At 34.3% G+C, this 72,089-nt stretch overlaps 2 protein-coding genes across 3 annotated transcripts; one reads left to right on the forward strand and one right to left on the reverse strand.

Moving 5' to 3' along the window:
• Positions 1–2,648: 2,648 nt before the first annotated feature.
• On the forward strand, positions 2,649–27,542 carry LOC131653122 (tripeptidyl-peptidase 2-like). 2 transcript variants are annotated; one of them, XM_058923180.1, is made up of 34 exons: positions 2,649–3,005; positions 4,601–4,679; positions 4,776–4,849; positions 5,604–5,713; positions 5,816–5,896; positions 6,563–6,649; positions 6,988–7,130; positions 8,162–8,312; positions 8,393–8,515; positions 8,746–8,829; positions 8,925–9,112; positions 9,200–9,374; positions 9,471–9,592; positions 9,690–9,769; positions 11,074–11,132; positions 11,657–11,811; positions 15,236–15,414; positions 15,949–16,061; positions 16,131–16,301; positions 16,783–16,911; positions 17,008–17,108; positions 17,182–17,299; positions 18,644–18,723; positions 19,326–19,398; positions 19,867–19,952; positions 20,042–20,093; positions 20,170–20,304; positions 20,769–20,843; positions 21,635–21,727; positions 22,141–22,236; positions 22,688–22,786; positions 23,455–23,547; positions 26,221–26,445; positions 27,083–27,542. In XM_058923180.1, the coding sequence occupies exons 1-34, from the start codon at positions 2,771–2,773 to the stop codon at positions 27,239–27,241; spliced, it is 4,023 nt and encodes a 1,340-aa protein (XP_058779163.1). In that variant the 5' UTR covers positions 2,649–2,770; the 3' UTR covers positions 27,242–27,542. The 2 variants fall into 2 exon arrangements, with proteins under 2 accessions (XP_058779163.1, XP_058779164.1); XM_058923181.1 differs by having other exon boundaries at positions 2,650–3,005; positions 26,254–26,445.
• Positions 27,543–36,938: 9,396 nt separating this feature from the next.
• On the reverse strand, positions 36,939–38,005 carry LOC131647551 (uncharacterized). The gene is made up of 2 exons (XM_058917440.1): positions 37,848–38,005; positions 36,939–37,691 (listed from the first exon to the last, which is right to left on the reverse strand). Exons 1-2 carry the CDS (start codon positions 37,921–37,923, stop codon positions 37,180–37,182), a joined length of 588 nt encoding a protein of 195 aa, XP_058773423.1. The 5' UTR covers positions 37,924–38,005; the 3' UTR covers positions 36,939–37,179.
• Between the last annotated feature and the right edge of the window lie 34,084 nt (positions 38,006–72,089).

Below are 72,089 nucleotides of genomic sequence, written 5' to 3' on the forward strand. Positions count from 1 at the left end.
GATTTGGTCATATACAAACTTTCAAGTTTCACCCATAACCCTGATGCCGTCGTCTCCTTTGATACCTGCCGGAGAACCTTATCACCAAGGCTTAACAAAATTGCACTGTGTGCTTTCTCGATCATATTCGTCTTCTCCGCTGCCGTCAATTCTGCATTCATGGCTGCCTCTCCCTTCAACGCTTCCAAACAACCCTGCTGAACCAGTAGGGCTTTCATCTTCAAGCGCCACAGACCGAAATCATTCACTCCGGTGAACTTTTCAATCTCATACTTTGTTGAAGGCATCTTCTCTACGCTCACCGCACCAATTTGTTGTGAAAAACGATACCAATAACAAAGTATAATAGGGAATTATAGAGGAGGAGAACACAAGAATTGGTTATAACTGCTATTCTTTTACTTTCTCTTAAAACAAGATTACAAGTTTACAAGAATAACAAATAACCTCTCTCACCCTAGATTAGGATTTGCAGCTTAGCAATGATGAGAGACTAGTATGCTATTTATAATAAAACCTAACATACTAACTAATGGGCTTTTTCAGCAAGGCCCATTACACAAGCCAACTTAATAAACAAGCTAACTTAACAAATTAGGGTTTAAACACTAAAACCTAATTTAACATGCTAACAATCCTAGCATCTTCGACATCTGCATGCCAGACCCATCTTCGACTACAGCATGCACACTTTGACACTAGCATGTGAACAATCCTTCGACTTCATGCTTAACTCTGTCGAACTGTCGAACCAAGAAGCTACCCTTCGGCCATACTAGGGTTCGATCCAATATCTCACATATTGATTCTGAAAAAAGGAATTGTTGTTGAGAAAGTCCAGGCTTGAATCTTTGTTGTCCAAGTAGTAAAGACCATCCCATTCTCTAGCACTTCTAATCGTCCTCCCTGAATCCTTGTCCTGAAAAACACAAGAGTTATTATAGAAAATAACATTATATGATATGTGTTTTGTGAGTTTATGTATGTAAATTAGGTTAGAAGTCAATTTTGTGATGTGAAGGATGTTGTTAAAAGTCAAGGATGAACTAAGTTGACGTGCTACAATTACAAGGGTGCCATCTACAATGGATATATTTTTTTTTACTAGGGAAAAGTGAATACGTGGAGAAGTGTGTTGGTAAGGATACTATATGATCAGTGACTCCAGAATCTAATATCTAGTATTGTTTAAAGGTGTTTTGCTTTTCCTTTACCTTTCAAGGTCATTTTAATGAGTTGAGACCACTTCAAATAATTATTTCAATTCAACTTGTAAACCTGAGGAATAATAGGTAATTATGATTCAGACTTGTGCGCATCTGTTTCATTTTTACTGTTAGCCATTGAAGAAATTCAGAAATAAATGCAAGTAAAAAACCACAAGGGAGTGCAAGGTTGAGAAGTTGACAGAGATACGCGTGGATGTTCAAACAATAATAGAGAACAATATCGGTGAATAATACTCACGAATAGTACTTGTGAACAATTTCGATGAACGACGCTTGTGAACAGTACCGATGAACAATACTCGTGAAAAGTGATGATGAATAGTACTTACGAACATGCTAATAAACAGTTTTGTGAACAATGTGAATGAAGGGTGTTGCAATGAAGACAATGACCACAATGAAGGTGGCTAGGCTTTTTTTTATAAAGAACCACAATTAAGACGGCTATAGTTTTTTATGCAAAAACAAAACCCTATTGAACAAAAGTTCGTGATACCATATAAAGAATGAAATTATTCAATAATATTATTTTGAATATACAAATACTAATATCTTTAAATAGAGATAGATAGTTTTGACCTAACGAGTCTTACTAAAAATTAAAACTTAAATTACAAATAACATAAAGATAATTTTTTTTGATCACAACATAAAGATAATTATTTATAATAATTAATGTGTCTTTTTCTTGGATGACATCAAAATAAAACTTTTGCATATATAATATTTTGATATGACATCAAAATAAAACTTTTGCATATATAATATTTTGATTAATAAATAATGGTAACGACCGTTATCAACTTATCATATATAAAGATAACATATCGTGTAGTGTAGGATAGTAATAAGCTATAAATTGAAGTATGGATAACTCATAGATACGTGCGGCATGCGTATTAAAATAATATTGATATGTGGGTGGTACGACAAATCATTACCTTCATGTGATAATCTGCGAGCTATTAATAGCACTACTCTAATACTCTTTTCCTCCCATAATTAGTGATTCAGTCTACTATGTCACACATATTAAAAAAAATATAAAAAATAAGAGAGAATAATATTTTTACTATAATACTCTTAATGATATATTAAAAATTGTAAAAATTTAATTAATTAAAAAATAAAATAAAAAAGTTTTATTAAAAAATTAAATAGATCAATTTATTTTAGGATACTAAATTATTGCAAATTGATCACGGGACGGACGAAAATACTGTATCTTTGTTTTTTAGAAATTTTTTCATTACCACGTCATACTCTTATTTGTGATTCTAAGTTCCAACTCTATAAAAGGACAAACATGTAATTCCACCTCACCCATGTCAAAACCACTGGTACTGTCACAGTTAACGCATCGCCACGTCATTTTAAATGACCAAAATAACCTCACTTCTTTCGCAACACATTTCCAAAACCATCAAATTCCCCGCATTACCCTCCTCTCTCACAATTAAAAACAATCACGAAGAGCAAAAATCTTGATCAACTTCAATAACCACCACCACAAACCACACTACTGAATTTTTCTCAAGGCAATGCCTTGCTCTTCATCGACTCCAACTACAACTGGTACCGATAGCAGCAACAACAACAACAAATTCAACAACGAGAAGAAGAATACAAAAAGCGATGGCTCTTCTCTCCGCGATTTCAAACTGAACGAATCTACCTTTTTAGCTTCACTCATGCCGAAGAAAGAAATCGGAGTAGATCGGTTCCTTGATTCTCACCCAAATTACGATGGTCGTGGTGCTCTCATCGCGATTTTCGGTACTTTTACTACTCAGTTGACTTTCTTTCTCGATTTTATTTTTCGGCTGCTAAGTGTTTCGTGATGAATTTTGAGAAGTAAAATTGATATCAATCATGCAAGGTTTAGTGTGTGTAAATTCGTAGTTTGAAATTGAAGCTGTAGGAATGTACTATAATATTCCAAAATGATCTCTGAAATTGTAAAATGTTAATCTCGTAAGTTCCTTTGTTGTGACTGTGATGACATTAAGTTGGTAGTGTCGGTGTGCATGCATTTTTAATTAAGTGAACAATGTCAGAAGTGCATTTGATTATAATTGATTTAGGACATGTTTGGATAAACAACTTATTCCCAGCTTATAGCATAAATAAGTGCTTATGAGTAAGCTCACATAAGCTATTTTTATAGCAAAAGATAAAATAAATTTAAATTGTTTTTATATATGTTATAAGTTGTTTTCATTAGCTATTTTGAAGAATTTACAAAATTAGTTCAAAAAATGTATGAAAAATGTCATAAGCTGTTTTGATTAAATCTATCAAACAGTGTCACGAAACTTATGGAAGTAATACAAACAGACCCTTAGACATAACTTGATTAACAGTTTACGATTCGAAGGATCATTTTGGAATATTAACTATTTAGGGGACTTGGTTGATATGGTCCTACAGATTCAGGGATCAAATTGAGTATTTACTTTGTATTATGTTATATAATTGAGTTTTAGAGAACGATGTTTTGGTTTATTTAAAATTAATCTAAACGAAATGCAAATTTGGTCTTTGTTTGAAAATTAGTTGCATGTTTGTTTTGCCTGAGTAAAGTTGATGGACTATGTGGAAATGTTTTTGTGAATTTTAAAAATATATTTGAAGATGTGCTGGACTAATTTATTGGAGATTTGTGTTGTTAGAATCGAAGAGCTGAAGAAATGTTATGTTCTTTTGTAATTTTATGTGGTTTGGGTTTAGATGTTAGGATAGAGAGTAGTCCAAAGAGTAGTAATGGGTTTGAAGAGTGAGACCAATTGTATTGAGTGAGACCAATTGTATTGAGTTCGATAATTGGCTGAAAATGGATTGGTTGTGCTAAAGTGAAGTGATTTTAGTGCTTCGGAAAGTTGTTTATGAGGAATGTTAGTTATTTTGTGCAGTGTTGAGATTCACATATTAGAGATTTGTTGCCTCTGAGTCTTTATTTGGATTTGTCCAGTTTCAGAGATGAATATATGTGTGTGCTTGTGCATGCCGAGTACTGTAAATCTGTAATATGTCTGCATTTTTTTACTTCTTTTCTTAGTCTGGATCGTTTTTCTTAACTGTTATTTTTCTAGGCAAGTTTCTTCATTTCTGTTCATTGTCCTCTGTAGATTGTGGAATCATTTATTAACGTTAATTTTGCATATGGATAATCGTGTAAAATTAGTTTAGTTGCACTTTTGATCTGTTCTTTTATTGGATGGGTGTCCATTTAATTTACTGCTACTAAAGTGCTTTGTGGTGTAATAAAGATACTGCTTGTATCCTGAAGTGTTTTTCCGCAGTCGTATATGTTAAGTGGCTTACATTACATATTTGTTCAATCATCAAATCTGGCATCTGCATGTATACAGATTCTGGCATAGACCCGGCTGTTGATGGATTACAGATTACATCAGACGGGAAACCAAAAATTCTTGATGTCATTGATTGGTAATCAGAAAGCTACTTCAACTCATGTTGAATTTTTAGCTGATAATCCTTGAGTTGTACTTGATTTCTAATAATAATACTATACATTTTCTTCAGTACTGGGAGTGGTGATATTGATACCTCAAAGGTTGTGAAGGCTGATGCAGATGGTCGTATTCGCGGGGCATCAGGTTAGTTCTAGGAAATATCAAGTAGACTGTAAATACAAATCATTTTAGTGACACATTCTTTAATATTCTTAAAATTATGTTTGAGCCTTATTCAACTCACAAAGCCGGTTTGTAAGGTGTGAAATGCCTCCAACTTATAAATACCTTTTCAGGCCTATTGGTCTATCACATGATTCATTGTGGGACTTTTAACAAATATATAGTAGTTCAGTAAAAAAAACAAATATATTGTAAATTGCTTGTAAGGAAACATGTGCAGCTATCGATGACCTAGCTCCTTGTTTTGGGCTGAGTCTAGACAAATATTGTTACTCAAATAGCCCAAATAAGAATGATTATACATTTCAGTAGAATTATATTAAAACTCTGAACAATGAGTGGAAATAATCAACAATTGTGTATAACATACCAACCAGAGAAGACAGAAGAAAATTTATAACTGTCCTCTAAACTCAATAACAATGAACCAGTGTTCCATTTTTATTTTACAGAATCAGAATGCAATAAGCTAAAAGAAAAGTTTCTTTCCAGACTGTTTAGTTATTTTTTAAAAGAAAAATTGTTTTCTTTCGGAGACAACAACCAAACAAATAAGCTCTAAAGTTTTCTTCTTTCAATTTAGTACTTGTATTATTTATTTTTTCTTTCTATTTTCCCTTTGAGTGTATTTTTGTTTCTTAGCTTGCACATATCTCCTTACTTTAGAGTTTGTTTCTTCCTTTTTCCCTTGTTGCTCATGAAAAATTATTTACAGGGGCATCTTTGGTTATCAATACTTCATGGAAAAATCCTACTGGTGAATGGCATGTGGGTTATAAATTGGTTTACGAGCTCTTCACAGAAGAATTGACTTCTCGTTTGAAGGTAGCATTACATTTCTATGAAATATTTTAGTTCTCTCAAGGACTCTTATCTCTGGCTAATAGATTTAATTTCCGTTTTTCTCTCTTAATTTTTTATTGGCAGAAAGAAAGAAAGAAAAAATGGGATGAGAAAAACCAGGAGGAAATTGCAAGGGCTGTAAAACAACTTGATGATTTTGATCAGGTTTCGTTGTAAAGTTTGATTGATTCTTAAGTATTCCAGAATCTTTGAATCTCAAATTGCATATTATGCACTCATCATCTTTTTCATATTTTATATGTAGTAAGCACCAGATAACACAGGGGCAGGCTGTTCACATGCTATCTTTTTCAAAAAAAAGTTTTTCTTATTGTAGTATATTAACTCATGTCCTATTGTATTTGCATGCATTAATAAATTTTGTTTTTGAGAAAGAAAGAAAATCCTCATTTCGTATTCCTGCATGCTGTATTTGTTGTATTTTTCAGACATTCATTTCGGAAGTACTCATCGGAAGTAGTATTTTATACTCTCTTATGAGCAGAAGAGAGGAAAAGAAGAAAGAATAAAAAATCAAATGGAGCCTATGAATATGAATGTTGTTGAAAAGGGAAGAATATGAGAGACATGTGATGGAATCTATTGCATTTGAGTTACACACCCGAAGAGAATATACATAGAAAGAGTCATAAATGCATGGATTGTTTTTACTTTATCACTTTTTAAAATTGAATGGCAGATTAAGTTGCGTGTATTATTCCTAATTTTAAATACCATCACGCCTTCTATATTTGACTAGTTGTTTATTTGCATTTTATTGTATTTGCATCTTCTTATTCCATGTAACTCAAAGCATCATGCCTTTTCTAGGAACACATCAAGGTTGAAGATGGAAAACTTAAGAGGGTTCGTGAAGATCTGCAACATAGGCTTGATCTTCTGAGGAGGCAATCTGAGGTTGGTGTTGGTCACGTCGCATGACTTTGTTGCTCTTTGGTTATTGCCGCCTTTCCGGTCCTTGAAATAGGAAATGAGTAGTTTATTTCAAATTATTTCTCATTATAGAACTCTAAGGATTGGAATGATGACATTGATAGAATGGTCCTTGCTAGGAAATAATGTTGGAAACACCGTTTTAATTTCCCTGCAGAAACAATGAAATTCATGTTTTTTTGTCTCTCTGACTCTTATGTTGAACACTCAAACTAAGGCATTTATGCTTGTGTTTGTGCTTTTTACTCAAATTTTATCAATTGAAATTCCGAACTTTGAAAAGGGAATGCTGTGTGTTCCAGAGTTATGATGATAAAGGACCCATTATAGATGCTGTTGCATGGCATGATGGGGAGGTCTGGAGGGCTGCCCTTGACACACAGAGTCTTGAAGATGATCCGGATTGTGGAATGCTTGCTAATTTTGTGCCTTTAACTAATTATAGGTACACTTACTTTCTTGTTTTAGTTTTGTTTTTATGAATATCTATTTTTATTATATCTTTTGCAGAGAGATATCTCGTAAAATCGGCAACATATTTTCTATCCTCTTAGAATGTGTGGATTGAGCCTAGCTATGAAACAAACACACCCTTATAAACATAACACATACCGTATCTCTAAGCAATGTGAGACTAAATCCACCCCTTAAAACCCAACACAATTAAGGTGTTGGAGGCTGCAATGAAGGCTAGCCAAATTACGCAATTTAGGCGACTAGGGACGGACTGTAATGAAGGCGGAAATTCCAACACCCCCTCACGCTCGGGCCTCAATGAGGCAGAAGCGTGGACCAGAAGCGTGGACAAGGCGGGAAGCCTAACAAGTGATCTAGGATAGGCATATCATCTTAAGAATTATGGTTTGGGCATATCTCATCCCTACAACCTAACAAATTTTTACTTCGCCTGTTACTACATACAGACCCTGATTTGAAAACCATATCATCCTACTGACTCATAGCATGCTTTCTTGATTTATTTCTTTTGCATCGAATGTAAATCAATTGCATTGAATTGGCACCTGAGTCAGCTGTTGTGTTTCTTGAAATATTTATTTCTCTTGAAACAATTCAACACTAACCTTTTTATAGTGTGTACGTAATATATATTGAACAAATTTGTTTATTTATTTCGTGGCTGTACAATCATATCGAACAGTTTATATGACATTCCACAAACCGTACTTCTCAATATATTTGATTTCTCTACTCTGCGTGTTTAGATTTCTATACCGCTGTTTATAACTGAATTAAATCACAGATGATGTTATTTCCTTGGAAAGGAACACCTAACTATTTAGCACAAAGAGCTCAGTTATTACCCATATTTTTCCTAATCGAGATGTTCCTGAATTTATATAATTTGCCATTGAAGAAACTGTGTGGTCTAGCTATTGAATCAATCGCCATTTTATTTCTTAAAGTATAGCATAATCATATACATTTAATGCTAACTATGACAGCCTTTTATTTCAGGATTGAGAGGAAATATGGTGTCTTCAGCAAATTAGATGCTTGCACATTTGTTGTTAATGTCTATGATAATGGGAATGTTTTAAGTGTTGTAACAGACTGTTCTCCCCATGCCACCCATGTTGCTGGTATATCTGCTGCTTTCCACCCAAAGGTACTGATATGTAATTTGATCTGTATATTGAAATTCTTATGAGGGATAGTATACCTATTGATACATGATTTTGTTTTTAGGAGCCTTTGTTGAATGGAGTTGCACCTGGCGCACAATTAATATCTTGTAAAATTGGGGATGCCCGCTTAGGTTCAATGGAGACAGGAACTGGTTTGATTCGGGCACTGATAGCTGCCGTGGAGGTGCATAAAATGTTTCTTTTTTCTCTTCAGCTGATTATACTGGATATTCCCATTGGTGATATATTATTTTTCCTTTTATATCCGTGTTTGTCAAACTTAGTTAATGTATGGTATGAGTAAGTAAGACTTATAGGACTTAGTTAATGTATGGTATGAGTAAGTAAGAATTATTTTTCTTTTTCAGCATAATTTTGATCTCATTAATGAGTTATTCCACGTTTCTTTTTCAGCATAAATGCGATCTCATTAATATGAGTTATGGTGAAGCAACTTTATTGCCCAACTATGGACGCTTTGTTGACCTTGTGAATGAGGTATTTTCTTGAGTTTTGATTTTAACTGAACTTATATCTTTTCTTTTCCATTTTCTATTTTCTAATTATAAAGGCTTTGGTTGTTTTACATCTAGGCGGTGAACAAGCATCGTCTGATATTTGTGAGCAGTGCTGGTAATAGTGGTCCAGGATTGAGCACAGTTGGTGCACCTGGTGGTACATCTTCGAGTATCATCGGTGTCGGTGCATATGTTTCTCCTGCTATGGCTGCTGGTGCTCATTGTGTTGTTGAACCTCCTTCAGAAGGGCTTGAATACACTTGGTATATTTGTTTTAAACAACCTATCCTTAATTTTTTTAATTCTGATTTTGCATTGTTATTATTACATGATTGATTGGATTATTACAGGTCTAGTCGTGGGCCAACGGCTGATGGAGACCTTGGTGTCTGTATAAGTGCTCCTGGTGGTGCTGTTGCTCCTGTTCCTAAGTGGACTCTTCAACGGCGCATGCTCATGAACGGGACATCAATGGCATCACCATCAGCCTGTGGAGGAACTGCATTGCTTATAAGTGCAATGAAGGTTTTCAGTTGCATTTCTTTTGTAGTTTGTTTTATTTGATTGGTACTACTGTACTCGCATATGCATGATTTTCTGATGTGTATGATCCCCATGCAGGCTGAGGGAATTTCTGTGAGTCCATATAGTGTGAGGAAGGCTCTTGAGAATACCTCAGTTCCCATAGGTGATTTGCCTGAAGATAAATTATCCACTGGACAGGGGCTTATGCAAGTTGACAAGTTAGATAATTTACTCATTCTTTACATTCACAGAAATTTAGTATAAATGAAAATTTTGTAAGATTTGTATTGACTTAAATCATATACTCTCCGGCAGGGCTTTTGAATATATACAAAAGTGTCAAAACTTTCCATGTGTTCAGTATCAGATAAATGTCAATCAATCTGGAAAAACAAGTGAGTTTACATTCTAGTATCTACTATGGATATTTCACCTTTCCTTATATTTGTAATGTTTGAAAGTGCATGTTAGTAATAAATTTGAGATACTGAGATTCAGAATAATTCACTCTCCTTCCCCTAATAACTTAATTATTTTGGGACACATGTTATCCGAGGCTCTATATTCACGCGGTCTTGAGTTTAATTCGCATTCTTCCAATAAAAAAAGTCAAATTTCAGCACAAGGTAGGTTGGTCCTTTGTGCATTGCCCATGCTTCTAGCCCAAAAGGCTCTTTCAGGAGAGGCGGAAATGACCTAGCGGAAACGCTATTGTGAAGACTAAAAAACAATGTACAAAGTAAAAATAAATTCCAACGAAATTTATAGATACTCAAAAATAGAAAAATACACAAAATTAAAGGGACAATCATTCTTAGTAGTTTATAATCAACCTTGTTATTTCCGATAAAAGAAGTGCAGGAAGGTCGGACTGGGCAACCCCTTTTTGGAGTTGAATTCAGGTCTGGAGAGCTAGGTTTCATCTCTTCATAGTTGGTCCATTGCAAACTTGCAACAGTGAATGTTTAATAGTTCAGGGTTTTGTTTATGGTGGGAGCTATCTGGGTGAGGCTCAACATAGTATTATTGGTTTCCTCTGCAGATGGGTTGATGTTATGGAGTCGAGTGCTACAGCTGTGAGATTAATCTTTTGTGCACTACAGAGTTTTTCCATTAAACTGTTGCATTTTATGTTCTTTTTAGAAACATTGCAACCACTGTTGTAATGGGAATGTTCGGGCATAAATTAACATTATGTTTAGATTCACTCAAGTGCCTCAAAATCCTGATTCTATGTTAGAGTCTGTGAGTCAATGTGCTTCTATTTGAATTTATGGAGTACAATTTTGATAGTCCGGTTAATTGTTTTAAAAATACCAAGAACTGTGGACTTGTACAATTGTGTTTACTCAAGGGTTTGACAGCCATGCTTTATATGCAAAGCGTGTTCCAACCCATTTGACAGGATTAAGAAAGAAATTTTTAAACCTCCTTAAGTATTTCTATATAGGTTCAAGTTCAAACAAGTATGTTTGTGAAGGTTGTATGGCTTACAAAATAGTAGTAGTATTAGTATACTTCCGAGGAAGTCATGATTATTTTTATCGTTGAATAGTTGCTGTATTGTCTAAGTAATCTATGATCAGCTGACTTGTGCAACTAAGGCTAGAAAGCAATATAATATTGAAATTTACATGTTTCTAAGAGCAAGCGTTTGAAATTGGCAAACTTACGTCCTTTATATGATTGCTGATGGCAGGTCCTACATCACGAGGCATCTACCTGAGGGAGCCTAGTGCTTGCCGACAGACTACTGAGGTGATATCTCATTCATAAATTTGGCGTGCCTCACAGTGGTGATGATTATTGAGTCAGGAGTTTTAAAACTTGTAAATGATTAATTAAGTGAGAAAGCTAATTACTAATGTCTTGAATCCAATCTTGGTTAACCCATACAGGGGTCAAATCAAATGATGACTAATTAAAGACTAGATAATTCTAAACTAATTTACATTCCTTGCTAAGATATTGATGAATGAACACCAACAAAAAGTTATGCTGTTAAATATTGATGAGGAGTTATATGATGAAATTTGATATAAAAGTTGGGAAATAGTCAGAGAAAATGGGAAGGGTTGTAGTGTGAAACACACATTGAATCTGGTGCTCACTTCCATCTAGTTTAAACAAAAGAGTAGAAAATAGTGGATTGTTGTATTATACTTCTGCTTTACAACCTTATGTAAATATATTCACTTTAAATGCCTTTTCTGGCTGCTTCTGTTTTATCTATATTACTCACAGCCACTAGCTTTCTAACTTGTGCTTGTACTTATTCATAGTGGATAGTGCAAGTTAATCCAAAGTTTCATGAAGATGCCAGCAACTTTGAGGAAAAGATTCCTTTTGAAGAATGCATTGAGTTATATTCTACTGAAAAGACTGTTGTGAAGATCCCTGACTATCTCTTGCTCACTCATAATGGTCGTAACTTCAAGTTAGTTTATGTTTCTTTACCACTTTATTTTCATGCTTATATATTGCCATAAACAAAATAGAAATAATCAATATCTTTCCTAGGATCGGGAAAGGGAGTCAAGATCTTGTATCACATAATGGTTAAGTATGCTTTTTATCCATACTAGCGTCTAAACGGGCACTCTCGTGCCCGTTTATCCGCTTTTTTAAGCGTGCACACGGGTCGAAATATAAAAGGGATTTTTTAAAATTATTTGTGGAATAAATTTTGAAACACACACTTTCATGTTTGTCTGTCATTTTTGTTATACACACTCTATCTTCAACCAATGTGGGATTTTAGGATCTTCCTAATATACTTCCCGTGCTTGTAAAGAATGTCAAATTATATTAAGAAAAGTGAGAAATGTAAAAACAATAGAGAAAAAAATTATAAAGAGTGTCAATTATAAGTATATTTTTATAGTCTAATGTCAAATTATATTAAGAAAAGTGAGAAATGTAAAAACAATAGAGAAAAAAATTATAAAGAGTGTCAATTATAAGTATATTTTTATAGATATAGACTGCCTTCCTCCTTTTTGTGTTTTCTGATGATAAAAAAATCATAAAACCTAAAATGTATAATCATAAAAATTAAAATGAAAAAGAAAACGAATGCGAGTCAATAATAAGAATATAAATATTATGTCTACTTTCACCAATTCAAAGCATAAACGGTACAGTGGTAAGAGAGTGAAGATAATGTTTCCGCACACATGTATTCCTTTGGTGAATAAGTATAAGTATAACTTACAATTGATACTTTTTTAACATATGTAATTATTCTTGATTTCATGGATGATAAAAATGTTTTTTTTAGTTCCACCACTCAATTTTATATAATTTAATACCCTGTTGAATCAATTTATTGAAAATGTGAAAAAGTGATCGGTAATAAATATCAAAATTATAAGAAAGTGAAATCATAATAATAGGATATGGTTGAACATCGAGAAAAGTTAATAAATATAATAGATTCAGAAAGTATGTAACAGTTGGAGAAAAATTAATAAAAATAATAAATTAAGAAAGTACATAATAATGGAAGAAAATGGCAGAAGACATGCTTTTTCTATGTGCGTTCAAAACATGTTTATGAGTATGCTCTATTGCACTATCAGTTCTTTATCGATAGAAACACCCATGTATATGCTATAGAAAAAACTTCCATGAATCAGTTATCTAAATAAACATATTCACTTACTGTTGGTAGAATTCATAGTATCTTATTCCAAAAAATAAACATCAATTATCATTTTCGAATCATATTTTTTAAAATTAAGTTGAGTAACACATAAAGAATGACAACGTTTATAAAGCAAAATTAATGAATATGTAAATAGGGATTTGAAAGAATGTTTGAAAAAGATGTTAATTACCATAACCAAGAAAGAAGAAGGATTCTGTCAGCAGTAGTTATTAGTGTTTATGGTTGCATTAAGAAGACAATCCCACCATGAAAATGCTCACTTCTTTTTTGTATTATGCTGTAGTTATCGTTGAATTTAAATGGTAGCAGTTTCATCAGGCTTTCTAACCTCTAGGAAGTTATTATATGTGGGTTCCTAGTAAATATATCAAAAATTAGACTTTGTAACCTCTATGGTAGTTATGATATGTGGTTTCTTAGTAAATATATAAAAAATTAAAGGGTAATTTTGGAAGAAAAATAGGCCAGCCCAAATAAACCTATTCTCTTTATATATTGTTATAGAATAGATATATTGTTATAGATAAATATTGCCATAAACAAGATAGTAAAAATTAATATTTTACTTGAGATCAGGAAGAATCAAGACTTTGTATCACATAATGCTTAAATATGTTTTTTCGTCCCTATAAATATACTAATTTTTGCCTAGTCTCTACAAATTTTTTCTTACCACTTTCGTCCTCCACATATTATGTTATCAATTTTAGTTCTCGCATTTAAATGTGACGCATGTCTAACAGTGGTTCATAGGGAAAGTGCCACATGGCATTTTTGGATGATGCGACATTTCTAAGACCTTGAAATACTATAATTTAACATTTTAATCATTTCAACCTTAATTTGGACTAATGAAAAAATTAATAAACATTAAATATAAATTAAAGATTAAATGATTATGTTAATGATATTTGAAGGTCTCAAAATTGTCACCTCCATACAAAAGTCACATAGACTTCCGATAGATAGGTGTTACTATAGTTAAAAGTGAGAACTAAAATTAGAAATAGAAAATATGCTATGAATGAAAGTTTGAATGGAATTTTTGTTGGGACAAAAGAAGCTAATATATTTTTAGGGACGGAAAACTTATTTAAACCTAAAATATAGTTCAAGTAAAAAGATAGATACTTATTTTATTAGTGATTATGAAAAAATATTTTTTCTCTTCAAGAGAATAGGCCAGACAACAGGTCTATTCTCAAATCATAAACAAGCAAAATTTGTATTCCGGAAGGTAAAAAATATGAGCTATCCGTAACTGTTGAGTGTCGATTGATTATTTGTATCCCACAATCAGTTACTGTTGACAACAATTGATCTTGAGGCTCTCGAGCTTCATGTACTGAATTCTCAATACCAGCGGTATGATCAGCACAAGACCAACCTTCTGTTTCCTAATGAGAGTTTCTATCAGTGATACTATAGGAGAACTGCAACGTAGCAGTGCGCTTGTCGAAACAGAATTTGCAAGCAAAGGAGGCATTGTATTATTGACACCGTACTAGTGCTGCACTGTCCAGATCTTGAGTTTTGCAGTAGGAGTGATAGCGATTGCAGAGCAATGATGTGAGCAGATGGATTCTCCGATTGCGGTGGCTGAAATTTGTGCAATTCATCTGGTACTGGAGAATAAGAAGGGTACTGGAGAATAAGGAGGAGTAAGATTGGAAGCCATAATTAAGCTTCATTGGTTCTAGATACCATGAAAGTATCTGGTCTAGGTTTTGTAGATTGAAATTATGGTTCTGTTTTAATTACGAGACTGAGATATAGAACTCAGGTATTTGTAGTACAAGGTAGTTACATAGTTATGGGATGTTTACAACCGTTGACAGCTTTATGCACATAATAGGGTAAAACAAAGTACTGCTGCAGAAGCTATGTAAAGTATATACACACATTTACCGCGCAAAGTTAATATCTCGTGAGTAATTAATTCTTTTAGGAAAACAGACCAAATTAACACATCAGAAGTCCAATCAAAATCATTGCTAAATCACTCAAGGGGAACTAATTTCCGCAATTCTAAAAACGAAATATATTCATTATGACATCATGCATGAGGATGAGTTCACTTGACAGAACTAAAACAAAATAAGTGTGTCTATTGCTATTGAGTTTATGTTAGATGATTTTATTTGTAGTTTTGTTTTTTAATGACCTACAAATTGTTTTCGTATTCTCTCAGTGTAGTTGTGGATCCTTCCAATCTAAGTGATGGTCTTCACTACTATGAAGTCTATGGTATTGACTGCAAAGCGCCATGGCGTGGTCCTATTTTCAGAATTCCTATTACCATAACAAAGGCCAAGGCTGTAACTAACCAGTCTCTACAAATTTCATTTTCAAATATGTTATTCCAGCCAGGTTTGCATTAGTCTATGAAGTTGATCTCCTACTTTCTGCTGTCCTACTGTTTAAATTTAAACTGGGCCCACTTTAAATGCATTCCAGCCAAAACACTTGAGCTGCTTTGTAGGGGACCTTTTCGTTTCTCCCATACAGCTAATGTTTGAAATTTGTCTTAAATTATTTATGAAATTACATTCACAATGCAGGTATAGTACCTCTGGTATCCAGTCCTGTTAGAGTATATGAATATAATATTCGTTCACATTATTACATCATAAATTATTTTAGATAATCTCTTAAGGTTAGCTTTCATATTTCCTTAGATATAACTACAACCCAATGCTTACTCTATATTTGTGTGTGTGGATGCTTCCAATTTATTAGCTAGTCTGTCTATTATAAAAACACTATTCATGTTAGAGTGAATGCAAATATTTACTAGTGTTCCTATACATACGGCCAGTCATAGTTATCCAAGTCCAATCAGGCAAGTGCACGATACAGAGTCCAACACTTTCAGTTAATTCTTTATATTTTTTGTTTTATTAGGGCATATAGAAAGGAGATATATAGAAGTGCCACATGGTGCATCTTGGGCTGATGTAACAATGAAAACGTCAGGGTGTGACATACCTCGAAAGTTTTTTGTGGATGCTGTTCAGGTAAAATTTGCAGCTTGAAAGTTTTGTTTGATTGTGTAGGGTTCTTTTTCACATGCTTTCTATGTCCAGATGTGCCCATTGCAAAGACCTCTGAAATGGGAAAAGGTGATAACTTTTGCTTCTTCGGGTGCCAAAAACTTTACCTTTAAGGTAGTAAGTGGTCAGACATTGGAACTAGTCATTGCTCAGTTTTGGTCAAGTGGCATAGGGAGTCATGAAGCTGCCAGTGTGAATTTTGAGGTAACAGAATTACTATTTAAGATAAATTTATTTCCTCACCTGATATTGGATAGACTTTGGTGTTTCTTATAAAAACTGAAAAATGTTCCTAAATTTTGATTTTGAATTGATAGGTCTATGATGATTGTTCTTATAACTTTCAGTAGTTTATCCCGATGATTATCTTAATTCCCTACATTACCCTAGTTTGCTTGAATGATATGATTATGGTTGATAATTTGTTATATTTCAACTATATTACACTTCAAGGAAATGACATGTTGACATGAATAGACTTTTAAGGCCATTTACAAGCTTTTGTCCTTCCCTTAGTCCATATAGATGTTTGTGGCCTCTGAATATGGAATCATGGGATAGTCTTCCGTGGAGGGATTCTCAGTCTCTTGCATGTATGATCTCTGTTAAAAAGCAGGGATGTGATTTGTGTTATTTTCATTCCTCACTGAACTGAAGATACTTTGGTGTTAACTTGGAATTTCAGGTTGTTTTTCATGGAATAAAAACTAATCATGAAGAACTTATACTTGATGGAAGTGAAGCACCTGTCAGAATTGATGCTGAAACATTAGTGGTATCCGAGGAACTTGCTCCAGTGGCTATTCTAAACAAGGTTATATTACTTTTCATTCTGTGCTATTCCATTATGCTGGTGACATGGGATACCAATGAGTTTAACATGTTCCTTTTATATGTACAAAACATGCAGATTAGGGTTCCTTATCGACCAATAGACTCTAAGATTTGTGCACTCTCAGCAGATCGTGATAAACTTCCATCTGGAAAACAGATACTGGCGCTGACTTTGACGTGAGTTTTGTATTTACTATGTCGTGTCTGTGGATCATTTAGACGGTCTTTTCTCATTAATCTGATATTACAGTTACAAGGTCAAAATGGAAGACGGAGCTGAAGTAAAACCTCACATACCATTGCTAAATGACCGGATATATGACACTAAATTTGAATCTCAATTTTATATGATTTCTGACTCCAACAAGGTATGTTCATATTTAATTTCCTTCTGTTCTGAAAATGTATGGGATGGTTTCCATTTTAGAAATTTTTATAATTAGATGAATAATAAATTGCATGCAAGTTATGCTCATACTTAGGCATGCCGATTTATATATTTCTTAGTATGCCATATTTCTAGTTGACTAACTAGAGATCTGCTAATGCTGTGGAAAGGCAGGAATTACAAATTTACTAGTGGAATATACAACCTACCTATTGGGTCATAGTGTGTGTGGCAATCAATAATAGATATGACTTTGTTTTTATTTGCTCAATAATATTATTTTTACATGCAGGTTTTCTTTATTCCATCATGTTTTGTATTTTGGTAAATTCATTTGCGAGACCTAAATTTTTTCAACACATCAAGGGCTATTGGGCTGGTGTGCAGATAACATGGATGGCCCAATATCAAATCTAGAATAGACTCCAATACCATCAGAGAGTTTAACATCGAGTCTGACTCAATCCCAAAAGCTAGCTCACGGGGTGAGGGGAGCCTCCCATTAATAATTGTTAAATATGCTTGGATCTTAACCCCAAAAGCTAGCTCAAAGGGTGAGGTTGTCCTTACATATTTATACATTCAACAGCCCGGGAACTTACGCAATGTGAGACTTCAAACAAACTCCAACAACACAAATATCAACTTCAACACCCACCCTCACGCCTAGGGTGGGTCTTAACCCGGTTCTGATACCATCTTAGAGTTTGACCTAACTCATCCTTACAAAACCGACTCGTAAAGTGAGGGGTGTCACTCTATATAAACTCTCTCAATGTTCTATCTCCAACCAATGTGAGATTTTAGGATCTTCCCAACATTTTTAAAATTTGAGCTAACTCATACTTACAAAACCGGCTTGTAAGGTGAGTGGTGCCACTCTATATAAACTCTCTCAATGCTCTTACTCCAACCAATGTGGGACTTTAGGATCTTCCTAACATACTCCCTCACGCCCAACTCTCTTTTGGGCTTGGTGCGTGGACAATAACGGCGGGCGACCCATGGTCTGATCAATGGCTCTGATACCATCCTAGATATGCTTGAATCTCAACCCCAAAAGCTAGCTCAAAGGGTGAAGTTGTCCTCACATATTTATACATTCAACAGGCCGGGAATCTAAGCAACGTGGGACTTCAAACAAACTCCAACAACACAAATACCAACTTCAACAATAACCATATTTAGACCATATCTCTGTCCAACATGAGACTCTTTTTGACAATGAATTTCTTTCTATGATTCCAACATGTTTTGTATTTTGGTGGCCTTGTTTGCTTCATACGTTGATATCTCTTTTATTTTTTCACTATTCCGATAATAGCGCGTGTATTCAAGTGGAGATGCCTATCCAAGCTCTTCAAATCTTCCCAAGGGAGAATATAATTTGCAGCTCTATTTGAGGTATATATCATTTATGAGTGCACATTTGTTTGTTCCTACTGGAGCTTTCTGTAGACCTAATGACAGTTATTAACTTCAAACTTGTATATTTTGAAAAATTGTTTGAATTCCGTAGGGTAGTGGTTAACTCCTAGTTTGGTTTAGAGGACTCGAAAGCTTGTTTTGTTTATCAAACCTGCAATAAGTAGTTGGCATATGTATTGCAAGTGGAATATTTGTAGGTTTATAATTTTTTTTTGTATATTTTGAAAAATTGTTTGAATTCTATGGGGGTAGTGGTTAACTCCTAGTTTGGTTTAGAGGACTCATAAGCTTGTTTTATTTATCAATACCTGCAATAAGAAGTTGGCATATGTATTGCAAGTGGAATATTTGTGGGTTTATAAATTTTTTTGTATATTTTGAAAAATTGTTTGAATTCCATGGGGGTAGTGGTTAACTCCTAGTTTGGTTTAGAGGACTCAAAAGCTTGTTTTATTTATCAATACCTGCAATAAGAAGTTGGCATATGGATTGCAAGTGGAATATTTGTAGGTTTATAAAAAATTTACACATAAAGGAAGGCGTGCATTCAACTTATTTACATTTACAATATTTCTCAGGCATGACAATGTGCAAGTTTTGGAAAAGATGAGGCATTTGGTGTTGTTCCTTGAGAAAAATTTGGAGGAGAAGGTAATTTATTGTTCAATTTGACGTCTCTCTCAAATGGTCAATTGCTGTTTAAAGTTTTTGAGATGAGATTATGCAAGTTATATTACTCTTGATAAAGTTGGGATCACCTGATGCATAATAAAACATATATAAGACACTCCTTTCATTTGATCTACCACCCCACACAATTTTTTAAAGAAAAAGGTGAACCTTTCCCAGGATCTGTATTGTCTACAAAGATTCAATGATGCTGTTCGGTTAGATGTGTCAAAATTGGTGAATCTTTTCCAGTAGTTCTGAAGTATTGTAATTCTGCCATCAATTTATTCTCCTATTTAAAATAATTTGTACTCTTGAGTTAGACATGCCTCCATCCAATAGTGCTTCAGTAAACTGTAACGGTTGCATCTATGTTAGTAAAATTTAGATTATATACATTCTTCTATTAATACTTTAGTTATTTACTACATATTGAAATTTTGTTTCCAGGATGTTATTCGGTTAAATTTTTTCTCTCAACCTGATGGCCCACTGTTGGGAAATGGTTCCTTTAAGTCCTCATTATTAATTCCAGGGTACGTTAGTGGTTTATAGTCCCAATTTATTAAGTATTAAATGTTTTCTTATGATGCGGTATTGACTTTTTTTTGGTATTTATTCATAGTATAAAAGAAGGATTATATCTTGGTCCTCCGCAAAAAGAAAAACTTCCCAAGGTATATTGTTTTCTGTTGTTAACTTTTTAGATATAACCGCTGTTAGTACATAATGGTATTTATAATATTTCTGCAGAATTCTCAACAAGGATCTGTATTGGTTGGGGCCATTTCATATGGGAAACTATCATTTGCTGATCAGGGGGAGAAAAAAAATCCCGAAAAGCACCCTGCTTCATATCGAATTTCTTATGTAGTTCCTCCAAATAAGGTCACCTTCTGTCTTATAAAGATATCTCCCTTTGTATAACTCTTATACTTTGTAATAATTGCGTGGTTAGCTTCAACATGCATCGGGCTGTGGTTGAATCTACTTTCATGTTGACCTTGATTAATGTCTATTAAAGGAATTGCCGAAATCAAGCTCATGAGAGCTTGTATAGACTCTCCCATAACACATAAGGTCCTTTGTAGCTAACTCAAGCTCATGAGAGCTTGCATAGACTCTACCATAGCATATAAGATCCTTTGTAACCGACTGTGACTGACACGTGTCATTCAGCTATCACCTACTAACCTACTAGAACAGTCTATAACTAGATTGTTCTCTGTACTAAGTAACATATAATCTATACAAAGAATTTGCAAGCAAGATTTATGAAATCTGCACAGTTTGTATAATTCTAACATGTTGACCTTGATTATTGTCTAATTAAGTTTTTCTTCTGCTGAAAGGTTGATGAGGATGACAAAGGAAAAGGTTCTTCCTTATCTACCAAAAAGACTGTTTCTGAACGTATAAAAGAAGAGGTATATTAGTCATCTTACTTAAATAAAAGAGCTTCCCTGGTGTTTTGTATCCTAGTGTCTGCTTCACGTGTGGTTAAATATAAGCTCTTTCTGTATTTTCTTCTTAAAAATTACATTGTTATCCATATTTTGAAATGTTTTATACTAAAAAACTGTATTGCATGAATATTGATTTAATGACCGCCAACTAGGATAACTCAAGATTATTATGTAGTTTAGATATAAAATATGCCAGGAATACTTATATTGAAATTGTGTTTTCATTTAAGTATCTTTTAGTTCAACTCAACGCCAGTATATATACCATTTTCTATTTGTTGGTTCTTTTATTTAAAACTGGCATCTTGTATCTTCCATTGTCTTATATTAATTTATATATTATATAGGTTATTTTCTGAAAAGTTTAATTTGTTGAGTAATTCTTTTAATGAACAAATATTGATTGTTTTAAGTGGATGATGTTTTTATTTCCTCTATTGGTAAAATGATGAGTGGATTTTTGTCTTTAACAGTTGAGCTAATTTTGATGAGTATAAAAAAAGACTCACTATTAAAGGCATAAAAAATACACATCACTTTACCAATCAAGAAAAAAAAGAAGTTGTGTATAGTTAAGCTGAACATGTATGTATAGTATTAGATTTATGAATGAAATGATTGTAAATATCTTGTATATTTTAATTATGCCTTGAGTTTGTTATCATAATGTAGTTTTATTCTATAACTCACATTTTAGGATGATGAACTTCAGTTATCTTTGCTCTTCAATTTTATCTTGAATTGTCCATCAGGTAAGGGATGCAAAAATAAAAGTTCTAGGAAGCCTAAAACAGGAAAGTGATCAAGAGCGCTTGGACTGGGAAGAGCTAGCTGCATCCCTAAAAGTCAGTAAAGAGAGCTTATCTGTAGTTGTAGACAATTAATTGCCTTTGTCTTCATTTGTCTCTCTTTTAAATTTTGTATTCAAATTAATATTGCAAAAGCTATCATATAATTTCAGCAGAGAAAGCACTTCTTAAATAGGTGAGTTACACATAATATCTATTCCTTAGATTAAGGATTGGTGGGATAAAAAATAAAGAGGGAAATAAATAAAATAAAATATTGATCCTAATATAAATTGCAAATATCGTAGTAATAGGAAAGGAGATAAGGGAAATTTTGTTTCATTAAGTCTGTACTATCTTCGCTATTTAATATTTTTTCTTTTACAAGACTATTGCCTTTTGGTTTTGATGTTTTTCTAAATTTTGATAATGCAATCTGTTGTCTATTCTAATGCTATGTTTCCTTGCAGTTGGAATATCCAAAGTACACACCGTTGCTTGCAAAGATTTTGGAAGGTTTAGTTTCTAGGAATAATATCAAAGATAAAATCCATCATGATGAGGAGGTACAAATTTTCTGTACCAAACAATTAACATGAATTGTTCCCCCACCCCATTTCTTCCCTCATCTTTCTGATTTCCCCCCCTTACACTGTATTTTGTATTTATCCCGTGTCCTGAAAACTTGAATGCTATATGACTGGTCTCTGGAGTTCTCGGGTTCCACTTTTAGACTCTGTTTTTTTTATCACCCAGAAGTTGAAAATCATGTATTCAATAGTTTCCTATAGTTTAGTATAATCCCATCTTATGGAATATATAAGAGTATCAGCTAAATTATAATCATTATTAGAGTACGACAGCATAAATTTCCCTCTCGCATCACCTTTGCAGCTAATCCTTGCTACCTCAGTAATCTTATAATTAGTAATCAATCATATGAGGCCTAAAAGGTTTTCTTGTAGAAGTTTGTACTGGTGTGTGTATAACTCTGGATAATGTGATTACACTGTGTAGGTGATTGATGCAGCAAATGATGTGATTGACAGTATTGACAGGGAAGAGTTAGCTAAATTTTTTGCACTAAAAAATGATCCAGAAGATGATGAAGCAGAGGTTCTCATTCTTGTCCCGATACGCTTTTGTTTTTGTTGAATATTACAGCTACTTATATATTAAATGAATTTGAACGGTCGCCTCTTTATATAGTATTAGTATTGCTTGAGTTAATTCAATTACAACATTTCTGGTTATCCATGTCAACATTCATTAAGTATGAATTTGTAGTTACTAATTTTAATTTTGACACACTATATCCAGTCAGTGGGCATGTGTGAGGGTGTATCCTCATTCACATAATTTCTCTTCATTATTTCTTCATAACTTTCAAGTCTTATCTTACATATCCTATATAATAAAAGGGAGGGAGTTATCACTCTTGGGAGTGATAATATTTCTTGCTAGACTCTTTCTCTATAAGACACGTGGTGCCATTAACATGCTCAAATTAATTCCCTTGGAATTCCTGTTTAGGAATTCATCACTCTTGGGATTGGTAATATTTCTTGCGAGACTCTTTCTCTGTAAGACACATGATGCCATTAGCTAATACTTCTAAATTTAATTCCCCTGGAATTCTTGTTTGTCTCCAAGATCCTATGGTTCCCTATGCTTCATAAAGTTTTATTGTTTCCCAAAGCTATAACAATTAACAACACTATTATCACTTCCAACTTAGATATTTGAAATATGCTGGCATTAATAATCTTTTAATCTCACTGCAGAATACCAGGAAAAAGTTTGAGTCTACCCGAGACCAGTTAGCACAGGCACTGTACGAAAAGGGGCTCGCCTTGGCAGAGATTGAATCTTTAAAGGTTAGAGCTTCTGATCATCATTTTAGCAATTTTTGTATATTTCCCTTATAATATGATTACATGCTAAACAATATGAAGAACCAGGCTGTTCATATTGCAAAAGTTTGTTTATTTGTAATGTCATGTTGGGTTGGTAGTGAACATATTTATCCTATTAGCTTTTTAAAGCAGTACTTTATCATCTAACATTAATTAATAGTATCTCCTCGAATATGAAATGTATCTGCAAACTAAAATAAAAATGTAATTACTTTTATCTTCTGCTCAAATGAGGACTTGTGCTTTTATGATGAGTTGCTTGAGTTAGCAATCCGCATGTTAGTTTGATATAAAGGAATAATAATTACTTTGTACTATTAAGAAGTGTTGAGAGTCTCACATTATATGCGATATAAACCTAAAAAAAGTAATTATTACTAAAAGACATTTATCATCTTATAAGTTGGTGTTGTAGGCACCGAGTTATGCCCAACTCAAATTATTAAGTAAAATACATCATAGAATATTATGGTGTAATGAATCTGATCCATAAGGCCAACCAACCTTAAATGATGGGATATATAACTTGGTTTTATAGTAATTAAACTGAAAACATTTTATAGAAAGCTAAGATTTGAATATTTCTTGGAACTAATTTCTTATATAAATATTAAAATATTAATTTCCATTGCTGCTCTCCAAGCTAGAGCATAGATATGGAAACACTGATTTGACAAACACCGAGTTTGTTGCAAGTTAAAGTTATTGCCAGACCTTGGAGTGTGTTGGTAATGATCTTCTAACTGGTCATTTGGTTTAACAAAAGAGCTTGTAAATCTTCCAAAAACAAACTTTCTCCTAGAAAACTGCCAATATATTTCAATATGTTTTGTTTATTTGTGGAATATCGGATTTGGGAAACTATGAAGTGCAATATGATTACCATAAATTAGCACCATAGATCATATTTCACAAAACATCATATCCACCAGAATGATTTTAATCATATAAGTTAACATATAATGAAAGTCAAAAGTCTTTAGTCCTTGTTCTAGTAACAACATACTGTTTTGTTTTTCCATTTAGTAAAGTTTATCACTAGAAGAACTCAATGTCCAAAAGTTGATCTACTAATAGTAGATCCAGTCTAGTTACTAGCGAAGCATCAACATAAGTAACCATATCTGTATGACCATTGTTTCCATAAACTAGATTGTTTCCATGACAGGGCTTAATATACCTTAAAATTTGGTTTATTCTGTTGGGTCTCCTATTGTTAGTTAAGAAGTTGTTGTTAGTTAAGTAGTTGGTTAGTTGGTTAATTAGTTAATGAGGCTAGTTATAGTTTCGTTGAGAGGTAGTTAGGCTAAATAAATAAGACATGCTGCCTATAAATAGATAGGAGGATTAGAGAGGGCAGCATCTTGTAAATTGAGAGGAATTGGGAGGTAGGAGGACCCTAGTGCTGCCATTGTTGTAATCTCTTAAGAATTGTGGTTGGGTCTAACTCAAACTTACAAAACCAGTTTGTAAGGTGAGGATTACCCCCACTTATAAACACATGTTTAGGCGATATATTATCCGATGCGAGATTCTTTTAACACTCCCCTCATGCCTAGGACTGGACATTTGAAGCGTGAATATAAATTGTGGGTGGTGCGATAGCGGAAACCTAATAGCAGGTGACCCAACGGATCTTGTAAATTGAGAGGAATTGGGAGGTAGGAGGACCCTAGTGCTGCCGTTGTTGTAATCTCTTAAGAATTGTGGTTGGGTCTAACTCAAACTTACAAAACCAGTTTGTAAGGTGAGGATTATCCCCACTTATAAACACATGTTTAGGCGATATATTATCCGATGCGAAATTCTTTTAACACTCCCCTCATGCCTAGGACTGGACATCTGAAGCGTGAATATAAATTGTGGGTGGTGCGATAGCGGAAACCTAATAGCAGGTGACCCAACGGATCTTAAATGAGACTTTGATACCATCTTTACAATTGTGGTTGAGCCTAATTCAACTTTACAAAACGGGCTTGCATGGTGAGGATTGTCTCCACTTATAAACATATGTTCTGGCGATATATTATTCGATTTGGGACTCTTTAACATAATCAAAGGGGATTCTTCCCCACTTTCAGTATAATATACAAAGTTTTTTCTTTGGACACACGATGGACTCCAGGACACACGTAATCCTAGAGGCGTCTGTGATTTAGAGGTCGATCATGTTAAAGACTTCTATGATGATGGTTTTCCAGAAAAGTCTAGTGATGCTGATGCCAGTGACTGGGTGCTTACTGTAGCGATAGCAGTATGCCCTGTTGCCTGTATGTGCGAGAATACTTACTTTTCACTATTAAAAGAAGCAATTAGTCAGCTGAAAATATTTCCAAGGAAATTAAACTAGTCACTGACTTTATCAATTGTTAATTTCACACAGGCACACACATCTATATTTAGTAAATAACATCTTAAATCTAGCATTGTTATGACTATATTTTTCAAGATTGTTGTCTACATGTACTACATAAAATAAAAGTCAACAGATTTTCACATAGTCTCCTGTGGTTACTTTGAATTGAGTCATATGCATTTTGCTTGTAAGGAAAACATCAGAGGAGTAAGTGATCCTCTGTTAGTCACTCCTTTATGATAATGGTAACATTTAATTATTTTTTTATCAAATAAAAGTTGGCAGACTTGACTTGGTGTATATTGTCAAAGGATTTGGATGCAACAGAAGGTGCCAAAAAAGGTGTGGGCAGTGAGCAATCTACAGATGATGGCAGTCATCCAGACTTGTTTGAAGAGAATTTTCTAGAACTGAAGAAATGGGTTGATGTGAAGTCATCAAAATATGGAATCCTCACGGTAACACGTGAGAGGCGTTCTCAGAGGCTTGGGACAGCATTAAAGGTATTTCTTTTTTATAATGTTGGTTGCTGCGCCTGCATGGATGATAATCCACCAATTTGAATTACTAACTGTATTATATGACTCTGGGATCGTAGTTTTCATTGCTCCTTAGTGAGATTATTTGTAGGTGTTTTCATATAATCAATGTTTTTAAAACCTAACACATCAATTGTTGAGACAAACTAATAAACCAATATACTGAAGGAGTGAAGGTAATGTAGATTAATTATAAAGTCGCATGATAATACATCCAAAGTTCAGTAGACATATCATTCTTAATTTTGCAATGTTTCGTATAGCTATTTAAAATAGGTTTAAACAAATATAATATTTAAGATAATGATGTTCTTTGAATTTGATCAGCCAGTATTATGGGTTGTAAGAAATCAAATTCCGGACCAGTTCATCTCATACTTTAGTTGTTTGATCCAGTTTTCATCATTTTACATGCCATAACTTGTGTGATTAATGAACTCTACTAATAGTGACATGGATCTTTATATTCAAGCGAGGCTAAAATCATGAAGCAACTCTTCTGTGTTTAACATGCAAGTGTATTTCTATTTTGATTGATCTTATATTAACTTGGTTAGATGAACTACCAATCTTATATGAACTTTGGCCTACCTTGTTTCAGGTACTGTATGACATAATTCAAAATGATGCAGAGACTGCCAAGAAGAAGTTCTATGAACTAAAGCTCTCATTGCTTGATGAGATTGGGTGGAAACATTTAGCAGCATATGAGAGACAGTGGATGCTTGTGCGTTTCCCTCCAACCTTACCCCTTTTCTAGGAGGCTGCTGCTTATTGGAAAATAAGTTGGATAGCAGTGTTGAGACTATGGAACCATGTCCTCTACGTACAAACATGTAGCATTATTATTAGATCTTTTATACTTAAGTTCTATCTATCCTTTCTCTTTTCTGCACAATCTTGAGCTAGCTATGTGTCATGGTGTGTGGCAAGTGGCAACTATGCAATTCAACTGTCCTTTTAATCCTTTCTTGTGGCTGCCACATCAAGAGATCGTCAATATCTTATACATTTCTTTGGTAACTTCAAAATAAAGATAGTTGCTGTTATCGTTTTTTTTATTGTTGTTACCATTTTTTTTTTAAAATTCAATATTTTTAGTATGCTGTTACATCAGTTTACTGTGATGTTTTTTATTTATAAATTTTAGAATTAGGGAAAATAAGGTATGCATTGTTAGAGTAAACTAGTTTTATACTTGCACATAATGAAATCCCAATATTTTTAGTTATTTGTGGTATAATACTACAAGGTGGGCTGGTGTAGACTAGCATAAGAATAAACTATTTTTTAATGCACCTTTATGTCGCCTCAGACGCCCTTGGTGAAATTTCCGTAATATCCCCTTAATTCGGAGATGCATCTACGAATGCACACAATATTTCATTTTCAGGGAATTTTGGATATGTATATTCGAAATAATCTAATATTTTGTTTTTAGGGGATTTTTAGATATGCATATCCAAATTAATGGAGCGTTAGACTCGAGGTGTATCAATTGTATTATCTTACTATATAAGTTTATAGTCCCTTTAAATATGTCAAACTTCGTTTTTAGTCTCTAAAAAATTTTCATCAAAGAATGGTCCTTATAATATTTTTCGTCTACACTTTTGGTCCTTCATGTTAACGTCCGTTAACAGCAGTCATGCCACGTGGCTAAAGTCAACAACATATTTGAGCCCATAACACTTTGTAGCTAAATAATAGTTAAAGTCATAACTAATTTCTAGCAAATCTCGCGCATTCTATTATTGGCTTAAACAAAACTGTTTTGTTGACTTTATTTTTCATAACTTGTTTCCTCTTAATGCAAAGTAATGTTTTATGAAGTAACACATTTAGTTTTGTACTGTAAGAGAATTTTCACCTTGTAAGAGAATTCTCATCTTGGATATCGTGAAGGTCTTAAATGAAATTTGTGTTATGCTTAAATCTCAAGCATTTTATTATTGGTTTAAACAAAACTGTTTTGTTGACTATGCTAACATCATAGATATTCAGTTGGTACATGTTTGAGAAGTTAACTATGTTACTTTTGGCACTTGATTGAGTTTCTCATGTTAATTTAATCCAACAAGCACAAGTACTACCCCGTCCCCCATATTATAAGCAAATTTCACATTTTTAGATTCATTCAATAATTAATGTATCTAGTCTATATACAGACTAGATACATTAACTATTGAATGAATCTAAAAAGATAAAATTTGCTTATAATATGGGACGGAGGGAGTATTTTGAATGTGTGAATGCAAGATTTATGTTGTTTTTTACCAACTTTATCATCGGTACGTGGTCTGATCTCAAATGATTCTCTAGTAAACTCCCTAGCAACTTACATGGTCTGATCTCAAATGATTCTCTAGTAAACTCCCTAGCAACTTATAGAATAAAAAATAACTAATCATTGCCCATCAATGTATGACTTAAAGATTATGTGCCCTTCAAGAAATAAGGAAATACTGAGATGCTCATTTGATGCATATGCCTTGAGTCAACAAACCAAAATTGAGCTTCCTTATTTATGTACTTAAACAAATCTATCTAAATTTTACAAATAAGTTTTCCGCATCAACATGAACATCTTGTATTTTTTTTTCAAATTTAGAATTCTTGCAATGAATTTGCAACAGATTAGTTAGAATTTTAGCTACTGATTAGCTACGAATTTTCTAGGTTCAAGTATGAGGTTGACCTTAGCCATATGACATGACACTTCAGCATCTAGCCACCACATGGCATTATCACGCCAGCTGTTGTTAAAGGAAGCTGACAGGAGGGAACAAAAGTGTGGACATAAAATATTAAAAGGACCATTTTTTCAAGAAAATTTTTAGAGGGATTAAGGAAGTTTGACATATTTAGAGGAACCATAAACTTATTTAACAATATAAATATACTCTAATATACCTCATTAAATACATAAAATATCTATAAAATTTACATGTAACAAAAAATTACATAATGTTTTTATATTAATAAATTTTGAAAATACAGAAAAATATATTTAATGGAGTCTCATTAAATACATATTATATGTAATAAAAAATATATTAATAACAATATTATTATCTTTTTTAATATTTTTTTTTGAGTTAATGAATTTTTCGGCCCCTTTAAATATTTTAGAATTAGTTTTTAGTCTCTCTAATATTTTTCCTTCAAGAAATCGTTCCTTCAAATTTTTCCGTATGAATATTTGATCCCTAACATTAAATACCACTAACAGCTTCTTATGTGGCAAGACATGTGGATTAAAAAGTTTCTTCATTATATTTCCATGAATTGCAACGCGTACACTGCCCTAATTTAAAGAGGAAGCTTATTTCATTTGACCTAATTTCTTTCCCCTTTGTTCATCTTTTTCCTCCATTATGAAAATCCTATCTTCAAGGTACTTGGCAGTTTGTTTGTTTTCTTCCCTCGTTCTTATAGGTAGTTCATCTTCTTCATCCCGCGGCTCGATAACATCATGTCTTTTGCTTCGGAAAAATCGTGAGTTAGGAAATTTTATGGGTGTCAGGTTTGTATGGTCTCGTATCAATGCAAGAATGGACCAAATAAAGGTAGGTTGTTTTGGAGAAGTCCTTATTGAAGAAGTGCTTATACGCGTGATCTGTTCATATGTGATAAAGATGTTGTAGAAAAGTCTGGAACTAAAGATGTAGTTGTTACGAACACAGAGTTGGAAGTCATGGCATCTGTGGGATATATGAAGTTCTTGTATGAAGATTCAGGGAAGAAGAACAAGAACTTGAAGACCAAGTTGAAAACAGAGAACTTTCATGAAATATTGAAGATGTTTTGTCTTGTTGTGTCCTTTATGATCAATGTGTATTTTGTTATGAAATGTAGTTGTTGAACTAGGTGTGACGTAATGATAGTTTTTGATACCATCAGGGGTAAAAATGAAATAATTTTTTTTTGGGGGGATGACATGTTTAATTTGGGGAGTGGCATGTTAATTTCTTCAAGTATATAGGTTCCAAATTGGATATAGGTTAAGAAACCAAAGCACACTCTACACATTACTTATTACACCATCCTTCTTAGCTGTTTCACTTTTTCCTTTTCCAATATCACACAGACCATTTTTAGGTTGCTATTTTTCATATTTTTTCAACATGACACAGACCACATTTAGGCCGCTATTTTCATATTTTTCTAACCAGTGAAGGGTAATTTCATTACACCAAATAGATAGGATGCACATATATTCTTCAAAATGGACAATTGATTTACAAAAATACTAAAGCGATTTGTTGAAATTACTTAAATTGTTAAAAAAGTAATTTAAGATAAAACGAATTTCAGAACAACCACCTAAAAATGGAAATTATAGAATTTAAAGTAGCTATAGGTTCGTTTTAAGGACTAAAACGAACGCGAAAGTAAAATATAAGGACTAAGACAAAAAAAACTTACAGGAACGAAAATCATCATTAATTTAATGCGAAACTATGTACATTAAGAAAGATTGTATTAAAAAAAAATTAAGAGAGATTTTACAATCTTGTATCCATGCGTTTTTCTTTGGTCTGATTTTTATTCAATCAAAATAAAAATGGCTAAATTACATTTTTGGTCCCTCTATTTTGTCTGATTCACGAAATTAGTCCCCCTATTTTAAATTCAAACAGTTTTGGCCCCCTATTCTAAATTTAAACAGTTTTAGTCCCCTTCTCATCTTTTTTCAAAGAGAATCAATGATTTTTTTTTATTTTTTAACTTATATTTTTATTTACAAAGTTTAATAATAGGTTTATATACGATGATTTGTCATGTTTTACAAATAATTTGTCATTTAAAAAATGAAATGATCGTTAATTTTAAGTACAAAAGTATGAAAGGGTGACCAAAACTGTTTAAATTTAAAATATGAGGACCAAAACTGTTTAAATTTAAAATAGGGGGGCCATTTTCGTGAATCAAAGAAAATAGGGGGACAAAAATGTAATTAAGCCAATAAAAATTCAATTATTTTAAATTTAAATGTTTTTTTTTACACTTGTATTCTTAAAGTGTTAATATGTTAGACAATTTTTATAAAACATGACATAAGTTTTGTCTTTAATGATATGAATAAACTTTTTTATTTGTCAAAATAAAACACCAGATTTAAAATAAGTTAGGTTGTCGACACATGGGATATATATAGTTAATAGTTTGAGCAATTAGATTCCTTTTATTTCCAAACGAATTAACGAAAAAAGAGTGAAATACTAAGAAAATTTTATAAATTTTTTTGACCTTCCGCTTTTAACGGATTGTGATTGAGCATTTGCAAACCTTTCATGACCATTATTAATTAGTTAGGCAGGGAGGAAAATGGATGGCTTTATAAAAGTATGAGTTCTCTCATTTGATTGTTTCTTTGGTAGAATCCTCCTTTGAAATTTTAACCTAACTTGAACTATTATTGCATTTATAATGTTTCTGCATGTTACGTGTGGTGATTTGGTTATAACTTATAAGTAATCAAAAGTGATAACCCCCATAGACTTAAAACTTGAGTTTTGAAAGTGTGTTTCTCTCAAGGTCTCAAACAACCCATGTGCATGCAGAGTAACAAAAAGTGATGGTTGCTTTATATGTCAAAGTTATTAAGATAAAGTGGAAAGTACCAAAATTAAGTTAAGTACATAGGTATTTATTAACTTATTTTACAAGTTTTCAATGAAAATATTGATTAATTAATGAAAAAGTAATAAAACACCAGTTTAGATATTTTAATTGCACATTGACTAAAAATAGGCAAATGGACTAAAAAAACTAAATCAGCGCAAAAATCCTTGCCAAAGAACCTTACCACAAGCAAGACTTGCTAAATTAAGAATAGAGTCTCGCTTAACGTGCAAAGGCGGCAAAGAAGACTTCATGGCAAAGTAACTTCAAGGTTAATCAACTAGCTTGACTTAGCGTGTTTCCAAAACTCGCTTAGCGAGGTAAGGAGTTTCATGACTTCTGAGCTAACTTACTTCAAGGTGAAGGAAGAGTTTGTGTTATGAAAGGATGGGCTATGTGCTTAGTGAACTAAGGTGACAAAGACATGTTACAAATGAGTTGGTTTTTCTTAATAAAGAAGAAAGTAGACGCGCTAAGTTACATATGAGTTGACTTTTCTTAATAGAGAAGAAAGTAGACACACTAAGCATAACCTATAAATATGGGTGCCATTTATTTCAAAGGGATCTCGTCGCTAGATTTGAGTTGGTTCTCAAATAAAGTTAGTTTAAGACTACACATCAGAACAAGATAGAAAAAGAGAAGAACATTGTGGGGGGAAGCACTGCTCGAGGAATCATCGCAGGTGTTGTTTAACTTCGTTCTTGTAGGGATTAATTGTAAAGATGATAAAGACCAAATTGTGGTGAATTTATGCATGATAAAATGACACTTATTAGCTTGATTTATTGGATTCACAAGTAAAAGCCCCAACTTATGTGTACATGTTGGGTAGTTTACTCATTTACACCTCATTTTTAGGTTTGTATGCATTGGAGGAGTTTTGGACATAGACAAGCAAAGAAAAGCTTCAACATGCAATTTTGGAAAAAAAGTTGTGCTGCAGGTTGGGCTAAGACCGCTCAACCACGCTTAGAGATAATGCTGCTGGCAGGGACGAGCACACTTAGCGCAAAAATTTGTGTTTAGCGTGGTCTGCTATTTTTTGCTTTTCTATAAATAGATTCCAGCTATCATTTTGTGTCATAGACCCCAAAAACTCATCCAAGAGAGACCTAGAACACTAAGAAATTACATTTTGGAGAGAGAGAGAGAGAGAGAGAGAGAGAGAGAGAGAGAGAGAGAGAGAGAGAGAGAGAGAGAGAGAGAGAGAGAGAGAATATTAGAAAACAATAAGAGAGGGTGCATATTGAAGATCAGTAGCTGGGTTGACATCAATCGTTGGGAAATCACGATTGATGCATGTTTATCTTCATTATTCTCTTTGCATCAAACTACCATGAGTAGCTAAGTCCCTTTCTTGTTGGTATTGGATATAAGTTCATCGTAAAAGTATGTATTTTTATTGACCATTGCATTGCATACAATCTATTTATGAATCTATATCGATGTTATCTTTGTTTTACTGATAATTTATAGATTTAAATTGATATTGAGAAATACAGTTCGAATTTTGATCTAAGATGAACATCTGTTAGATTCTCAATTCTAGACATAAATTTAGTTTAACATTCACATAAACTCTGTTGTGAGCGATATGTGATGATATTGATGAATGTTTAGATTGTGTATAATTGATTGATAAATTACATATTCTATCGGTGGATGAAATTCAATCATGACAAACTCTCATCTCTCTGAAACTTTTTCTATCATTCATCTGTTTAACATTCTGTAAGTTTCCATAATCAAACATCTTGCAAACTTCTACTTAAAATAATAGTAACTATTGAACGACATTAATATCACACCAGTCCCTGTGAATACGATAAAAAACAAATGCATATTTTTGATTGCTCAACAACAATCATATGAAATGTGTCTACTTTTTCTTATGTGATGGTATCCCTGATATATACAGCAGTCCTGACCTACTCAATATTTAAGATCCATAAAGACCACTTATCAACTATCAAAGTCATTTCTCTCTTGTTTGATCCTGATTCATTATGATTATTAATCCACTTTGAACGCATTGTCTAATACTTCCTAATTGAAATATCCCTCTGTGTTAGTTCCAGATCGATTTAATCGATTTAACCTGTTTACTGTCTTAGCTCGATCTTATTCTTATGGACGGATTGAGAATTGGAGCGGACTTTATCAAATATGGATGAGAACTCAATCCAATTTACCATATACCTTGTCCTTAAACATGTTATCTGTAAAAGTGAAATATTTTAAACAAGTACAAAATGCATTTTCTATGTGTTAAGTAAGTTCCATTAGTCTAAAGTAAGATTACCACTACATTAATTAGTCTTAGATTTTTTCTTTACCCACCTCCTTATGGGGGTCGCCCCCAGCAAAATTCCCAACTTACCCCTGCTTCGGAGATTCATCTCCGAAGTTATTTTTTTTTAGATTTTTTTATATTTCGGAAATGCATCTCCGAAAACACCAAAAAATTGGTGTTTTCAGAGATGCATTTCCGAAATGCATCAAAATTCATTTATTTTTTACAATCAGGTAAGAAAACCATTACAGGACAAAAATTGTAATCAACCTGATTTAAAATTTCGAAGTGCCTTTTCTTTCCCCCCCACCACTTTCAGACGGTTACCTTCTAAGAAATGTGGTAACACTTTCCTACTTAAAAGCCTGCTCTCTCACCCATTTTTCTTCCAATCACATCCAAAATCATTTTCGATCCTTACTCTTTTCCTCTACTCACACATTCTCTCTCTCTCTCTCTCTCTCTCTCTCTCTCTCTCTCTCTCTCTCTCTCTCTCTCTCTCTCTCTCTCTCTCTCTCTCTCTCTCTTGTAACCGCTTTCATCACAATGTCTCGCCGCGGTCGAGGAAACCATCCCGAGAATTGCTGGAGTCAACCATCTCCTGCACATTCTCAACAATCATCCGTCAATGCTGCAGGATCAGGCCGTCGTTGTGGTGGCCGTGGCTCTCGCGGTGGACGTACCGCCGGTTCTTCCTCCTCCTACTCCTACATATGTTGTAGCTCTGGTTGTTCGTCCACCTGTTGCAGCGCCGTTTCTTTTTAAAAATATAGTACTCTATATATTTATATCTACTATTTAATTTTTTATATTCCGAAATAATGCAATAGTAGTAATAAAGTGGATTTTGGAAAAAATGATAAATATATCAAAGAAATGATAGTAAATATTCACCATTACAGGAGTCATTCTTATCGTTAATTAAGAACTCAAACGATCTTTGTCCTAATACGTAACAAAAATTGGGAAGCTCCACAGCCACGCGCTAATTCTATTTTGTTACTTACAGTACGTAGTACGTATTTTTATTAAAAGAATAAAAAAATCTTGTGAAATTTCGAAGTGCCCTTTTCCTTCTCCCCACCACTCTCAGACGGTTAACTTCTAAACACTTTCCTATTTAAAAGCTTATCACCCATTTTTCTTTCAAAATATCCCAAATCATTTTCGATCCTAAGTCTTTTTCTTTGCTTTAACGTTTTCTATCTCTTGTTACTGCTTTCATCACAATGTCTCGCCGCGGTGGAGGAAATCATCCCGAAAATCGCCGGAGTCAACCATCTCCTGCACATTCTCAACAATCATCCGTCAATGCTACAGGATCAGGCCGTGGTGGTGGTGGACGTGGCTTTCGCGGTGGACGTACCTCCGGTTCTTCTTCCTCTGGACATCCACATCCTCCGTCATATGCTCCGGCCCCGGTTACCTCTCCTCCGTCTGTTGTTGCAGCTCCGGTTGTTCGTCCATCTGTTTCAGCGCCGTTTATTCCATCTGTCGCAGCGCCGGTTGCTTCCTTGAGTTCGGCTCTGATTTCCATCGAGAGCCTGAGTGCCGAAGTTAAACAGAAGGCTACTCTAGAGTCGGCTCCGTCGTCTCAGAAGGCGGTTAGGTTCCCTAATCGACCTGGTTACGGTCAATTGGGAAGAAAAATTCAAGCTCGTGCTAATCATTTTCAGTTGCGAGTGGCTGATAAGGATCTACACCACTATGATGTAAGTATAGTTTGCTCATAAGTTTTTTGTTGTTGTTTATTATGTTGGTAAGTTACAATGTGGCATGGATTTCTAAAGGATCAGGACTTTCTAACCTGTTGCAGCGTCTCCTCCATCGTCTTCATCCGATTAAATAAAGCGAATCGTTCTTGTTTGTTATTTTTCTTCTGTCCAGACCTTATTTCGGAAGTGCATTTCCGAATTCCTTCAAGGGGGGGTGAATTCGGAGATGAACTTTCGAATTCACCAATTTTCTGAAAATTACCCTTATTTCGGAGATGCATCTCTGAAATCAATATTTTTCATTAAAATACTCACCTTTTCGGAGATTTATTTCCGAAAACACCTTTTTTTCCAATAAAAGTACGTTTTCGGAAATGAACTTCCGAAACAAGGAGTATTTTTGTAAATTCGCCAGAGATGACCAAGAAGGTTAGGAGGTTGGTTAAGAAATTTTCTTAGTCTTAACATGTTTTTTATAAAATCGTAACATTTCTTTTATTCACCAAAAAAATAATTGTCACAGTCTATTATTTGACAAAATAAAAAATATGCAATGACATGAGTGGTGTTTCTTGAAAATACAACTCATTTATCTTGCGTTTGATTTTTCACATGACCAAAATCAAAATAAAAATGTAGAAGACACATTAAATATTCATATAATTTTACACACACAAAATATATATTATAAATACAACTTTTATATAAAACTAATAAAGTTGATATTATATTTAAATCATTCTTTGACTTTTTTTTTTGGTAGGAATCATTCTTTGACTTTGATTATATAACAATTGCACATTATTTTTGATAGAAAGTGACATAATTATTTTGAACACAACAAAATATATTAATAAATATTCCACAACAAAAATATCAATATCATCCCTATTGTATAAGCCCAATATCGCTATTATATTTGAATCACTCGTTGATTTAGATCCTTTCAATCAATTACACACTTTATTGTATATAGCTAGATTTATTGTTGGTGAGCAGCTTCCTTATTACAAACTAGACATGACATGATTTAAGAAGCATCAAATAGATATATCATACTTAGTAGAATGGTGAGGATGTAGGTGCAGAAGCAGTGAGTTTAATGTCTTGAGGAGAAGATTGTGGAGCAGTAGCAAAGAATTGAAGAGAATGAAATGGTGGAGGTGCAACTATGCCAGAGCTTTTGATCTCAGCCATTTGTCTACGACCAGCTTGAGCTTGACATAAGTTGGGAAGAAACACACCTTCACCAGCAGCAAGGTTGAAGTATAGATCAACAATATTCGGACAACTTTTGTAACACTCAGGAGAACAAAGCTTTTGTGTGAAACTAGATTCAACAAGAGAATCAGATGAAATTCCAAATGATTTTCTGTCCAAACCACAAGATTTAATACATTCATCACTTTCAATATGATCTTTCAATTTATCAGCTTCAATCTCTGATGTCTTACATGTATATTTCTCTAAACCATTTCTCTTCACATGCTTCTCAAGCACACAACGTTTTCCTGCATGTGATACTGCAAATGCACATTTGTCTTGATTCAAATTCTCACACTCTATAACTCCTGCAATATTATTAATTAACTTATATCAGAGTACGGTGAGATAGGTTTTCTTGAATTAGTCGGTCGCAAGGCCGAATACCAAGATTTAAAAAAAAAAACTTATATCACAGTACATATTATATGAAATATATAAAGTTGAGAAATGAAGTTACTTACCAAGAGTTCCTTGAACAGCAACAAAAAATACAAGGGCAATTGTTACCAAACATCTCAAGCTAATGTTAAAGGCCATGAGTGATGATGGCTGAAGCACAACAAGACAATTGGAAATATGGTACTACTAGGAAGGAGGAATAATATTGTTGGAATATGGATTATAGCCACTTTCCAAGTGTATTTATAGACCTTTTTTTCTAATGGGGAACTTGACACGTTCTCTTGAAAGAAAATAAATACTAATATTTATTAGTTGGTTGAGATTTTAGTGTTAGTCATAATAATAAGGCAGGAAAAAAGAATGCTTCATCACCATTTAGACTCAATAATAAAGGTAAAATGCATCATGGGTTATTTAAGTTGTTTAATTATGTCATCTTACTTTCTCCTTAATTATAATATCAGTTTTTTTTATCTTCTTTTATATTTTAATAAAATTATTTTCAAAATTTAACAAGTATTACATTTATAATTTATTTATTATTATAAATTATTATTAGAAATGCATGGTGGCGAGTTCTGTTTGGTATAAGATTTTTAGTTGGTTGAATTGGATTAAGGTGTTATCTAAGAATTTGTTGACCTTTTTTCAGTTGTTCTTTGCTAGTGATAGTCTGTCTAGGATTAGAGAAGGTTATCTTTTGATTTGACATGCCGTGATTTGGTCGATTTAGAAATCTCAAAATCATATTATGTTCTCAGGCACATTGATGAATTTGAAGGATGTCAAAAACTGGAGCATTCTCTTAACTTGGAAGGTTCATGGATAACTCATGTGTTTTTTCGCTCTGACTTGAGAATCATATCTTGTATTTGAACCAATAACAATTTGAGTATCAGCATCCTCCCCTCTAAGATGTTCTTGGTGCTTTGATGGAAGTAGTTGTTCGACTTCTGCTCTTGCATAAGGGAGTTCTAGCAATGTTATTGTTTCTTGAGAAATTCTTAGGTAGACACAATCCTAAGAAATAGTTTTACACACAACCAATCATAAAATTTTAATTAATTAAAAAATAAAATTTTAATCTTCTCTCTCCTTCATAATCACAACCATCCATGAATCCAATTAAAAAAAAGTAAAATTTAAATAAATTTTAAATTTTCTCTCTCCTTCATAATGAATTGTCTTATTTCTATTGGTTATGACTAAAAAGAAGGTTTTATGTCTGTATCCATCCAAGAATTCCTTTTGTTTCTTTTTGTTTTATAGTTGGGTGTTGTGGAGTTTACATTTGTGTTGTTCGGACGGTTGATTTTTTTGGGTATTATTTTTCTGTTTGTTGATGTCTCAGTATTCCTTGTGTTTATCATAATTATTTAGTTATATTCTTTATTTTTGTTGTCCCCTTTTTATATATTATATATTTGCTTTTAAATAAAATATCATTATTTTTAAATACGGTAAATTTTGTTTAGAGTCTCGTGACATGTACACACCTATTTTAATGATTGGTATTTATTTTTTTTAATAGTTTGAGTGTCAAAATTTTACTGTGAATAAATGAGATACATGTTTGAAAGAGTGAAATATTGGTACTAATTATCATTTTATTATCTTTTTTGAGAAAATACTAGTGATTTATTTATTGAAGAATAATTGGTTGTTAGCTTTTGTGCTCATATGAATATGAATCAATATTCAACGTAATTACCGCTATCAATGGAGAGAAATCAAAATATATGCTACACCTCTCTATTGAGTCAATAACGTGTATGGAGAGGGTTCAAAGTTTTAAGATGTTTATGACTTTATGTTATAGCCACATTTTGATCTACAAACCAGGGTGCCTCAAAATCAAGTATTATTCATGGCAGTGTTAGGAAAACAATTGCGAGATTGTAATTCTGTGTTTGAAGCATGTTGCTCGAAAAAAATAAAGTCGTATTGAAATAGTTTGTTGTGTTTGTGTTGAATTTGTGTGTGTCGAATTTGTGTGTGTCGAATTGTCGAAAGAGTTGTCTTGATAGAATTTTGATTTAGGCCTACTTTTATAATTAATAGAATTATGTATTTTAGACTTTTGTATAGTTGGGTTTTACTTAGGGAGCATGCAAGTTCAATTATAAATAGGGAGTAACTTCTATTATTGTAATCACTTGAATATTGCAGTTGTAAAGAATATTCATAGTTTGTGAGTAGAGAGAAACTATGTAGATATTCATCTTCTTCGCCTATTTTGTTAAAACTTTAATCTTTCTCTTCCCAATTCATCTTTCTTTTCTTCTTCTATTAAACTACTTGCGTAGAATTATTTTGCAACTAAAGTTAGTTGAATCACTCGAGTGAAAAATAAAGAACAAGAAGAATTCAATCGAGTTATGTCTAATAAATGACATAAGAAAATTGATAAACATTCTTATTGTTTTCTTTATAATATTTATCTTGCAAAATAAGAATTATAATATCATCTATTTACGTGATTAACTATGATGCAATGCACAATACAAAGACATGCTACCTCAAACATCACATGATTGTCAAAACATTTAACTTGTAATATGTTGTTATTTGCAAATTGATTAATGAGAATATGTGATATCCATTTCTATGATAAGGTAACACTGTATATAGATAAAAGAAATGTAAAATAGTGTTTTTGAGATACTTTTAAGTAATTAAAATGGTAAATAAAATAAATAAAAAGAGTTTGGTGATCTAACAAGTTGGTATAACTTTTTACTTGTCGATAAGAATCAGTCTCGAAGTTTAGGTTTTCATGTCATGAAGTGTTCATAAATTCTATGCTAAAAAACTAAGTTTTTTCAATTGAATATTGCTTGCAAAAATAGTTTTATAAGGACTAAAAATCAATATTTTTTTTATAAGAAATAAAAGTGATAATTTTATAGGACTAAAACCATATTTAATCCTATATTTATTAATGTATACTAAATTTAAACTTTTACTAAGAATTTGCATGCTCTCCAATTTATATGGTTCAACCCTCCCTCCTTTATATAATCCAATATAATTATATTTTTCCAATTAGTTGACCTATAAAACACTCTTCCAACTAGCTGACACTTGTTGGATAAATATTATATTTTAATTCTACATCTTATTGAATTTTTGGAGAATTGTTAACAATTTTTTCTCTCCAATTTTTTCCAGAAAATAGGTGAATTCGGAAGTGCATTTCCGAATTCACCCCCCTTGGAAGAATTCAGAAATGTACTTCAGAAATAAGGTCTGGACAGAAGAAAAATAACAAACAACAACGATTCGATTTATTTAACGGTTGAAGATTACATCGATTACGTTACATAAGATTAAAGTTACATATTGTTAAACACGGGTAGGTGAGGATGAGTCAACATTTTGATAACGTCGGCCCCCGATCTTTGAAGTTTCGCATCCAACTCGATCGGACCCTTCGAAGAAAATCGGTCGAAAGTTATCCACAAAACCGTCAAATCTTCGTCGTTCTTGATCTCAAAAGGTGTGAACTCAACGTCTCCGTCGTCGTTAAGCGATGGCGAACGGTACTCGAGCTTGACAACCTTTCGATTTTCTGGATATTGCAATAGCGTGTTGAGCGACGTTATCAAGTCCGCAAACGGCGTGTCGCGCGAGAAGCATAATTGAAACGGCATCGGGTAGCCGCTGGTGAAGTAGACGAATGCTAGGTGGGGGTAGGTTTGTGTCATTTGTGCTTTGTGGAATGAAGAGTATGAAGAAGAGTGTGTTGTATTTATAGACTTATTGGAGCAATAATGGCCCGACAAATCTTATCCTGCATTTAGTGGATGTTTCGGAAATGAACTTTCGAAACTGGTCTGAAAACATGTATATTTCGGAAGTTCATTTCCGAATTATGCAGAAACAGAGGCAAATTTCAAATTTTGTGCATTGCATTCTGTTTTGTGTTACCAATACCAAAAGCATTCAAAATAGGCATAAAATAGGTAATGACAACATAAAACATACTTATATTATATATGTATTGAATCAGTTCGATTTTACATGGTAAACAACAATACATACAAAAAGGACACACACCGGTCATTACAAACAAAAAACGGCTCGGTAAAAACTAAAATTCGCTGAACCAATCGGTGGCGCCTAAATCTAAAATAGGTATGTTCTTCGACTGCTCTCTATTTTGCGCACGCTCTTAGCTCATCATTTCTTCAAACTCCGCCATTCTTGAAACGAAAGGATCCGGCCAAGTCTCCGCCTCATTTGAATGATGTGTCGTCCATTGACAAAAAGTAGCCGGTATAGGACACCCCGGTTTCAAAAAGACTTGCACAAAGTGCCGCGATCTTAGATACCTGATGCATATGATGCGGTTAGACGCGTCCAATGGCGGTTGACTATGAAGTGGAAAGAATGTCTCACATAGTCCAAATCTCGTCAAATCGACACACACCCGATCATATGCACTTGCTATTAGATGGCCCATATCGGGGAATGACATCCACTTCGAAACCGGAGCGATACCGGTAAGTGATGGAACAAGTGAATCATGGAGTTTCTCAAAGTTTTCTTGATTTTCATATAGTCGGGCGTAGATGTCCCGATGCAAAGTCAACTCCGAAAGCTCCGAAAGAAGTTCCCGTCGGATTAAAGTTTGATTTTCTTCCCTTTTACCGAGCAAACCCGCAACGGCCCGATATCCACAATTGTCGTCGCCTCCAACATCAACTATGTCCTCGATATATTTGTGCATAAAAAGTGGGATCTCATCAATGTAGATAATGGGTGATTTTTTGATCGGTGGTGTGCGAGGTGGCTTCGAAATACGGGCTCCTTTGTTACCTCTACACTTGGACTTTGGTGTCGGTGAATCCGGGAACGATGCATCAACATGTTCAAAGTAGGAAGGAGATCGTTTTGTTGATGTGTCTTCTTGTGTATTTTTGGACTTTTTCGGTGCACCTTTCATTTTAACCGGTTGAGATGGCGGTTTCAAATCGGTGGTCTCCGGAAATGCAATTTTTCGTAATTGTTCCTTTATGTGCATTTTCAATGTGTCATCCGCTTTAGCAAACTTATCCATTATCACTTCCAACTCGTCGGAGATGGTGATTTTGGAATCATTTTCTTTTGGCGGAGCAAAATCATCAAAACGAAGCTTCTTCCAATGGTCGATTACCTCATCCATGCGCATCGGTGAATTCAACTTCATTTTTTTAGAAAGTATACAAGCACATGGAAGGCCGTATGTCTTTCTAATGGTGCACCCACATTTGGAACTATCCGGCCCCGTAGTCTCCGCCCGCTTCGCTTCATGAAACATAAAGTTGAAACCCGAACGTGATATGTTGTAAATCAATTGGGAGAATAGAATTTGGCCCTTAAACCGATGTTCCATAACCGTCTTGCTCCGACCGAACGATGTTTGAATTTCATTGTGTTGATTTTGGAGCATTTGGTTCACGGTGTCCCATCCCCGACACAAATCTCCCTTGCTATCACCTAACCACCTCTTTAAGACCGCATGTGCGGATTCAACTCGGTTAGTCGTGGTGCAACCAAGATGTCTTACTCGATCCGTCCAAGCACATATAACTTTTTCCTTTACTTTGTCAAGGATGGTGGATTCGACATAATGACAAAAAGTCTTAATGGAAGCGCACAAAGACCTAAAGCGTACCAATTTCTCGGTATACACCTCTTCGGAATGTGCATCTAAAATCTCCCTCCATGCGGCCATAATCCTATCCACCACAACACCGGCTTTGATAACTTTACCGTTTTCATCCGGCCTATCTTCTGTCCCAACCGCGGGTTTGAGCTTACTTCTCACGTTGCAAGTTATGTGATACCGGCAAAGTAATACGGTCGATGTCGGGAAGACGGTATCGACCGCATTCATCAAAGCTTGGTCCCGGTCGGTGACAATGACATTTGGCATAACCTTTTGATAAACCAACAAAGACTTGCATATTCCAGAAACCCATGTAAAGTTATCTTCTTTTTCACACTCCAAAAAAGCAAACCCGACCGAATATGTCTTGTCCGGCGAGGTCACACCGACAATCTCTAGAAGAGGAAGCCTATACTTGTTGGTCTTGTACGTCGAATCCATCACAATAACGGTTGGAAATGTGTTGAACAATTTGATACTTTCGGGATGAGTCCAAAAAATGTCACGCACCGTAACTTTGTCCTCGGACGTACAAAAGCTTGACACATATTGGTTATCGCCTAATAGTTTTAAAAGTTGTTGCATTTCCGACAGAGGGCCCATTTTCAAGACTTTAAGATTGTATCGTTCATTGTAAACTTGCTTGATATTTGAAACGCTATCCGGTTTTTTACGCTTCAAATCGGCAAATATGTTGCAAGGCGCCACTTTGACTATCGTTAAATCCGAAATCACATTCTTCTCTTCGCGGGACAAACGACACGCCATTGGATGTCCGTGTAACTTGGCATCCAAGGCATGATTATGAATTCCACAAATTACAATTAAACGCCACAAATCATCAACCCTCCGAGTCGCGCGCAACGTAAACGGACACCCACACTTTCTCGATCTCGTGTCTTCGTGTTTTAACACCCGGTTTGTTTGTACATAACTCCCACCCCGCTTGCAATTCAAAACGAAAAAAGCTTTTCGTCTACTATTTCCATTGTCGGACCTTAAAATAATAATTCCGAATCCAAGTTTACTAGCTTCTTGTCGAACCCAATCAAGCAATTGTTCACGACTACCAAAGCTTCGATCATTTGTAAGTTGTTGTCGCACATCAACCGCATTGATCATAGATTTAACGTCGATAATCGGATCGTTATTGACGTTGACAACTTCCGGAACTACTACGTCATCGTCGACAATGTTGTCCGGATGCACCATACCTAACATATGCATTTCCGAAATTAGCAAAATTGGCAAAACTGGCCAAAACTGTTTTTTTTACTGCCAGGGCTTATTTCAGAAGTACATTTCCGAAATTTTTTAGGTAACTTATTTCGGAAATGTACTTCCGAACCATCGCAGTTTTCTGCAGAAATTTGTTCAATCAATGTAGTGAAATAGGGGATGAAATGAGAGATGTTTACCTTAAATTGTAGCTTACTATGCTTCCTTTAACGTGATCAACGATTTGAAACTTGATTTTGAGACGAAAAATGGATTGAGATTGATTGAGTTTTGGAGAGGGTTTGGAGGAGTTTGGGAGAAAAATGATGAAATAGTGAAGGAGGGAAAATTGTATATGCAGAATTATTTTCGGAAATGAACTTCCGAAATATTACCTGATTGTAAAAAATAACGTTTTTTTTTTAATTTTCATGCATTTCGGAAATGCATCTCCGAAAACACCAATTTTTTGGTGAATTCGGAAATGCATTTCCGAAACCTAAAAAAATCTGGAAAAAAATTACTTCGGAGATGCATCTCCGAAGCAGGGGCAAATGGGGGATTTCGCTGGGGGTGACCCCCATAGGAAGGTGGGTAAAGAAAAATTCTATTTAGTTTGTGTTTATCCGAATTTTTGGTAAACAACACTAATCTCTTAATATTAAAGGTTACGGACGATATCAACTAGAGAATCTCAGAACTAATTGTGCTATGTTTGGTTTAAATGTAGTTTTGACTTGTATTTAATACATAAAGGATAAAACTTAAAAAGGGTGTAAATGCACAGAATTTAAGGGAAAGTGACAGAAGATGACATAAAAGGTAATAAAAAGTGCAAAAAGCAATAAGAATTTTAAGGGATTAAAAGGAAATCATTGCATAATAATGTAAAATGCTATGCATACGTACATTTTAGAAAGTTACACTCGTTTCTCACTAATTTGCCCAAAGATTGAGTATTCTTTAGCAAACGTAAAAATGTGGACCCTAAGTTTTTTCCTTATGAAAATACTGCATTTAGTCGACCGCATATTTTGTATGAGGTCAATCGACTTCAACTTTAAAATATTCTTACAGCCTTCGACTAAAAGGAACTTGGTTACGCCTTTAAATAGTAAGTCGAAATTTCTAGGTAACAATTTGGTGTAATTCATGTGATGAAGTTTAGGTGTTCCAATTATACATGTAGTGGTGGTTTTAGATTTTACTGATTGGCCTTTGTTGGGATTTAATTGTAAGAGTATAAACTTTTGTACCATTTGATCATGGCACATGTCTTATGGGATGGTTCTCTTTTATAATATTAATTTTTAATCGTTTAAAAAAAAATTGGTATCACACATTCAGTCTTATGGACATTATGGGGCATTTGTTTCATGGATTGCAAACTTATTCTCAGGAATATAGGTTGGAATATTTTTAATTCCTATGTTTGTTTCAAGTTTTGATAAATTATGCCTAGGAAATTTTTATTCCTAGGAACTTATTTTCCACATAATATTGTCCATTTCTATTCCTATGTTATAGGGTGGGAATCTTTCCCATGAGAATAAAAAGTAATCATCCATAACTTCCCATTTACAAGCATTTCAATTTATTTATTTTTAATTTTAAAAATTAAATTAAATATATTTCATAAATATTCCCAGGAAATTATATTAGTCACCAAACACATAAATGGGAATAAAATTCTCACTAATAATATTCCCAAAAATAGTATTTCAAGAATTATAATTTTAATCCTTCAAACAAACACACCCTATGAAATAATTGATTTCTCGATTAATATTTGAAAATTGTTCATTTTTATTGTTAGGAAAATCATGCCATCAAATTCTTCATTGAGAGACTTCTATAAGAAGTATATCAACCTTATGAAAATTTTTACCGTTACCTTGAAACTACACTTCAGGTGTGATTTCTTTTAAATTATTCTTCGAGTAAATAAAATTGAATTTACTTAAAATATGTTTCACATTTAAATGTTATATGTACGTGTAGATTGAAACCATATATGAAATGATTTAATATGTAGGTGAGGTTTTAGCCAATCTCCAATAGAAAAAAAATATTATTTGCATTTAAATTGTCTTTGCTTATTGTTGTTTTCTCTATAATTAAAGCCCACATTGATAAATTTTTATTCTTTAATTTATAGAAAATTGTTATTAGGAAAATTGTATGCTCATCAACAAAAATTAGATTCGACTAAAGAGATAGTTCACTTACTCTACATCTTTTTAATGGTAAAAACAAATTTGTTAAAACGGGACATTTTGGATATCTGATTTAAATAAACTTGAAACATGTATTTGGAAGAAATTTGTAATTTTTTTTTTAATGAACTCTCATATATAAAAATAAAAAGGTGGGGCAACATACAAAACAGATCGGTCAGAGTCCAAAAAAAATGGAAAAACAAGCTTCCATCATTCTTAACTTTGAAGAAATTAAGTATTTTTAATTGGAGAAATTCATTATCAGTGATAGCAGGTTAAAATATGTCAAAGTTAATACTCATGGCTAGTAAACAAGGATGTAAAAAAACATAAAATAAATAGTAAAAGAGCAAGAGGAACAGAATCCAACATTATTCATGATTCGTTCTACAAATCATGTTTTATAATAAAAAAATTGCCAAAAGAATCACAAACGTGTAAACATTAAGGTTTTTGTGGTCATGAACATTTGAAATATTTCAACCCAATATCTTCATCATAGCTAATGGAGTTTATCCATTTCAAACCATCAATTTGACCAATTAGTAAAGTACAAATTTCTTCTAAAATACTTGTTTAGAGTTTATTAGACGGAAATCTCAACAAAAAAAATTAGCAAATTTAATTTTTGTTGATTAGCGTTGAAACAAATAAGGACAAAACAATTTTAAATGAATTGAAAAAATGAAAACTTATGGAAGTGGGCTATAAATATAAATAATAAATATACTTAATATGGACTAGAAGAAAACAATTATCAAAGAGAATTTAAATGCAGTAGATATTTCTTTTCTCAATTGGAGATGTACTACAACCTCATCTTCATCTTAAATTATTTCATATATTATATTCTTACAACCTATATGTACCTATTAAATTGAAAAGATGGACATATTTTTTATGTATCAAAAAATAATTAGAGAAATCAAACCTAAATAATACTATCAGGGTAACTTTTAAAAAAAAATCATAATGTAGATATATGTTTTATCGAAGTCTCTAGATAAAGAACTTGATGACGTGACTTCTCCTTCAACATAAAATAACATTTCATGAATATTAGTTGAGAAATAGGTACTTTATTGCCACCCTTAAATGTGTTTTTCTTTTTTTGAAAAATTATAAATGTAATCCATGAGCTTCCTTTAAAAATAAAAATGTGTTACATAAAATAAGATTAAAGAAAATCCCATGAATTGAGAAATATAAAAAGAAATATAAGCTCAAAGAGATATCAAACAAACTAAAGATATCCAACTAAAAAACTAGAATTACTTTCTCCATGATCCTACGAGGAGATAGACAAACAACATAGTGATAAATTTTTTAATTAAAAAAATTGTGATAAATTTTGTATACAAAAACTTACCTTTGAAGTCAAAGTTGAATCAAGAACAACTTTTTGAATATCATTGTCAATTTAAAAAAAAAAAAAATTGTCATGATCTTTTGTATTTGTGTTAGTTTTAAAAAAAAAAATACAAATTTTGTTGAAAGAGTGGAGTGGATATTTCTTCAAACAAATGTTACATTCTTGTCAAGAATGATCAATCCAAAGTAAAACACAAATTGAGTTATTGAGCTTCCTAATCTCCAAAAATATGGTTAATTGTATGTTGATTGAAAATTCCATCATTCCATACATTCTAAGCATCACATTCTCATATGCTTTAGTAGACTCATTCATGAAACCCAAAGAATGCATTATACTATCAAACAAGAAAAACAAACTTTTAATTGTAATAGGTCAACAATATTGTAAAGGAATATCATTATATTTTGTGAAAATGTACTAGGAATGCTGATTATAAAATAAATCAAAGGAAATATAAAATACACTTGAGTGGAAAAAAGTCAGTACCTGAAATTGTTTATTTATTGATCGGAGTAACGGCCTCAACGAAATCACCACTCCCTTCTTCAAGTCTTTTCTTCTTCTTTATATGTGGTTTCGGTGAATTAGTTACTTATGGAGCTGTTAGAAGTTGTTTAGTCTCTTTTTCAATTTGTGCTTCCCAATATTTTCCTCCATTTGTGCTCTAATTTCATTCTCTCTCTCTCTCTTCTCTCTGTGAATATCTGTTGGAATCTTTATTTATTTTAACTCCATAAATGACTTTTCTATTTTGTGTTTGATAAACAGAGCAGAGCCTATTGTAAGAATAAGAATCTTTCTATTTTAAGCTTTGATAGCTTCTGCACCTATTCTACTAGGAGTACTTTGGTTCAGCCATCTTTGTCTTCTTCTTCTTAATTTGTAACAATGCTAATGAATATTGTAACATGATGCGTAGTTAGTTTAACAATGCTAAATGAAAACACGTATTCGTTATTCCTAATAATTTCTAATAATGTTATTTTTCTTAATCTTGTTATTAAAAGTTAATAAATTGTCATTAACACATAAATGATTACATGGATGGACAAGTGCACAAAAATGCAAATAAGAAAAAACCAAACACTTGGGTTTGGAGAATATCGAATTCTGAATTACTAAGAAAAGCAAAAAAAAAAATATGCAAATAAGAAAATGTTGAACTAATGTAAAAAATATTTTCCAAATTGTGTCTGGAATTATTTTTGTATTTCCTTTTTTTGCGTTTTTTAAATAACATCGGATATTAGCATTTTTTTTTTAAAGACTAAATATTTATATAAATTCAAAACAATGAAATACAAGGTGATTGCATACAATTCAGTCCAACAAAACTCAAACATCTTAGTTGGAATAGAGCCCACAACCTACTACACCATTAAATTTGCAAGATGTTTTATATGTTTTGGGATTAGCCTACGTGTCACCCCTTTATTATGCCGGCCAACTCCCATATTTTTTGAATCCCATTTTATCCTTGTTGACGAGTTATAAAGAATTTCCGGAAAAAATTTCTAGTATGTGCTATATAATTTCTGGTACAGCATACCGGAAATTTCAGTTACACGTAATTTTCCAGTAAATGATATCGAAAATTTAAGTTATTTTGAAATTTCTGATTTATCGTAAATTTCAAAAATTTTCGGTATACCGTAAATTTCACAATAATTTAAATTTCCGGTTTACCGTAAATTTCAAAATTTTCCGATATGTATCGGATATTTCAAAATAACTTAAATTTTCGGTAGGTTTCAAATTTTAATTTTTTTAACGGTTGAGATTTTGCCGACATTTTTAGAGAGTCCTGATTGCACCCACACATTTGTGTAGTCTAGAATGCGCCACCATTTATATAAATAGGGTTGTTAGGGTTAGTGGTTAACATATCTATCAATGGTTTGTCTCACAATAGTACCATCTATGCCTCTAGTCCTCACTAAAAAACAAAAAGTATAAGAAAAAATAGCATTTAAAAAAATACAAATACCCGAAATTTTAAAATTTCCGGTATTGGAATGTCTACTGGAATTTTAAAATTTCGGTATTTTTAAAATTGTGATAATAGACATTTACCCCCTGGCCCCTGGCATATAGGCGAGATTCGAGTTACCCCCTACTAATTTTTTTTTGGATTACCCCCCAATATTTTTAGGGTACCCCCTAAGCGTGTAAAAAACAGTGAAAAATCAGGGGGGTAAATCAAAAAAATAAGTTTACAGGGGGGTCATAGGGGGTAAATCATAGAACTTTTCATATTTTAAGGGGGTAATCCAAAAAAAATATTAATAGGGGGTAACCCGAATCTCGCCTATATGGCAGGGGGTAAATGTCTATTATCCCTTTAAAATTTTATAAGGATACTGGACATTTTCAAAATTTTCGGTACAAAATACCGGACATTTCAAAAATTGTTGTAGAAAATACCAAATATTTCATAATTTCCGATAGAAAATACCGGAAATTTCACAAAAACTACCGGAAAACTTACTTGTCTTTGCCAAATTTCCGGTATCGCCCAAATATTTGAAAAATCCGGTGTCACAGTAAATTTCCAAAAATGTGGTCATGAAAATTCGTTGGGCATTTTGGTCATTTCATAGCGTTGGGGGTGGCAGGTAGAGCTGTCAATATGGGCTACCCGGCCCTAAACGGGTCGGCCCATGCGGGCTTCGGGCATTTTAGGGCCGGGCGCAAAATACCCATATTTAAATGAGCTCTATTTTTACTACCTAGGCCCAGCCCTGTCTGGGCTTCAGGCTACCCGGTCCTAAACGGGCCCATTTTTTTAAAAATAAAATAAAATTTTCTTTTTCCTTTTGTAAGTAACCATGCAATGTAATAATACCGATATATTTTCTTTTTCCTTTTGTAAGTAACCATGCAATGTAATAATACCGATATATATATATATATATATATATATATATATATATATATATATATATATATATATATAGTCAGCGCCCGACCAGGTAGGGCAGATGCCCAGGCTCCGTCCGCAACGAAGCAGCTTTTTGAACTCGATTATGCGGAAAAACGATCTATTCCAAGCACAAATTTTTGATGGAGCAGATCGTATAATAACCTCTCGATTCAGAGAATCACTCGATTTCTAAGTTTCTGTGAGAACTCTGTTTGATTTCGATTACAATCTTCTTCGTCTCTCTTCTTTTATTGATATTGTGTGATTGTTATTCAATTCTGGTCTGCCAATCGATGCTAAATTTCTTAAAGTATTTACCGTTTCGTACGTGCATGCCAAGTGTTCGATTGAATGACTGAAATAAGTTTTTTGTTTATCTGTCTTGAAATTTTTTTGGTGGAGCTATTCAATTGATGGCTTATCTGCAAGTATCAATGCAGAATGATGAAACATTTCAAACTGATTCATATAATTTGCATACACTCAGCAACCAATGAAGAAAAACAAATTAAAAAGAGAGTCATCCATGGGAATTTAATTTTATGGGATAAAAAGTACAGGCTGGATTGTTTATGAGTCATAAATTATTTTTTGTAATAAGGGTGTCATAAAATTTTAGCATTTAGTACTATACTACAAAGCTTTGATTCAATAATTTTCAAATCCTTGTCCGAGTCACCTATACACACACCTAAAGCAAGCGCATTTAGTACTATATTGCTTAGTATTTTGTACAATAATAAGTTCATTCAAAATACTAAGAAGGGACCTGATAAGGCTCTAATGATTTACTGATATGGGTTGAAACCCGATATTGACTTAGTTTTAATAGCATAATTTGTAATTGATCATAATAATACCGTTACGGGTGCGTTTGAGTAATTCATTGCCCTTAGCAAGTAACTCTTGGATGTTGAAACCTCTAAAATTATCTACATTTATAATTTCTCCACTATCACTGGTGCTGCTATTACTGTTGTTAATTTTATTCTCTTTTCCACTTATTGTTATGCCGCCTATTCCTTTCTCCAGTGGTGTTAATGCAGTAATATTCCATACATCCTTCATAGCTTTAGCCAGTGAAAACTTGCCCAGGCTTCATAATTTTTCTGGCTCCGTCACTGTGTGTGTGTGTGTGTGTGTGTGTGTGTGTGTGTATATATATATATATATATATATATATATATTAGGATTTCTAAATAATTCATATAGGTTAACAATTAAAATGTAAAACAACACATTGACTTAATTCAAACAAAATATCCAAAATACATCACAAATTATCCAAAGTATGTAGCACACAAAATTAAATCATTTGTTCCATCAAGTTTTAAGTTACAAATATTCAAAATAACAAAATATTCATGATAACACAACATATTCATGATAACACAAAATAACTTTGTTCAAATTTTGACTCGACTCGCAATGTCACTTGAGTTTTCTTCAAAGACATTCAAATTTTCAAATGTGTTGGATGCTTGTCCACTTCCAAATCCAACATCTTGATTAGCATTAATGTCATTATCAAATTCTACAAGATAATAAAATTATTCGTTAAAACAAAATCAACAATGTACTCTCTGATTTAGCATATTCATTTCTCAACTTACCTTCAATTTTCATTCATCATCATCATCATGTCTAAACCACATGAGTGTTTATGCTAATTCTATTTTGAATTCACTCAAATAATATATAATGTATCATTGAAAGCAAAGTCAAAACTGAGATATAGAAATTCAAAATTAAAAAGGGGAGATATAAGATTTAATTTATATCTTATTATCATGATCTACCTTAAAATTGAGATATAAAATGTTTCATCTTAAAGGTATATTTGAAACCTTGAGCAGTATAGAATACTTAACAAAATAGAATACTTAATACTTGAAGAAAACTTGAGCAGTATAGAATACTTAACAAAATGTTTCATCTTAAAGGTATATTTGAAATCTTAAAGGCAAAGTTATTTAATATAGAGGCAAAGTTATTTAATATAGAGGCAAAGTTAACAAGTTTACCTTCAAAACCATGTAACCAACTTCACGTGCACATGAGAGCTTGAACGGATTCCTCTTTCATTGAACTTCTATACTTGTTTAAAACTCGAGAGCCAATACTAAAAGCAGATTCGGAAGCCACTGTATTTATTGGAATGCTCAATATATGACAAGCCATTCTTGCAAGATTGGGACATCTACGACTCTTTTCTCTCCAATAAGCCAAGATATCAAAACCAACCGATGGAGACAACCTTTGTTCATCTAAATAAGCATCAAGTTCAGATTTTCCAGTATTGTTACTTGCTTGACTCTCATGCCCCTCAAATTCCTACAAATTAAACATATAAAATTGATAAGAATTTAAATTTTAAAATTAACCCAATCAACAGAAATAACAATAATAGTTTACACTTACTTCACAAATATATAACAAGGATGCCAAAGAATCCTTTACTCCTCCAAAATTAGGTAGCACTTGTGAAAAGTTAAGATTAGAAGAATTCCCGTGTTTGACATATTCCGCATAAAGCTCATACAACTCACCCTTAATCTTTTTGCACTTGACTTCACTACTTTTCTCATCAATTTTTGTATATGCAAAATTCAAAAAGTTGAATTTTTTTGTTGGATCAAGAATAACACCAAAAGCCAAGATAATATTATACTCACTCCAATACTTGTCAAACTTTTCCCTCATTTTCTTAGCCATATCTTGAATCAAAGAATCTTTACTTATCAATCTTTCTTCGGCATCAAGTATCATATCACCCACATCATGAAATTTTGGAATATGCCTACAACTGTTAACATGACGAGTCAAATGAGAAGTTCCATTAGTAGTAGCACAACTCAAGAATTTTCCACAACCCTTACATTTACATTTCTCTTTACCATCCACAACCCAACCTTTACAAAATGCTTCCACACTTCAGACGTAAGGGCCTTTTGTTTTTTGGTAGTTGGTTCGGAAGACTATTCTTGGTTAATCTCAGTGTCATCAAGATCAATTACATTAGACGGAGCAAATAATGGTACAGGTGGAGTTGCCTTAACTTGTCTAGCATTAACCTCACTATCACTATTAATTTCCATGATTAGAGTATACACAAACTATAATACCTACATGTAAGTCAACACAACAACAATCACAAGCATCGGCAAAATAAACTGTATATTCATTGTAATATTTTCATTGTAGTATATATTGAATATTCATAATGTAATATTCACATTGTAACATTCATACTGATACTATAATATTTTCATTGTAAACTAGTACTATATATTGAATATACTATAAATAAATATTATAATTTTCACATTGAACATTCATACTGAATAAACTAGTACTATTTTCACATTGTAAATAAATATTGTAACACTATATATTAACATTCATACTAAATACAAAATATATTGAATATTCATACGAAATATAATCAAACTAAGAAGATTAAAAATGCAAACTGCTGAGAAAATATATTGAACGCAAAAGGCATCAAAATATATTGGAAATATATTAAAAACGCAAGCTGAGAAGATTAGGAACCCAAAATAACAAAGCATCATAAAACACAAAGTAATGAAACACAAGCTGAGAAGATTCGAAGCAGAGAAAGAAGAATCGAAGCTGAGAAGATTTACTTAAGGGAAAAAGAAGCTGAGAAGCGGCGAAGCTGAGAAGCTTGGAAGATGAAACGCGAAGCGGGAAGCGGCGAAGCTGAGAAGCGGCGAAGATGAAACAGAAAGCGGCGAAGCCGAAAGCTCTAACCTTCAAGGCTTCAAGCATCGATTTAAAAAATTTAGCTAGGTTATCTTTAAGAACTAGTAACAAAATCAAACTATCAGTAAAGTGGATAGATCATTTTTTGGAACAAGCTGTTGCAATTGGGCTGGATATTAGAAATTTGGCCCAACTAAGTTTTTTTTGGCTGAATTTTGTATAATGGGCTAACATATTTTAAAAAATTAATTTTCTTTCGGGCTGGCGGGCTACCCATGGCCAACACGGGATAGCCCGTATTTTTTAGGGCTTTTCGGGTCGGGCTAAGAAATACCCAGAAGTAAATGGGCTCAAAAAATAAAGCCCAGTCCCTAACTTTTTTCGGGCTCGGTGGGCCGGCCCATGGGCTTTGGCCCATTTTGACAGCTCTAGTGACAGGTATAATTTGGAGGGTCGCATGTTAAATTCTCATAATTTTGTCTCCTAATGAATATTACTTGCATCTTTTCCAAACACTTTGTCATTTCTAAATCTCCACACATCATAAATGCTTTATGCAAAGGTAGTCTTGAGAATTTTATTCTTCCATCTTTTATCTTTACTGATCTTCATGACCCAATTCATTTTAGTTTCCCACTAGGTTGAATTGTGATCATATCCAAGCCACTTAGTTACTTTTCTTCAAATAGACTTGAGCTCATGACAGTCAAACAACAAGTGGGATTTTGTTTCCTGGTTCAGGCAAAAACTATAAATATCATCATCTATCAACCCAAGTTTAAAAATCATGTCCTTAGTTTCCAGTCTGCCAAGGCAAGCAAGCCACATACTAATCAATGCTCTAGGTCTTGCTTCATTCATATAGTACAACTTCCTCCAAATCACTTTATTCATTCCATCCTTGAAAGCCATGTACACCTAGTTTTCTTTTTTATTTATTTTTAAATAAATAATAAAAGAGATATTGTTATGGTTGATGGACCGGTGATTGACCCGGTCAATGTACTGGGTTGATGGGTTACTGGTCGAATCGGCGGGCCACTGATTAACCCGCATGATTGTTGACCCGACCCCTGTACACAAAATTTAAACATATTAAACTATATATAAACTAATTCTACATCAATTGAAAGAGGTATACGTAACTAACCTATTATAATTTAATTAGATGTTCTAAATTTGAATACAACTAAAATTATAAATATATATCAAATTAATAATTACAAGAAAAACAAAATGTTGTACCAATATTTGTTTATACATTTATAAAATATTGTTTTTATAAAAATATATATAATTTAGCTCCATAATTTACAACAAAAACGCTAATGACCAAGTGGATAGGGTAGTGGAGCTATATATTGCTTGTCCTATTGAGATAGTTGACCGGCTTGGTTCATAATGATTGAACTGGTAAAAATTGTTTTTAAATATTTAGATAGTTGACCGGCTTGGTTCATAATGATTGGACTGGTTCGCCGGTTTTGACTAAAAATCGGTCGGTTATATTGGTTCATAACGGTTTCTTTGCAGATCAGATATACTGCCTTGATCAAACCGATAATGCCATCGGTTTCCGGTCCTAGTTTTAAAACACTGGTTTTAACCGTTGTGAAATAGTATACCCATATATAAGCGAATTAACTCTCAGGTTTTTATAGTAGCGTCGTATCCTTCGCAGGTAAACCCTAGCACCCATTTTTCTTTTCTTCTTTGTCATTAATTGTGATTCTTGTTCTTCATACATAAGGTATTCTTCTTCTTCTTCCATCTTCTTGTTAGATAGTTTCTGATTATCTCTTTTGTTGCATCTTGTTGAATGTTCTCTTTTTTTAGATTCGTCTTCACGACCTTAACAGGAATAAAGTACAAGAAGTATGAAACTATGTTGAAAAATTCATCCATATTGTATTTCTTCTTCATAGCTTCACAAACAATATGAACTTCATGCTTTGTTACAGTTCCACACTTCATGTATATCCATTGATGATGTAAGTTGTTAGTGTTTTTATTTTGTTGTTACAGTTCCATACTTCATGTATATCCATTGCATGTATTTGTTGTTGAAAATTAAGTTTGCGGTTTCACATCTTGATAAATTTCATGGTGTTTGTAGGACTCAAAACAAGAACAATACATTGTTAAGTCACAAGAAAAGTAAATGAAGAAACAACAGCAACAAACTTCATCTAGTTTGAGAAACTATGGGAAGAAATATAAGAATTATGAAGTCGTTGTGTAAACTTCTTACTCCTTATATTTCTTTTTCATAGCTTCACAACCTAGATGAACCTCATAATTGATTCTTGTTCCATGTACGATTAGTTTCAATAAAAGGCGTGTCTTGGAAACATTTTATAATATTTGGTTCTGTTGTATGATGTTGTTTTTTTGATAATTGCTTTTGTATTTTGTTGTTGTTGTAGATTAATGTTCTCAAAGCAAGAAGATTAGGTTGAGTTTATTATATTCTATGTAGATTGTTTGTTTCACTAACCCTCACTTAAAATACATTTCATTTAAATTGACATGGATACTTATAATCTGCAAATTAAGTTGTATTTGAAACCAACTTATATCAATTAATGTTTTTTGAAATGCTTGCGTATTATCTTTCATTTCATGCTCTTTTACATATAGAATACGGTATAATGACATGGCTCCTTAGATACATCGCTATCTTCAATTATAGTTATATTTCAACAATAATTAATTGGATAATCTGTCTCGTAATCAACACTTATAATCGTAATTTTTATGACGATTTATCATCATAAAAATTACAAAGATAAGTGATGATGACGAGGCAGATTATCCAATGCCTTGTTGTTATTGAAATTTAACTATAATCGAATATAGCGATGTATCGAAGGAGTTAGACCAATAAACCGCAGTCTATATGTAAAAAAGCATGAAATGAACGATGAGACGCATGCAATCAGAAAACAATGATTTGTTTAAGTTGGTTTTCAAGAATAGTTAATTTTCAGATTATAGACTTCTTCATCAATTTGAATGCTTTTATTTCTTTAGTGAGGTGTTTGGAAAAACAAGCAATCTACATATTATATAATAAATTCTGGGTACTTTCAACAACGATTATCTATTGTAACTGTGATCAAAAGTAATTTATGTTTTCAATTATTTGCTGCTCCTGGGTTTCGAACACAATACCTACGTGTATATATCACAACGGTTTATAGTTTTAACTGTTGTGATATGTGGCCTGCGCCCTGCCTTACAATAACAGTTTTCAGACCGTGGTGGAAACAACGAACTTACAACCACACCCTACTTAACAACGGTATGGCACGCGTGATGGTACCCCTTTTCCAATCGTTGTGTAAAAGGTTTTCCGTAGTAATGAACTGTGATTTATTCCTAAAAGTCTTTACTGATGGATTATAAGTGCAGAAAAAACCTTTTCCAATTTTTAATACTGTATCTTATAATTAACCTGGTATGTAATAATCTCAAAAATTTAAATTTAGACTTACATTTATATCAAAGAAAATACAAGTGAAGTGGTTACTAAGAATAATTTGAGATAAAATATTCCTATTTCATTTTTAATAACTAAATAAATCATGAGGAGGGAATCCTAATGACAAGATACCACAAGCTTCAATAGAAGAATTGTGTTGCATACTGGTGACCTTATGTTATGTTTTAAGAAATTGGAGGAATGATCAATTATGATTAATAAAAGTGATTTTTTTTTAAATTATAAAATACTCTTCCAACTAGCTAATACTTGTTGAATAAATACTATATTTTAATTGTACATCTTATTGAATTTTAGTATCCACATTCGGTCTGAGTTTTAATTCATAAGAAAATGTTTTAAAATAAAAAATTCTTTAATTTTAAATAAAAAAATTAATTATTATTTTAATTTGATTATAAGTATAAAATTATTCTGACAATTTCTTATAAATTAAAAAACATAATTAATTTCAATCAAAAAACTATAAATCACATTATAAAATTATTAATTATTAAAAATTTAAAGAAAATAATTAGTAGAATTGAAATATAAAAAATAAATAGTAAAATGTATAATAAAAAAACACTTCTTTTGTAATGTAAAAGACTTATAATCCGTAACAATTCTTTATAAAGTGATTTATAATTTTGAAACAAAATATTATATTTATCTTGTTAGATGTCTTTTTGAATTTATATTTGTTTATAATTTTGAAATAAAATATTACATTTATCTTGTTGGATATCTTTTTGAATTTATATTTGTTTTTAAATTTCTCAACACATAGTTTATATTTTGTCTTTTTTTAATGTAACACACTCTTTTATTTTCAACAAAAGCTCATAGATTACATACACAACTTTTTCAAAAGTTCATTTAAAGGGACACTATGAGACATATATCAACCCTATGGTAATTTTTACAATTACTTTGAGGTATACTTCAGGTGTGATATTTTTTTATTTACATAAAATTGAATTTACTTAGAATATGTGCGTCATTTAAATTTAATATGTACATGTAGGTTGGAACAATATATGAAATAATATGATACGGAGATGAAGTTGTAACTCATCTCCAATTAAGAAAAATATCATTTGTATTTCAATTGTAGTCGTTTATTATTGCTTTCTCTTTATAGCCCAAATTAATAAATTTTTATAGAAAAATGATTTGCCACGTGTCTGATTTATTAGGAAAATTATATGCTCATCAACAAAAATTAGATTTGGCTAAATAGAAATTCACTTGTTCTACATCTTTTAAATAGTAAAAACAAATTTGTTATGATAGGATATTTTATAGATTTGTTTCAAGAGAAATGCTAAGCTTACCTCAAAAAGTCACAACCACACCGTATATAAATACGGTTACTTTTGATATCTTTAGGAATTTTTTCTTGCATTGGGATTTGTTTAACACTGGAAATGAATTGAAATAAGGTTTTTTCTTTAGCCACCTCCCTATGGGGTCACCCCCAGCGAAAAACTCAAATTACCCCTGTTTCGGAAATGAACTTCTGAAACACTTTTTTTTTTTTTAAATTTCCACAATTCGGAAGTGCATCTCCGAAAACACCTCATGGGGGGTGTTTTCGGAGATGAACTTCCGAAAACACCTTTGTTCAGATTTTGGGGGGTTTCGGAAATGAACTTCCGAATTATGCAGAAACTGGTTTTTTTTTTATGTTTTTCACAATCTCGTATTTTTAATTAAAGGAAACCGGGAAATAAAATAAATGACATATAAACAGAAAAAACTAATATGATAAAAAAAGTAATATATACAAGCCGATCCAAATCCAAATAAAAATAGTGTGCTAAAGATACAATCCGAAAACAAAAAATAAATAAACCCGACCACTACTGGGTGTGCCTAACCCTCTCACCCTGGGCCCTCCTCTGCCGCCTGTATGCCGCCGCACGGCCCACATCAGTGACGATCATCTCCATCACGGCGACTTCCTCTGGACTGCCCTGATGAACGACACCTCGATCCAACGCGTCCCGCCCAAGCATCTCTATCCGCTGGCAGATCGGCATGAGATCAATGGCGTGGTCATCCTCGGCCTGCTGGTTCTCCAGGATCTCCTCGTGTGCTGGCCTAGGAGCGCCGGAAACGTCGGGTCTCAGCAGAGGATGTGACACCCGGTAGAACCATGTGACGTATCCCTCCACACTGTGCCAGTCATGTGTGACCCGAGTGCGACGGTACTCCTGCGGTACCACATGATGCTGCCAGTCCTCCCATATGGCAGTGAGCTGCACTCGGGTCACTGTGTCGGGAGCAGCCTCAAAGGGTGACCTGAGTATCTGCTGCACGAATCCGAACTGACGCATGCACCGCTCAGGGAGATACCAGACCATGATGCCGGTCCCGCATGTCAACCAGCCAGAAAATAGAGATATGCCGTCAAAGGGGACAATCTGAGTGTAGTCGCTGAACGGCCTCCAGGTGATGTCGTCGTGCATCGTGCAGTCCAGGTACCCACGGTATGGTCCCACCGCATTGTTCCCCCTCCGGAGAACGTATCTGGCGGCCCTGGGCATGGCGTCAACGTACGCAGGATCGATGTGGAAGCCGTGGATGCGGGAGAAATAGGAGATGATCCAGCTCTAAAACATAAATAAATACGAAACATAAGTAAATACGAAACACAAATACGAAACATAAATAAATGCAAAACATAAATAATACGAAGCAATTAAAATGAAACGTACCGTGAGTAGTGTGCAGGATCCAACCAACTGCCTCGTCCTCCAGTTGGAGGCCTCATTCAGCTTCTGGTAGAAGTATGCCAGAGTAGCTGCCCCCCAGTTCCACTGGTGAACGGTATCCAGGTCCATGAAGTAGCGGAGGTAGGTCACGTCGACGTACCTTGCACTCTTGTCCACAAAGCATGCAGCGCCTACCACATGCATGTACCAGCACCGGAGAGCGCAGCCGCGGTGATACTGTGTGAATAGATCGTCACCCGCCTCCTCAGCCTCGGCTGCCGCGTCCAAGTGGTGCTCAAAATAAGCGCTCAGTGTGGTGAACCGGATATGAGGCCCAGATGTCGTGATGCACTCATAGTCAGCAGCTTCGGGCTCCATGCCCAAATAGAGCGCCATCCACTGACTGGCTTCGACCCTCTGGATCCGGGTGTGGGCCAACAGCAGACCCCTGATCGGCAGGTGGAGAAGACACTGCACGTCATGCAAGGTGATCGTCATCTCCCCAACCGGTAAGTGGAAAAAAGACGTCTCCTTGTGCCAGCGCTCCACAAAAGCCCCCTGCATGCCGTTGCTGATGGTGGTGTACCCTGTCATGCAGAGCCCGCTAAGCCCTGAACCTCGCACCGCGTCGTTAAACCACTCAGCTGCTGGTTTAAACAGACTGAAAATCTTCCGGGCGTGGTTCACCATTTTCAAAGGATCTCTCTCCTGTTACAAAAAAAACAAATAAAAGCATATGTTAAATAGACTGTTAACAAAATATCGAATAAACGTCTAAATTATAAACGGTTAAATTAAAAAAAAATACCTCTCCCTCCCAGATACGCCGAGCGACGTGATCGCGGTAGGATATCAGCACGGAAGTGTCAAAGGGCCCTCCCGGGTAGCTGTCCTCCTGCTCATCCTCCTCCCCGGATGGAGGGTCAACATCCGGTACCCCCTCCGGCTCGTGGTATGCCACTGCCACCTCCTCCTCCTGCTCCTCCTCCTCCTCCTCTCGCTGGCGGGAAGAAGATACCCGAGCCAGCCGACTCCTAGATCCAGATGAAGAGGCACCCTCTCCCACGTCCACGGGAACTCTCACACGGCGTCCCCGGCCCTGCCCCTGTCCCTGGGTCGACGCCAGCTGCGCCGCTGCCCACTCGCGTCTAGCCGACGCAGTCTGGGACTCTCTACCCTGTCTGATGCGTGTTGGTTGGTTGCCTGACATGTTCCTGTAAACAATTGAAATCGATTAATATGCGAGACAAAAGAAAAAACAAAAAAAAATTGCACTTCTGATACAGTTCGGAAGTTCATTTTCGAAAACTGGGATGGAGGTGTTTTCGGAAATGAACTTCCGAAACACCCCTGCGCAGAACTTCTCTGCAACCTCCAATGGCAGACCCCAAAATCAAACTTCAAAACTACTTTTATGCCTACTAAACAACCTAATATCAGTACCAACCTATCTTAATGTATATTTTTCAAGTTCTAAACACCCTAATAGAGTTTATTCAAATGGATCTAAAAATTGAAATAAAATGATAAACTTACCAATTAGTGTTTGAGATTATTTAGGTTGAGATTGGAAGAAGACTTGGGCAATCTATTTGACTTCACACTTGCTTTTTGCAAGAATTTTGAAGAGAGGTTGTGTTTAGAATAGGATTAGGGTAAAATGAATGGGGGAGGGGGGCTGTTTTGCTTAATCTGCAAAACGCCCAGTATTTCGGAAATGAACTTCCGAAATACTGTTTTCGAAAATGAACTTCCGAAATAAGACAATTTTTTCAAAAAAAAAGGCGCTTTCGGAGATGCATCTCCGAAAACACCTTTTCCTTGCATTTCGGAGATGCATTTCCGAAGTCAGGGGTAGTTTGGGTTTTTCACCAGAGGTGGGCTAGAAAGATGGGAGGTGGCCAAAGAAATTTTCTTGAAATAATTATGGTGTGGGTATAGTGTAAAGAAATGGGTGTAAACATAGCATTTCAATGGATGAAATTTGTACTTCACAACTTTGTAGAATTTGAGTGTTTTCGATTGGAGTGATAGAGACACGAGATTATGATATATCCAATGTTCATACACAGTCAGAAAACAAGGGGCAGAAAAACATAAAAAAAAATACTAATATACATAAAGAAACAAGATCCAACATAATTGATGATTCATTTTACCAGTCATATTTTATAGGAACAATGAAGCAAAAAAATTACAAGTTAATGAGATTGTTAGCAAGCCCAAAAGAAATATAAGACAACCCATTTGGATGAGGGATTACATTTTTAAATAAATTAATTATTATTAGTAATTTTCCTTTCTTATTTTGTATGTGGGCCGAGCCCAATTAAATGTAACCCAACTATACCTTAAGTGGTATATAAGTCACTCTTATTTTATGAAAGAGGTAGAGAATTATCCAGAATTTTATTATGTCTTTCTTTTGTTCTTCTTAGTTTTGTGTTTGTCCTTTGAAAACCCTAGGTCTAGAAACTATAGTTGCATAAACCTCTTTATCAAATTGGTGCTTTCATCTTGACTCCATGGCCCCCCCTAAACCACCAAACCCTAGAGAAATTGTTGATGAGGCTGTTCAAACAGCCCATCTTCACCTTGACAATGCTATGAATGAAGCCTAGCACCAAATGGATGAGAGATTCCTCAAAACCCACACTGATTTGGAAGAGCTTCATACAAAAATGGCTGAGGAAAAACAAATTTCTGATTCAAGATATGAAAATATCATGCAATTGCTAACGAAGCTAGCCACTCAGACCGAGAAACCATCAGCGGGTACTGTTTCCGCTGCCACAGTTCACAGCCCAGCGGGTCGGAGCGCCGCTACTGTTCACAGCGCGTCCACTATTCACGGCGCGTCTACTGTTCCAGGCGTGACTACTGTTCACAGCAGCAACTCAGCAGGTATACCATCACACCCTCTTTTATTTTCTATTCCCCCAAACACTTTTATCCCTAATCTATTTTCCCTCTAGCCTTCCCCTAACTTCACCCGCTCTAACTTTACACCTTTCCGTCCTACTACCCTAGCCGCCAGCATCACACCAACACTACACTCCTCTACTATGTTAGAACAAGATTTGTTCTGATCAATTATCTTAGTTTTGATGATAACAATAATATGAATTTTGCTTAAGATAATATGGTACTCTAATCCAATGCAATTTCCCTTTCAGGAAATATATAAAGAGTACGCATAATTCAGCGCTCAGAAGCTTTGTCTCAAAGGGTTCAGCATGCAACATCAGAACATGGTCTGGCAAGACATCAGAAGATGGTCGAAGCAGAATCAGAACATGGGTCTATGGAAGCATCAGAAGAACATGAGATCAGAAGCACTGAAGCTCAGAAGATGGTATCACGCTCAGAAGCACTTCAAGGTCAGAAGATCAGAAGATGCTATGCACCAAGCTGTTTGACTCTGATGATATTCAAACGTTGTATTCACAAACATCAGATCAGAAGGAAGTACAAGTGGCAAGCTACGCTGACTGACAAAAGGAACGTTAAAAGCTACTAAAGGCTACGTCAGTAGACACAGCGTGAACAAGGCTCGAGGTAGTTGACAAAAGCGTATAACATTAAATGCGATGCTGTACGGAACACGCAAAGCATTAAATGCATTCAACGGTCATCTTCTCCAACGCCTATAAATATGAAGTTCTGATGAGAAGCAAGGTTAACGATCCTGAACAATATAATTCAAATTAACTTGCTGAAACTCTGTTCAAATCCAAAGCTCAGAATCTTCATCTTCATCAAAGCTCACTACATTGCTGTTGTAATATATTAGTGAGATTAAGCTTAAACGATTAAGAGAAATATCACAGTTGTGATTATCGCTTTTAAGAAGCATTTGTAATACTCTTAGAATTACATTAAGTTGTAAGGAACTAGAGTGATCGTGTTGATCAGAATACTCTAGGAAGTCTTAGGAGTGAACTAAGCAGATTGTAACTAGAGTGATCGTGTGGATCAGTAGACTCTAGAAAAGTCTTAGAGGGTATCTAAGCAGTGTTCCTGGAGTGATCAGTGTGTGATCAGAAGACTCTGGAAGACTTAGTTGCTGACTAAGTGGAAAACCATTGTAATCCGTGCGATTAGTGGATTAAATCCTCAGTTGAGGTAAATCATCTCTGCGGGGGTGGACTGGAGTAGTTTAGTTAACAACGAACCAGGATAAAAATAACTGTGCAATTTATTTTTATCTGTCAAGTTTTTAAAGCTACACTTATTCAAACCCCCCCTTTCTAAGTGTTTTTCTATCCTTCAATTGGCATCAGAGCGCCGGTTCTAAGGTGCAAGCACTTAACCGTGTTTAGAAAAGATTCAGGAAGAGAAAAACGCTTCAGTAAAAGATGGTTGATGAAAGTGAAAAGTCTACACCTACACCTGCATCTACATCTGGCTCTGCTGAGCAATACAACGGTAACAATGGTTATACTAGACCGCCGGTATTTGATGGTGAAAACTTTGAATACTGGAAAGATAAACTGGAAAGTTACTTTCTTGGTCTAGATGGTGATCTATGGGATCTTCTGATGGATGGTTACAAACATCCAGTAAATGCCAGTGGCGTAAAGCTGACAAGGCAAGAAATGAATGATGATCAGAAGAAGCTTTTCAGGAATCATCATAAATGCAGAACTGTTTTGCTGAATGCTATCTCTCATGCTGAGTATGAGAAGATATCTAACAGGGAAACGGCCTATGACATCTATGAGTCCTTGAAAATGACTCATGAAGGAAATGCTCAAGTCAAGGAGACTAAAGCTCTAGCTTTAATCCAGAAGTATGAAGCCTTCAAGATGGAGGATGATGAAGACATTGAAAAGATGTTTTCAAGATTTCAAACTCTTACTGCTGGATTGAGAGTTCTTGACAAGGGATACACCAAGGCTGATCACGTAAAGAAGATCATCAGAAGCTTACCCAGAAGATGGGGTCCTATGGTGACTGCATTCAAGATTGCAAAGAATCTGAATGAAGTTTCTCTGGAAGAGCTTATCAGTGCCTTGAGAAGTCATGAAATAGAGCTGGACGCAAATGAGCCTCAAAAGAAAGGTAAGTCTATTGCATTAAAATCCAATATCAAGAAATGCACTAACGCTTTTCAGGCTAGAGAAGAAGATCCTGAAGAATCAGAATCTGAAGAAGAAGATGAACTGTCCCTGATCTCCAGAAGGCTAAATCAACTCTGGAAGACCAAGCAAAGGAAGTTCAGAGGTTTCAGAAGTTCAAAGAAATTTGAACGTGGAGAATCTTCTGATGACAGGAGATTTGACAAGAAGAAGGTCATGTGCTATGAATGCAATGAGCCTGGACACTACAAGAATGAATGTCCAAATCTTCAGAAGGAAAATCCCAAGAAGAAGTTTCATAAGAAGAAAGGTCTTATGGCAACCTGGGATGAGTCAGAAGATGATTCAGACTCAGAAGATGAGCAGGCTAACTGTGCGCTGATGGCGACAGAAGATGACGGATCAGAATCTACATCAGAATCAGATTCTGAAGAGGTATTTTCTGAACTTACTAGAGATGAGTTAGTTTCCGGTCTAACTGAACTTCTGGAACTCAAGTCTCAGATTAGTCTCAAATACAAAAAGCTGAAAAAGCAATTTGAATTTGAAACAAAGAAGCTTGAGTTGGAGAATTCTGAATTAAAAGAAAAACTTTTAAAATTATCCAATAATGTTGGATCTCCTTCTGATTCAGAAAAATCCACTCCTAGTCTAAACCATATTCTGAAAGAATATGATTTAAGTTTCAGGAAGTTCTTATCTAGAAGTATTGGCAGAAGTCAGCTAGCTTCTATGATATATGCTGTGTCTGGAAACAAAAGAGTTGGCATTGGTTTTGAGGGTGAAACCCCATACAAACTTGAACCTGTTGATGAAATGAAACTCACATACAAGCCATTGTATGATCAGTTCAAGTATGGTCACTCCCATGATATTAGGCACACTTCACATGCTCAAAGCTTTCACATTACACACACCAAAAAGCATGTGACACAACCTAGGAAGTATCATGAAACTCACATTAAGAATTATCATGCTGTTCCTCCTATTGCTTACAATGTTAAACCCAAGTTCAATCAGAACTTGAGAAAATCTAACAAGAAAGGACCCAAGAAAATGTGGGTACCTAAGGATAAGATTATTCCTATTGCAGATATCCTTGACTGCAAAAAGGACAAAGCACAACATGTCATGGTACCTGGACTCTGGATGCTCGCGACACATGACAGGAAGAAGGTCTATGTTCCAAGACCTGGTGCTTAAGTCTGGAGGAGAAGTCAAGTTTGGAGGAGATCAGAAGGGCAAGATAATTGGCTCTGGAACTATAAAGTCTGGTAACTCTCCTTCCATTTCTAATGTACTTCTTGTAGAAGGATTAACACATAACCTCTTATCTATCAGTCAATTGAGTGACAATGGTTATGATATAATCTTTAATCAAGAGTCTTGCAAGGCTGTAAATCAGAAGGATGGCTCAATCCTATTTACAGGCAAGAGGAAGAACAACATTTATAAGACAGATCTGCAAGATCTTATGAGTCAGAAGGTGACTTGTCTTATGTCTGTTTCTGAAGAGCAGTGGGTCTGGCACAGAAGATTAGGTCATGCTAGTTTGAGAAAGATTTCTCAGATTAACAAACTGAATCTGGTCAGAGGACTCCCTAATCTGAAATTCAAATCAGATGCTCTTTGTGAAGCATGTCAGAAGGGCAAGTTCTCCAAACCTGCATTCAAGTCCAAGAATGTTGTTTCTACCTCAAGGCCATTAGAACTCTTGCACATTGATCTGTTTGGCCCATTCAAAACAGCATCTGTCAGAGGGAAGAAATATGGATTAGTCATCGTAGATGATTATAGCCGCTGGACATGGGTAAAATTCTTAAAACACAAGGATGAGACTCATTCAGTGTTCTTTGATTTCTGCATTCAGATTCAATCTGAAAAAGAGTGTAAAATCATAAAGGTCAGAAGTGATCATGGTGGTGAATTTGAGAACAGATCCTTTGAAGAATTCTTCAAAGAAAATGGTATTGCCCATGATTTCTCTTGTCCTAGAACTCCACAGCAAAATGGGGTTGTAGAACGAAAGAATAGGACTCTGCAAGAAATGGCCAGAACCATGATCAATGAAACCAATATGGCTAAGCATTTCTGGGCAGAAGCAATAAACACTGCATGCTATATTCAGAATAGAATCTCTATCAGACCTATTCTAAATAAGACTCCTTATGAATTGTGGAAGAATAGAAAGCCCAACATTTCATATTTCCATCCTTTTGGATGTGTATGCTTTATTCTGAACACTAAAGATCATCTTGGTAAGTTTGATTCCAAAGCTCAAAAATGTTTCCTTCTTGGATATTCTGAACGCTCAAAAGGCTACAGAGTATACAATACTGAAACATTGATTGTAGAAGAATCAATCAATATCAGGTTTGATGATAAGCTTGGTTTTGAAAAACCAAAGCAGTTTGATAATTTTGCAGATTGTGATATTGATATATCAGAAGTTGTTGAGCCAAGAAGCAACGCATCAGAAGCAGAGCTTCTCAGAAGAAAAGAATCTGAAGATCAAGTATCAGCTTCTCTGGAAAATCTAAGTATTTCTGAAGAACCATCTGTCAGAAGATCATCCAGACTCATCTCTGGTCATTCAGAAGATGTCATTCTTGGAAAGAAGGATGATCCAATCAGAACAAGAGCATTCCTTAAGAACAATGCAGACTGTCAATTAGGTCTTGTATCTTTGATCGAGCCAACTTCTGTTGATCATGCTCTAGAAGATCCAGACTGGATAATTGCTATGCAAGAATAACTGAATCAGTTTACAAGGAATGATGTTTGGGATCTTGTTCCTAGACCAGATGGATTCAATATAATCGGCACAAAATGGGTCTTCAGAAACAAGCTCAGAATGAGAAGATGAGAGATTCTTATATATGGGTATCTTCTGAAATGAAATCTTTGTCTTAAGAAGTTCTGATTGAAATCGATTAGAAATTATGATTCAGTTATTACTAACGTTTCATTGTCTAAGTTGATTCAGAATATCTATAAAAGCAAAACAGCTGTAACTGGCTATCCAGATGGTAAACACGTGTTCACTATTCCTGGACAAGCGTGCGTGCAGTTGAGGGGACGTCTACTTAGGTAACTGTGCAAATCACGTCTTTTGTCATTATTATCTCTCCTCATGTCACGTAACATTAAATGCTTTTCATCATTTACTCTCTTTCAGTTTTCTTTTTATACTCTTCAAACGTTTCTTTTCCCTCTCATATTTCTCTCTCTGCATTCGGTTTCTTTTTCGTCTCTCTCTCTTTTCATATCATAAACCCTAGCAGTTTCCAATATCTGCAAATTCATCATGAATCCATCGTCAAGCTCTGGGAATCAAGACAATGATAGGAGACAAAAGAGAAAGGCAACTGCTGAACCAGAAACCAAACCTAAAAGAGTAAGGATCTCCTATGAACCTCTCAAAGTGTATCAACCCCTTGACGGTTCCCCTCAATCACCTCCCTCGTCAAAGACCTCCACCACCTCTTCCTCCTCATTCATCCTCTCGGAACCACCTTCTTCACCATCTGATATCTCCTCTCCTTCAACCCTTCCATCAGATATTTCTTCATCTCTCTCATACCCTTTTCCCACCAGAACACCTAATCCCTATAGTGTTGTTCTTCCCGACTCAAGGTTCACTGTCAACCCTCCAACCCCTACCACTCAAACATATCTGGAGCTTTTACATGCTGATGTAAATGGCTGGTTGGAGATTCTAGGTGCTGCTCACCTTAATCATCTGGATGAGTATGCTACAAACAACCTTTGGAATACCTTTCGTCAGGATTTTCTGGATAAGGCTACAGACACTCAGAGAAGGATTATGTCTGAAGCTCCTGGTGTTCGTGGTCTCCGGTTGGAAGTTGGTGAGAGCAGCCATCACCATCTCATCAGGAACAGAAGTGTTCTTGAAAGGAAGATACCAGCAGATGAGTTGGAAGAAGAAAATCTCTGCAGAGACATCGTGGTGTGGAGACCATGGTTTCCTGTGCTGACTGGAGATTTTCAGTGGCTGTTCAACTGGTTCAGAATGAACCCTTCTGAAAAAGCACCTCACATGGTCTTTCCAGTAGTGGTTTATCGTGCTGAAGCTGCTGGTCCTACTCCTCCAACAAACCTAGCAGCTATTCTTCAAGCATTGGAAGATGGAACTTCTGAGCTGCCTGAACCAGAATATGCTAAGGCTACTTCTGAGTCAGACTCAGATGAGGAAATGGAAGATGCACAAGCTGAAGATCTTCCAGAAGATCACCCTGCTGAGATTGCTGTCCCTCTGGGCAGAAATACTGGTGCTTCTTCTTCTGGTGAAACCTCAGCTCTGATGGAGACCTTGGAAACTCTTCATCAGAATCAAGCTATGCTGGCTTCTCGTTTGGACGCGCAAGAAGCAGCCAATGCTGAGTTTCGTTCCTTCATGACAAGGCAAGCTACAAGCACTGACGGGATTCATGATGTTCTGGCGCGGATTTTGCGTAGGCTAGGATCTTAGTCTTTTGGTCTTTGTAGTTTCCTCTCCTTGTTGCATCTGTTTTCCTGCATTCCTTTCTTGTAATCCTTTTTGATTATCAATGAAAAATTTCCTTGCTTTTACATTCCAGTGTTTTTATTTGTCATTTTAATCATCTGAATCTTTTGAAATATTCTTTTTGATGTTATGACAAAAAGGGGGAGAAAGATAAATGATAAATGATTTGATTAAATCTATCAGTTGCTGGGTAAAGCCTCCCACACATTTACTAACAAGAACTGCAAGTTCTATATGGTTTAAGTGTTTTGCAGGTATAAAGAAGTGAAGAGAATCTTCAAAGCAAACACAAGAAGCAAAACCATGGAAACTGAAGCAAGCCGAGTGCTGTCAAGCTTCAGAAATCAGAAGCAAGAAAGAAGAATGAATCAGAAGCACTGATAATAGAATTTGATCCATATTTGTCTATTTGATTTGACAAAATTCTATTTGCTCTGATACATATAATGTTATGGCTCTGATACATTATTTGCTCTAATACATATAATGTTATGGCTCTGATACATATAATGTGTTCAAACATATATTTTATGTTCTAACTCGTTCATGCTGACTTTTGTCGTTTAGTTTTTGTTCTGTAACATTTCAGGATGTAGAGATGCTCAGATGATGCTCTGGTACATTCAACAATGTTCTGATACAAATCTAGCATGAAGTGATGTTGGTAGAAATTCAAAGCTCTGAAGCTATCCGAGGGAAGCAGAAATCAGAAGCTGCGAATGTTCTAAAGATCCAGAAAACTCAAGTTCTGAAGCTGTCCTAAATGGAAGCAGAAATCAGAAGCTGTGAATGTTCAGAAGATCAAAGAAATTCAAGTTCTGAAGCTGTCCTGAATGGAAGCAGAAATCAGAAGCTGTGAATGTTCAGAAGATCAAAGAAATTCAAGTTCTGAAGCTGTCCTAGATGGAAGCAGGAATCAGAAGCTGTGAGTGTTCTAGGGATCTAAGGAAATTCTAGTTCTGAAGCTGTCCAATGGAAGCAGAAGTCAGAAGCTATGAATTCTCTAAAGACAGAAGCTTATATGATCGTCTCTACCGAAATAATCAGGGAAGTCTTTTATTAAAGTTCTTCGAGTATTTATTTCAGGGGGAGATTATTTATCTCAGGGGGAGATTGTTAATCTTAGGGGGAGACATATTCATATGCTTATGCTATAGCTGTGTAATTTGTCTTTTGCCGACTGTTCTTTCTGATCGCAAATTCATATCATTTATATATGTTTTTGTAATCATCAAAAAGGGGGAGATTGTTAGAACAAGATTTGTTCTGATCAATTATCTTAGTTTTGATGATAACAATAATATGAATTTTGCTTAAGATAATATGGTACTCTAATCCAATGCAATTTCCCTTTCAGGAAATATATAAAGA

This window comes from Vicia villosa, linkage group LG2 (genome assembly GCF_029867415.1).
Source record: "Vicia villosa cultivar HV-30 ecotype Madison, WI linkage group LG2, Vvil1.0, whole genome shotgun sequence".
Classification (NCBI taxonomy): Eukaryota; Viridiplantae; Streptophyta; class Magnoliopsida; order Fabales; family Fabaceae; genus Vicia; species Vicia villosa.

Bases quoted from the DNA above. Each gene is read 5' to 3' on its own strand.
- LOC131653122 (XM_058923180.1), top strand. From the start codon at position 2,771: ATGCCTTGCTCTTCATCGACTCCAACTACAACTGGTACCGATAGCAGC. The intron at 3,006-4,600 runs GTACTTTTACTA...GCATGTATACAG, and splicing joins TGCTCTCATCGCGATTTTCG to ATTCTGGCATAGACCCGGCT. The intron at 4,850-5,603 runs GTTAGTTCTAGG...AATTATTTACAG, and splicing joins TCGTATTCGCGGGGCATCAG to GGGCATCTTTGGTTATCAAT.
- LOC131647551 (XM_058917440.1), bottom strand. From the start codon at position 37,923: ATGGCCTTTAACATTAGCTTGAGATGTTTGGTAACAATTGCCCTTGTA. The intron at 37,692-37,847 runs GTAAGTAACTTC...ATAATATTGCAG, and splicing joins TGCTGTTCAAGGAACTCTTG to GAGTTATAGAGTGTGAGAAT.